Genomic DNA, 72,089 nt, shown 5'->3' with positions numbered 1-72,089 from the left:
CACCAGGATGTGACCCCCCCCCCCCCCCCCCCCCCCACACACACACACACACACAACATGTACGGACAATTGAGAAAAGAGATATTTGTTCCTGGCACGGTATTGATTGGTCCCTGGACATCAGCTCCCTTAGTTTGCAAATGACACGCCTCCGTGAGTCAGAGCCATTCAACCGCTTTGTCACCTGTGAGTCAGCCCAGGACAAACACTGGTTTACTACAGGTGTGTGCGCAGCTCAGGAGGGGACCCGGGAGAGTCCATGTTATCTATGCTCAGACGTGTGGGAAATGGCTATTGATGTATGGGTTAGACTGACTTCCCTTGGGACGGTGTAAGCTGCTAATCAAACACACTAGTCAAACAGTGGACACCATTGGGGGGAGAGCTGCCCAACTAAATAAATAGTAGTATTTAAATAAATAGAAGAAGGAATGACTTCTGCGCTGTGAGTTGGGTTTGGCTCAAAAATAACCATAAAGTTGATAATAGAAAAAAATTATAAAACTTTGTTTCAGTTCTCTTGTTCAGTTTATTATTGAATTGATATGGGGGGGGGGGGGCAGCTGCAGATGGCCCGAGAGGGGGCCCACGGACCCAGGTACAGGCCCTCATCACTTTCCCCAGCATTTAAGCTTCCGGGGTCCTCGGGAGAAGGATTCCCACAGACCCACGTATGGGTCCTCATGGCTTTCCCCAACACTGGAGCTGCCAGGGGTCTCAGGAGGATTCCCACTGACCCATGTATGGGCCCTCATCACTTTCCCCAGCACTGGAGCTGCCAAAGGCCTCGGGAGGATTCCCACTGACCCAGGTATGGGCCCTCATAGCTTTCCCTAGCACTGAAGCTGGCAGGAGCCTTGAGAGAAGGAGTTCCATGGACCCTTATAGCTTTCCCCAGCATTGGAGCTGCCAGGGGCCTCAGGAGAAGGATTCCCACAGACCCAGGTACAGGCCCTCATGTTTTTCCATGGTACCAGAGCAGCCTCCTATGTCAAGTCCGGACCGGGAGTAATGCTGTGTACATGACAGGGACCTGGTGGTGAGCCACTGCTAAGTGTGTATGCACTTGCCGATACTGGCTTCACAACCGGGCCCCAACAGGCAATGACGAGCGATGGCAGAAGGGGGGGGGGGGCAGGGCCATGCTGCATTCAACAGCATGGCAACAATACCATGGAGGCTGTCACTAGCGACTAGCGATTCACCTGGCAAACATACAAAATGTACTAATTTATTTAGCACCTTATAAAAGATAATAGATTGGTTGCCCATAGCAACCCATGGACCAGCATCTGCAATGCAGTTGAGATGGCCCGGCTGCTGTAAATGAAGGAAACAGCTTGTAGAGGCATTTGCATACAGTTGCAGATGGGTGGCCACCAATAGACGCTGCCGCCTGCTCTTCTGCACCTGACTTGAGCCCATTTAGCCCCACCTTGTACTATGATATGTACAGCAGATTTATCTTTACCGACCAGTCCAGCATTACAGTCCAGCGTCGTCAGTCAGTGGAAGGCCGACTGTGTTCACCTCCAGCCCGCACAGGAGTGGCAGCCGCTTCGTAATAAAGACCATTAACCCTTTCAGGTCCAACGTCTAGTCAGGCTCAACAGCCCTAGCGCTAGTAGCAGATCCAGTGCTGAGCCACTAAAATAGGAACATTAACATCGTTCAACATTCAATGTAGACCATTTTTTAATAAATAAAAAAAAATGACAATTAATTTAAACATTTCAACCAGACTGTTTGAATTGCAAAAAAAAAATTTGGACTGCAAAGGGTTAACATTAAACTCATTCAAACCGTTTATACACAGATCTAACCATAGGAGTTTCTTCCTTTCCATTAGCCTGGAACCTCAGTTGGACACAGCAGAACATCAAATGTGTCCAGCATTAAAGGAAAGGTCAAACATCGCAGAAGTCAATGTAAACCAGTAACTGTAACATCTTAAGGCCCCCATACACTATGCGATTTTGGGACGATTTCATCCGATTTCGGCACTTTGTGCCGATAATCGGATGAAATCGGCCCAAAATCGTAGGTATGTGACATTTGATCCGATCCGATGCGCGGTCCCGTGCGCATCGGACCGGATCAGGGAGGTCGGACGGTCTGTACATACGATCACGTCCGACCTCCCTGTATGCATATGCCTGCCACCTGACAGGCATATGCATACAGACACCGGGGGAGTAGTGGGGGCGGCCAGCGGCGGTAGTGGGGGCGGGCAGCGGCGGTGGGGACGGGCGGCGTGTTCGGTGAGCGCAGTGTACTTACACATAGCAGCAGCGGTGGGGACGGGACGCGCAGTGGCGGCTATTATATTTTTAAAATACTTGTCAAATGACCGGCCGCTCTCTGATTGGCCGGAGAGCTCTCAGCCAATCAGAGAGCGGCCGGTCATTTGACAAGTATTTTAAAAATATAATAGCCGCCACTGCGCGTCCCGTCCCCGCCGCTGCTGCTATGTGTAAGTACAGTGCGCTCACCGCAAACGCTGCCGCTGACCGCCCCCCCCCCCCACCGCCGCCGCCGCTGCCCGCCCCCACTACCGCCGCTGGCCGCCCCCACCACCGCTGCCCGTCCCCACTACTGCCGCTGCCCGCCCCCACTACTGCTCACCGCCCTGCAGCTCCCCGGGTTTTTTTTTACATGGGATAAATCGCATGCGATTTATCCGATGTAAAAATGGCACATCAAGTGCCAAATTGTATGTGAGCCTCCCGGGGAGCTGCCGGGCGGCTCGCAGGTAATGTGGGTCCGACTTGTCCCTAGGACAAGTCGGCCTAATGTATGGGGGCCTTTAGAGCAGGCATGTCCAACGTTGGCCCTCCAGATGTTTTGAAACTACACATCCCAGCATGCTTTGCAATAGTTTTAGCATTCTCTAATAGCAAAACTGTGGCAAAGCATGCTGGGATGTGTAGTTTCACAACATCTGGAGGGCCAACGTTGGACATGCCTGTCTTAGAGCATCATAGAAGATCAATGTGTCCAGCCTCATTGGTCATACAGGAAGTACAGCAGGGTTTGTGAACATTAATCATTCCAATGTCAGAGTACATGACCAGATCTACCATCATAGAGCCAATGAATCAGGGCCATCTTAATGTATGGGCTCTCTGGGCAGCTGCCTAGGGCCACATGTCTCTAAGGGTCAGCAGGGGCAAGCTGATCCAGGGAGCATTTGTCCCCCAGGCTTGTACTTATGGAGCCTTCTTGGGAGAGGTAAAGAATGCAGGGGCAAACACAGGATTTTCAGAAGGGGGTTTCCAGAGGGGCGGAGCAAAGAATGGAGATGGACACTTTGGTGACCCAGTATATGCCGGGTCAGTTAAAGTATTATAGATAGACCAAATGTATATAATAAATAATAATAATAATAAAATACCCCTTTACTGCACAGATGGTGGGAGATGGGGTGGGAGAAGGGGGCATTGGGCTTAATGAATGGGCCCTGATACATAACTTCCAGGGTGGTAGAGGATGTTTAATATGCAGAGGAGGGGTGTATAGTGGAGTGGGCTTATTATTCATAATTTTCTGGTGGGAGGACAGCTTGCTTGACTGCAGATATCTCCAGTTCCTGGAAATAGATTTCTTAGATTTTAAATGGAATTAAAAACTAGAGAATCCCACCTACCAAATGGTACTGGGGACTAGGGGATCAGAGTTCAGGAGGCAGAGCAATCTGCCAACGAGTATATAAAACTACATACCAGGTGTGTGGAGCTGGAGCAGTAACCTGAAATATCTGACTGGGAAGAGCAATTAACAGGCTTGGGGACCACTGTTTTGAAGTCTAAGGGCCGTTTTTTAAAAATCTTGTACCCATGGAAAGAGGGGACCCTCAGCTTTCAGCCTAAGACCCTTAGACTCCTGGGGGGGGGGTGTTTCTGGGTACTCAGAACAACCCCCCCCCCCCCCCCCCCGCGTGCGCCACTGGAATGCTGTCCATCCTTTCTGATTCTGAATTACACACAATAAGATTCCTTCTCAAATGGACAAAACCATGTGCACTGCAGGTGGGGCAGATGTAACATGTACAGAGAGAATTAGATTTGGGTGAGTTATTTTGTTTCTGTGCAGGGTAAATACTGGCTTCTTTCATTTTGCACTGCAATTTAGATCTCACTTTGAAGTAAAACCCCACCCGAATCTAATTCTCTCTGCACACGTTACATCTGCCCCACCTGCAGTGCACATGGTTTTGTCCAAAAGTATTTTGCCTTTGTGAGTGAACCAGAATAAGGGTCAGACCACAAACCCTCCCAGTACCATACGCAGAGAAGTATTATGAGCGGACCACGAAGCAATTGTTCCCCCTAGAACCTTTAATTGAGATTTAATCTTTCCGAATCACAGGCTCCACTGAATGACTGGGGCAAAAACCATTTGTTCCCTCTCACACCTAAATGGAAATGTATAGAGCAGGTCTGTGTTTTTCTTCACGCCCTATTTCAGACTGGGCTGGCTTTTTTTAACAGCTGAACGGCAATGTACATAAGAGCTTCATGTCTCGTGCATTACGTCCTCCCGGTTGGGCTGTCTCTGAACTGTCACCGCGCTGAATAGATTACTGTGATGTATCTCAGGATGCTCATTGTTACTTTGCCCACATGCGATATAAAGGGCCATAAAAACGGAACCAGATTAAAACATGCAATTCCGTGAGTCACCGGTTCACAACAGCTGAACTGTGACTCAAAACAAATCATTATATTGAAATGAAGAATGTGAGGGCTGATTTATCACCATCAGCATCCTCTGATGCGTGTGTGCTGTGAAAATATTGGGGTTTATTCTGGTTCACTCGCTCCCCCGTGTGTTCGCATGGGGGAATTGAGGTTTTGCGTTTCTGTGCATGTGCGACCAAGGTGAGGCGCACACATCGGAGTGTGCAGCCAGGGGGGGGGGGGGGAGGGATGTGGAGGGGCAACAGGCCGGGCCATTTACATATGTAGGAATGTTAATGTGTAACATCCATTCGCAGGCCCTGCGTGGGAATCACCCTTGTGAGTGGCGGCCCGGCAACCAATCGCGAGGCGGAGTTTCGTGGACTCGCAATGCTGCGAATTTGGAGCCTTGCGAATCAACCAGAATATCCCCCATTGTCCCAATTCGCAATGCAAAAATCGCACGATGTATCAAGTATCAAGCTTCAAAAAGTGAAAAGGTAGAGATTGATAAACAACCAGACAATCAGCCCCTAACTGTCATTTTCAAACCCAGCCTGTAACATCGTAGTTAGGAGCTGATTGGATGGTTGGTTATCACTCTTTATTACTTTTTGAACCTTGATACATCGGGCCCAGAGCTTGCTATAATGCTCTGTCCATGCGATGGGTCTCCCCAGCATTATCATGATTATGTGGTACGCATGTGCCACCACCGACATCGCTGCCACTACCACCGACAGTGGCACCACTTCCTCATCGCTATCCCCCACCACCACCACCGCTGATCAAACTCACCTACAGTGGGGATTGGTGATGAGAGCTCCAGGAGGGCTGCTAATCACTGGGGCTTCCTGCTTATGGGATGCAGTTTAAATCCCGGAGGTCGGGATCCCGGCGTTCAGAATCCCGACGCTGGAATCCCGACCGCCGAAATCCCGACACTTTCTCCCTCCGTGGGTGTCCACGACACCCCTGGAGGGAGAATAAATTAGCGTGCCGAGCGTAGCGCGGCACCGGGCCCGCTGCGTGGCGAGCGCAGCGAGCCTGCAAGGGGGGCGATTCACGTCCCCCCCTTGTCGGCATTTCCGCGGTCGGGATTCCGGCATCGGGATTTTGAACGCCGGGATCCCGACCGCCGGGATTTCATACTGAATCCCTGCTTATTTGAACCAACTCCAGTGCTGTAAAGTGAGCTGTAACTTTACAGCATTCTTTTGTTGCACTGTGGGTCACAGGAGCAGCGCAGAGCCCCGATGTATCATGTACATCAGCCTTCAACAGAGTACCAATCACCGGACCCTGGGGAGACGACTATAGGTTTTTTTATTTAATTTTTTTACTCAGCGATCAGCCTCCATCTGACACACACCTACAGTAGCTGATCACACTTCTCAGTCCCCTTACTGCTTTCTCTACCTAGGAGCAAAGAAAGTTGAAAGCTGAAGCTGACATTATTATCACTGGGCTCACTACAGCATATTTTCAATTTGGTATTGTTTAGTCATTTCAGACAAATCACATTTCCCTTTATGTATGAGAAATGTGATCTAGTGACTTAAAAATGTGAATAAAATGGTTTAGAGCTATTTTTTTAATGAAAACTACAACAAAACCCCTCTACTGCAGTCAGGTGAAACTAAAATAATGCAAAAAGGTTTTTATTTTTTTTATTTCAAATCTTCAGCACTGAGGGTGGGATGTGCTAAAGGGAAAATGCGGTAAAACCCCTGTTTTACCACATTTTCCTATGTATTAAAACCCCGCCGCCGCATTACCGCAGGGAAGGGTATCGCCACCTTTGGGTGGTGATACCCTTTAGAAGCCTATGGGCTTCTTTTCGCCGCCCGACGCCTCCGCCGCAAACCCGCCGACCCCCTCCCCCTCCCTCTGGCTTACCTGTTCCAGCTCCTCCTGGACCAGGAAGGTAAGCTCTTCCTCCCCCTTGTAACGCAGCCGGACATCCTTCCGGCTGCAGGGGGGTGGAGGAAGCGCCGGGGACAGCCTGCTTAGCTGTCCCCGGCGTGAGGGGAGAGCCAGGCGGCAGGGAGATGATGGAGACCCCCCGCACACCAGAGTACAGGTATCGCTGGGGGCTCCATCACCGCATTGCGATGCCAGCCGCATATGTTAGTACATATGCGCTGGCATCGCGGCGGACAGCCGGCGATGTATATTAATACATCCTGTAAGCTATATGGAGTTTGGATGGTTCCATTACTGCGGAAGAAAGTAACAACCTAAAAGACAACTAAATCCTCACATTCTTACGGAACGTGTGTCATCCTGTACGCCTGGCATAAAGACAAAAAAAAAACCTTTGCAAAAAGAATCTTCACTTACATTAAATCCTAGTATAAGCCTTTGCAAATCTCTCTGCCACTTTCCTCAATGGAATTCATCCCCTCTCCCCCTTCCTTCCCATACTGACAGCTATGAACACAACCGTTGGGGTATAGACCGTGCTGTGACAGGTAATGAGAATGCTGGGAAGCGGTTCTCAGAGAAGGGTCTAATAGAGCGTAAACCAAAAACTGCTTTCTCTAGTATCAGGGTCCAATCGTGTTTGCTTAGCAGAAGATTATTATAATCCTTTATTTATAGAGCGCCAACATATTACACAGTGTTTTACATTGAAGAGATCATGATACAAGTAAATACCATCAAATGATACAGTAGGTAAAAATGGCTCGTCCCAAATGAGTTTACAATCTAATTGGTTTGGGAAACAGCAAGTACTGTAGCAACCATGGGGGGGGGGGGTGGTCAATTAGGTCGACCACTGAAGATTGACAGGTCTAAAGGTGCCCATACACGTTACAATTATTGTATACAATATTGTATACAATATCGCATTTCATCCGATCTCGGTTTTGCGATGACATCAGATGAGATGAGATCTAGTACAAAAAGTACGTGCTGCACATACTTTTTGTACTAGATCTCAACTCATCTGATGTCATCGCAAAACCGAGATCGGATGAGATGCGATATTGTATACAATATTGTATACAATAATTGTAACGTGTATGGGCACCTTAAGGTCGACAGCTGAAATAGGTCAAAATGGCTTCGGTTGACATGAACACCGTCCCCTCGGCACACTATTTTATTCTCCCACCACGCCGTAGTGGATGGCAGGGCATGAAATACCGCCTGTCGGCACATGTCGGCTCCCCAAAAATTTAAAAAACACATGTTGACTTTTTTAGTGTCGACCTTCCAATTGTTGACTTAATGCTTGTGGCGACCTCTCGACCTATTTCCTATCGACCTTGTCCCAGAAGAGCAAGTGTGGACATTTACTAAAGCTTCTAAAACTGAAAAGAGGTGATGTTGCCCTTAGCAACCAATCAGATTCTGTCTAACATTTTCTAGGTTGGAATAGTGAAATCATAGACACAATCTGTTTGGTTGCTATAGGCAACATCACTTTTTTTTAAGAAGCTTTAGTGATATACCCCATACGGATCACCAGTCACCGACAATAAAGCCAGCATAGACGACGGGCATTTCTGTGTTGCCCAATTGGATTGAGGAGAAAATGATAGATGAACAAGTGGGCGAATAATGAGGTATCGGGGGGATGCGGGGTGTCATGAACATTTTGGAGATGTGTATCTGACTACGGGTGTAATCATGGGACTAATTCAGCTAAGGTCGCATAGCAAATAATGTGGCCGCAGTCTAAGGTGCGAGGGGTGGTGGTGGCAAAAGGGTGGCAACTGAGTAGACCATTGGAGGGGGGGCGGAGATTGGTAGCTGCTTGATTGTGATTCGCTGTTTAGTGACGCACCCGCACTGCAAAGGCAAAATGTTGTGTTTGCAATGTGGGGAGGGACTAGGGTGACCAACTCATCCCTTTAATCCGGGACACATATTAATTACACAGGTTCTGTGGCAGTTTAAAACCAGGTGAAATGGAGTCTTGAGGTGTGGCAGTTTAAAACCAGGAGAAAGCCAGCCACAGAACCTGTGTAATTAATATGTGTCCCGGATTAAAGGGATGAGTTGGTCACCCTAGGAGGGACCCAGCTAGTGGGGTGCGTAACTATATCCCCCTGACCTGAGGCCAACATTGCTGGTTATCTGTATCATACAGCCCACCGACAGCCTCTGCAATCTGAGGGACCATTAGGCAATGGATAACACCTATATTGTCTATCAATGTCTATTTTCATATGGATTGTAAGCTTGCAAGCAGGGCCCTCCTACCTCTATTTGTGTCTGTTATTTCTAGTTGGAAGCCCTGCCCTACCGTATTTGCCCATTCTATACATTGTGTTGATCTGTACCACTTTTGAAAACTAGTTTCAGGAAGATTATAGTTGCTAATAGAATTTTGCAAGGCGCCCCATTGAGGGGGTGTGTCATGCTGCACCCAAAGGGCGTGTCTAGTTCCATATATGGAGAGATTGTGAACGTGGCACCTAGAAGCGTGGGTGTGTACTGCTACATCTGAGAGGAATCTTTTAAAATGACTGATATGCAAATGTAGATGAGCCCCAAAGCAGTTAGTAAGAGATACTATACAGATGGAGCCCCTCTCTTCCTTGCAACTTCCCCGCTGGCGAGAGCCGGCGGAGAGGGACTCCATCAAATTGGGATGCGCGTGCGTCTCACACGTACACGCGCATCCCAGTCTCTAGGCTGCTGGGCAGTGGCAGGAGGGTCGGGCGGCGATGGGGACCAGAGAGGCAGCATACGGTGGTGGGGAGCTCCGTAGCCATCTGTACTTGCTAAAGTGCTGGGAAATGGTGCTGATGATGCAATGTATATCTGTTTCTCATTACTTTTTTCACAAAAATGTAGCAGCTGCTATGTCAGGGAGTCTTGTGCAGAATGCAGGAGGGTAGGTAACTATTATGTATCAGTGTAATGTGGGCTAGGTGACATGAGGGAGATTACTAGACTTTTGAGGGAGAGAGGGAGATTGCTGCTATGTCAGGGAGTCTCCTGCAGAATGCAGGAGGGGAGGTAACTATGATGTAACAGTGTAATGTGGGCCAGGTGACATGAGGGAGATTGCTAGACTAATGAGGGAGAGAGGGAGATTGCTGCTATGTGAGGGAGTCTCCGGCAGAATGCAGGAGGGGAGGTAACTATAATGTAACAGTGTAATGTGGGGTAGTTGACATGAGGGAGATTGCTAGACTAATGAGGGAGAGAGGGAGATTGCTGCTATGTCAGGGAGTCTTGTGCAGAATGCAGGAGGGGAGGTAACTATGATGTAACAGTGTAATGTGGGCTAGGTGACATGAGGGAGATTGCTAGACTAATGAGGGAGAGAGGGAGATTGCTGCTATGTCAGGAAGTCTCCTGCAGAATGCAGGAGGGGAGGTAACTATGATGTAACAGTGTAATGTGGGCTAGGAGACATGAGGGAGATTGCTAGACTAATGAGGGAGAGAGGGAGATTGCTGCTATGTCAGGGAGTCTTGTGCAGAATGCAGGAGGGGAGGTAACTATGATGTAACAGTGTAATGTGGGCTAGGTGACATGAGGGAGATTGCTAGACTAATGAGGGAGAGAGGGAGGTTGCTGCTATGTCAGGGAGTCTCCTGCAGAATGCAGGAGGGGTGGTAACTATGATGTAACAGTGTAATGTGGGCCAGGTGACATGAGGGAGATTGCTAGACTAATGAGGGAGCGAGGGCGGTTGCTGCTATGTCATGGAGTCTCCTGCAGAATGCAGGAGGGGAGGTATCTATGATCTTTCTCTGGGGCCAGATTAAAGGTCCCAGGTGCCCTAGGCTAATACACATTTACAGTAGCTTCCCTTGTAATGCTGTTAAACACACGTGTATGGGCACCAATGACTTGTCAGTCATACTGCCCATGAAGATACAACTGGCATGTAGGATCTAATGCTTGTGGTGTGGGAAGGAGACTGGTGCTTAGCACAATGTACATACAGTAAGGGTTCCATCAGTTAGTTACATTGGCACAGCCATCTGCCAGTCACCTTAATAACTGTACACCTCGCAGTACATCGGGGCGGGTGATAGCTAACAAGCATGGAAAAAATGTGTTTATTCCTCGGCTGTCACCTGCAAGGCCCCCCTCCCCCCATCCCGGTGACAGCCTAATCAGTCCATTGGTTAATCAGGCCTGCCTGTACCAATCCCATCTAAAGATTCAGCTGTCGGACATGGCATCACAAATTGCCCAGCCACAGATGGAGCCAGCCTCATATAGCTGTCTCTGGAGAGCCATGGTGAGCCATGGCCTATTGTTCTCAGCTGCAATACAATACATAGAACAATACAGTAGGGGATTAGCAGATTAATCCCATTACTCACTTAATCCTATTAAAGGGTTAGGTGAGGAGGGCTCCATCTATATATCTAGATGCTGCTTCTACTTCTCGGTCATTACCGATGGCTGCAGTTATGATTCCAATGGGGATTATAAGTGACTGAAGCAATACGTGTCCAGACAAAGGATTTGGTTGCTCTGATCCTTAAAATGTTCCTGATTAATCTATCTGATGAATTTCCCCGGGATTTCATGTCTTTAATACAAGTGAGATGTCTTTGACTGGATGTTGATTTAGGATTGTAGGCCAGGTTGTTTATCAGTGATGATGCTCTCCACCTGGAAGGCAGGTGTTAGCGGTCTGTGCGTCATATTAGACGTGTAGCCGCGCTGGTGTCTCCTAAAGGTCAGGCTGATAGTAAACAATAAGGAAGCTGTGTTTCCGTTTTGGGCATACAGGGGTTAATGCATGCCTGGGAAGTGTGCCCCTGGCCAGGGCAATATTTGGCTTTCTCAAGCTCGCAGCACAATGGATGGCACTGGGAGGGTGTTGGTGTGAGTTGGTACTTGTACAGATACGTATGTTTAGTTTGGGATTGTGCTTCAGGCAATTGGCAGAGGTGCACAGATCTGTGGTCGCTTCTTAGTTTACTGCTCACTGTCACGGAAAGAGACTCACTGCAGGGAGGCCAGTGGGCAGCATAAGGCACTCCAGGGAAGACCTCCACAATGGTGGACAAGGGTTGCCTACCCACCCGGAATGGCAGGGAGGGTCCCGAAATCGGGTCGCCCTCCCGGCCCACCGGAAAAGGGGGCAAGCCTCCCTGGATACTGCCTGTTTCCTGCGACCCGCCCTCCTTGGTGTCATTGTAGCCCCGCCCACCACCGAGCAATGCCTTAAATACTGGCATTGCATGGCGGGGGCGAGGCAACAAGGAAGCAATCATGCTGGCCATTCCTCCAAAATGCATCATCCCCTGTACCACCACCACCGCCCCGTTTCCATCCTGTCAGCGGCCCCGCCCCCCTGCCTCAAGGAACTGATTGCCCTCTACCGAAGTGGACCACCCTGTGGTGGACCCTGCAGCCATAATTATGTGACACTAGCATGACCTCGAAATAGATATGACCAAGGCCCTAATTCAGACCTGATCGTTCATCTGCAAATTTGATGCTGACCGTGAGTAGATAGGCACCGCCCAACCATGAGTAGATAGGCACCGCCCAGACAGAGTGAGGACCCGCCCTGTGCGAGTCTGCCAGTGAATTGCGAATGAATCGCTATTGACTACAATTCTATACGCAACTCAATCACCATCCAATGATTTCCGAGTCAAATGTGAGAAGCTCCAACCGTTCCACAACTCTACGACATAATCAGACTGATCGATGGCGGAGCAGACGTGACAGACCATCCCTGAAAATAACCGGGCACGTCTGCATACATTTCTGGCACACCCAGAAATGGTCCGGTAACCACCAACAAACGCCGGCTTCCTGTCAATCAAATTGCGGGGGGATTGCGATTAGATCTATTTTTTATTTTTGTCTCTATTTGGGCTCGCACACACACACTACGATCCGTACGTCATTCGATAATCATTAGGATTGCGAATTCTCACCATAGTGATAAGGTATAAATACCCCCCCTTACCCTTTAATGTCAGAGAATGTCACAGACATAGGACTTCCCTATTGGGGGGAACTTACTAACCTGGCCAATCACGGCCAAACCACTGTACCAATGCTGTCCACTGTCGCTGCCCATCGAATGATTTCTCTCCCCGTCGGTAATGAAAGCCAGTCTATACAGACTCTTATTTCTGTCGCTGATCGCCGAATACGGGATGGCGCTGACGTCATGTGACATCAGCCGCCCACCCCGAGCAGACATCAACCTCCAATCCCATGGGAATGCCCAGCATTTTTATGGGGACACCCATAAAACGCTGGGTGTTCCCCTGCACCAGCACCCGGTTTGCCGGGTGCACGCACCCATGACGGCGTGCGGGGGGGCGGAGAAGGGCGGGGGCGCCGGGCTGCCCCATTACCATATGGGAACACCCAGCATTCCATGGACGTTAACATGAGAATAATCCCCTGTCCTGTGTGTCAGAATTCAGTCCTATGTGTGTGTATATTCAGTGTTGTGTGTGCAATCATTGCTGTGTGTATATTCAGCAGTGTGCGTAAAATCAGTCCCGTGTGTATATTCAGGGCTGTGTGTATAATCAGTCCTGTGTGTGTATATTCAGTGTCGTGTGTGCAATAATCGCGGTGTGTATATTACATGGTGTGTGTAAAATCAGTCCCGTGTGTATATTCAGGGCTGTGTGTATAATCAGTCCTGTGTGTGTATATTCAGTGTTGTGTGTGCAATCATTGCTGTGTGTATATTCCATAGCGTGTGTAAAATCAGTCCCGTGTGTATATTCAGGGCTGTGTGTATGGAATCAGCAGGTGTCAGACACAGGATCGCAGATAAGACCGTTCTCAGCTGCCCGTGCAGTGAATTCAGCAGGAGTTACATCAGCTGAGGCTCATTACAGTGTGTGAGACACCATCTGAAAGCTCCCTCATTGCATCAGCCACAGCCGGGAAAATCCTTTGCCAATGTCTCCGATATAAAATGATCACAATTTCCAATGACACCAATAAAACCTGCACTGCAGCATGCTTATTCTGATACAGGATTACTGCACACCCCTCCATGGGCTTGTCACATTTTATTGCTATTATTGCTTTGTGTCTAACATTATGGGAAATTTCATATATACTGTATGGGGGGGGGGGGGGGGTTCAATTGTATCCCAAAAAAACCCACAAACCACAAACCACATTGGCCCCCACAGGCACACTAGTGTACCACGGCACAGTGGTTGAAAAACACTGTTTTAGACTAATTCCAGATTTTCCTCTAGACACAGAGGGGGAAATTTACTAAAGGAAATTTGTAAAAAAAAGCTTTCACACCAGAAATGCAGAGACAAACCCGGGAATTACATTCCCGGGACAAGCAGGGACATTCCCGGGTTGGGATCCATTCACACATGCTTTTGAAGCAGGGACAACCCGGGTCGGCACCTTTCACATTGAACCCGGGATGACCCTGCATTTCTGAGGAAGCCGCTGACGAAAGAGAGGCGGGGAAACGCGTCATCAGCATCAGCCCGTGCTTGTTGTTCACGAGAGACACCGCAGCGTGGGGAGACTCGGAAGCCGGAGAAGTTCCAGATAAAGCTGAAAACTGCATCTACCAGCTGGGAACCCTTACAAGGCGGAAACCAGTCCTTATCCCCCAAGAGTGGATTACAAATAAACCACGCAAGTCGCAGATTATAAGTATACACAACTGCTTTACTTCTGCTTATTCTAACCCATGTGCTAAATATGATACTAAATGTATGGCTGTGTGACTGAATCAATTCTAAAGCTGCTGAAAGCGGAGTATGTGCAGATAGCACAGCACAATAACCTGCCTACTAACAGCCTTTTGGCAAACAGCTTAAACTCATATCTAATCCTGCGTATGAACCAGCAAATTAACCCTGCTTACAAACCAGCAAATTAACCCTGCATATGCTGACCCAGGCTGAGAGAAAGTATTGCTGTTTTTTGCCTTTATTATCGTTATTTTATATATGCTTTTGATTTTTTAAGCGATTGTGTGTATTATATCGTATTCATGGTACCATATTTGTAATGTATGAACCCCACCGGCCGGTGAATTGTTTTAAAGCTTGATATATCTTTAAAATAAATAAGAGATAAATTTTAAATGTATTGAGTGGCTAATTTTGTCCAATCTGCGCTGTCTAAATTGTGTGTGATTCTATGAGAATAGCATTGAAAATGGCCTTTTTTAGGCTCACTTTAGATTATTGATTATTAATAATTAAGACACAAAACATTTGTAGTGTTTCAGCCTCTGTTTACTTGTATAAAACAAATTAAAAGACATATGAAAGCACCTTCCCCTCTAATGATTAATAGCACTCTCACCTCCTCATTTGTCCAAGACATGGCACACATTGCAGGCTTTCAGGGGTTAAAATGAACTTCTGGGGTCTGTGGTGCCACAGAACATGCACTGTGTCTCCTTGCACGCTGTATGCTGTCTCTGGGCATGTCTGTGAGTGTCCACTACAACAGGAAGTTGCTCTGCTAGCAAATCAACACTAGCAGAGACAACACGGGAAGCAGGGACATGTCCCTACACCTTTCACACCAGACAGTAACCCTGGAAGGACCCGGGAGCAACCCTGCTACCTTGCAGGGTTGAATTGCCGGCAAATTAACCCAGGAATTTGTCCCTGGAACCTTTCACACCAGAGCTAGTCCCGGGTTGTTCCCGGACTCAACCCGGGAATTTAGGCTGGTGTGAAAGGGGTATAACTATCCCGAAAATATGGCAATTCGTATTCATATTGATAGCACATCAATACGAATACGAATTGCCATATTTTCTGGATAGTAAATGTAAAAAATAAGTGTATTTCTGGATACAAATACACCTATTTTTTTTACAAATTTCCTTTAGTAAATTTCCCCCAGAGGGTGGAATTATTGCGGCTTTAACTAGTGGGAGCAATTCAATTGTTGCTCTGATCAGACGGTGGTGCCCATATTTCTGCTGGCACTCTCCTGTGAACAGAAATCGGTGAAAAGTCCATGTTTTGGGTGCTCTAACCACTGGTTTAGTGCCTAAATCCATTGCTTTTGGGTGCCAATACCACAATAACTAATGGGTTCCCCAAACCACATTTCCACATCAAATTTGCCACATTAAAAAATAATTAAATGAATTCCCCAGTGAGGTCATATCACACCTCGCCATGGATCTAATTGTGCCAATAGGAAACAACACATATAACAGTTCCCAAGTTGCATGGCAGAGCACCTGCCATTGTCCAGTCTTTTCACCACTGCTCATCTCTATGACCCAGGAGGAGCTGCTCATCACAGATGAGACACTATAACCATTTCTAACCTGCATCAGATCCAAACTTTCATTCATAATACTGCTGCCAGTTGAAAGATGAATCATTGATCAAATCATGCTTTATTCCGGAGAGGAACAGTGTAATATACTGCATCAGTAGAGACATGTAACATTTATCTCTGCTGTTTGTTCCTCTCTGTGGATTGTCCTTGGGAAGGGATACAGTTACAATCCCGGCGGTCGGGATCCCGGCGTTCAGAATCCCGACGCCGGAAACCCGACCGCCGAAATGCCGACACTTTCTCCCTCCTGGGGTGTCCACGACACCCCTGGAGGGAGAATAAATTAGTGTGCCGAGCGTAGCGAGGCACCGGGCCCGCTGCGTGGCGAGCGCAGCGAGTCCGCAAGGGGGGGCGATCCACGTCCCCCCCTTGTCGGCATTTCGGCTGTCGGTATTCCTGCGTCGGGATTCTGAACGCCGGGATCCCGACCGCCGGGATTCAATACTGAATCCCTTGGGAAGGCTGTTTCCAAATCCCAGTCACCTTTGCATTGTGATGTCATAATGCATTATTGCCCTGCTACTCAAATCATGAATTTCATTATATGAAACATAAATATATTTTAAATAACAAAAATGGCCCATGTTGGAGATAGTCCAGGTGGAAGAAAAATCAGGGTGGTATTTAAGCTTGGAATCCTCTTTCAGGTGTCCATGGGATGATAAAGGTCTTGTGCAATTACAGTAGCGCACGCAGGGGGGGGGGGGGTTCTGAGTACCCAGAAACCCCCCCAGGAGTCTAAGGACATTAGGCTGAAAGCTGGGGGTCCCCTCTTTCCATGGGTACAAGAATTTTAAAAATCGGCCCTTGGGAACCGGAGATATCTGACTTCAAAGCAGTGGTCCCCATCCAAGCCTGTTAATTGCTCTTCCCAGTCAGATATTTCAGGTTCTGTCTGACTTAGAGTTTTTCTGAGGGTATATTCCTTTGATGGACACTAGAAGCTTGTCTCTACTGTTCCCAGAACCAGAGATATCAGCCTTCCAGCAGCTGGTTACTGCCCCAGCTCCACACACCTGGTATGTAGTTTTATATTCTCGTTGGCAGATTGCTCTGCCTCCTGAACTCTGATCCCCTAGTCCCCAGTACCATTTGGTAGGAGGGATTCTCTAGTTTTTAATTTCATTAAAATCTAAGAAATCTATTTCTGGGAACTGGAGATATCTGCAGTCAAGCAAGCTGTCCTCCCACCAGAAAATTATGAATAATAAGCCCACTCCACTATACACCCCTCCTCTGCGTATTAAACATCCTCTACCACCCTGGAAGTTATGTATCAGGGCCCCTTCATTCAGCCCAATGCCCCCTTCTCCCACCATCTGTGCAGTAAAGGGGTAATTAGTGGAAATTACTGATCCAGGCCCTACATGCTGAGCGGTTGATATAATACCCCCTACCACCCGCAGGACATCAAAGCTTCCCCCACCCCTACCGCTGGAGGATCGGTAGGGGCCCCAATACATTCTATGCCCAGGTGTCTACACTGCTGTTGACGCCCCTGTATGTATGTGTGTGTGTGTATATATATATATATATATATATATATATATATATATATATATATATATATGTGGACAAAGAGAAGAAGGAGCGCACACATGAGCTAAATATAAAATATTTACTAGAAAGAAATAAACATATAAGCTCAAAGCATAAAAAATAGATAAAGCCAGCATGAGAATAGTCACCGACAGTATAGCATGCTGGAAGGTGCGGGATCTGGGGACTCCAGGCAATTCCGACCACGATGTAACCAGCAGCAAAAGTTCACACATACATTGGATGTAAATGGCACGGGATCTGGGGACTCCAGCAACTTCCGACCACTGATGGACAAATGGGTGACACAGCTCAAGGCGAGGCACGCTGAAGGACCGGGACCTGGGGACTTCCAGACTCTCCGACCACGATGAAACAGCGGCAGCGGCGGCGTTCTCAGCACGGCATACAACAGACGGACACAAGACAGCAGCGGTGATGGGATACGTCAGGATACGTCAGGAAAGGCACGCCCCAACGCGTTTCGTCCTGGGACTTCGTCAGGAGGCGTGTCTAAGGTAAGTATGGTCTAGGTTTAAATAGCCAGCTAATTGACGTCAATATCAAACAGCCTATGCTCGTTCACAAATTTGACAGGCTAAATCACACTATATAGAGGATACAAAGAATACAAAAAATACAGAGACTCAGAGGATATTTAACAAAATACAACCAGCGGAATAAACATCGCAGGTTGAAGTTACAACATAGATATATAGAAATAAAAATAAAAAACGCTCTAATCTCAATGAGATTATATTTTAATATAAATATAAATGCATAAAAAAGACTCTAAAAGCCATATCTAGATTTTAACTACATATAGCAGTATAATTAAATCATTCATTTATTAATTCAATACAGCTAATTATTCCTATTGGTAAATAACCATTTGGTATACCACTTTACTAATATCTGTGAGATGAGAAAGAAAAATCGGGAACAAGAAGAAAAGATACATATTAGAAAACATGAATGAATAACTAAAATATCACAATATGTAAAGTATAAACATGTCAATGAATATATCATAAAAATAGATAAATGAATGAATATAAGGAGAATGGACATTGAACTACACAATGATCCAGCACGAGCATGACCACTATAGGGAACGTGCAGGAGCAAAAACCCAACAACAACACACTCCCAGTAGCCATGATCTAACCGAAACATTACACGTGTAGAAAAGGGACAATGTCCACCCCCTCATTAAGACCAAAAGGAGCCAACGTATTTAAGGTATATATCCAAAAAGTTTCTCTCCTGCTTAATTTATTCAAAATATCACCTCCCCTTTCATCCATAACAATATGTTCAATAGCCTTGAATGTGAAATTATTATCAATATCGGAGGAGCAGCAAGAGGCAAAGTGCCGTGGAACACTATGCGCTAATACCCGATTCTTTATACTCCTAGTATGTTCAAGAATTCGGAGTTTTAGTATACGTTTGGTCTTACCAATATAATGCTTTCCACATTTGCAAGACAACATATAAACGACATGTGTAGTGAGACAAGTCATACGACTCTTTACGCTCCAAGAATTAGTGTGACCAGAATTCCAAAATGTGGCTCTTTCTTTATCAGCAAATTTACAAATTTTACATTTTCCACAAGGATAAAAACCATTACGGGTTTTCAACCATCCCTCATCTTTACCATGAATAGTTCTCAACATACTGGGGGCTAATGATGATTTTAAAGACGCCGCTTTTTTAAAAATCACTTGGGGTCTGGATGGCAAAATATTCTTTAATATGGGATCTAACAAAAGTATGTCCCAATGTTTGGATAAAATTTGTCTAATTTTGTGACTACTGTTGTTAAATTGAGTCACAAAGGGAACCACATTTTTCTGTTCATTCACTCGACTCTTGTAGCGCAACAGGTCATTTCTATCTCTATTGAATGCTCTTTCTTTACATTTTTTAACCAATTCAAGAGGGTAATCCTTTTCAAGAAACCTTTCACTATATATATTGGATTGTTCTTCAAATTTTATATCATTCGCACAATTTCTACGTACTCTCACAAACTGTGAGTACGGAATATTATTAATCCATTTTTTGTGATGGCAACTATTAAAATTGACATATGAGTTGCTATCAACCTTTTTAATGTGAGTGCTAGTTTCAATCCGTGGATTCTCCACTGACCAGTTAGTGGTGTCTAAAAATAAATCAAGGAACTCGATCTTATTGGCATCAATTTTGGAGGTAAATTTTAAATTAAAACTATTGGTATTAATGCAAGTCATGAAATCATTAAACAACGTTTCTTCACCGTCCCAAACTATAATAATATCGTCAATATAACGATGGTAACTGACGATATTCTTTTTAAAAATCTGGGTTATCTCAATGTTGCACTCCTCCCACTGGCCAAGGTATAGATTTGCCAGACTGGGAGCATAAGGGGTGCCCATAGCAACCCCACATCGTTGGGCAAAAAATTCACCCTGAAATACGAATACATTATTGGTCATTACAATTTTAATGCTGTCAATGATGAATTGTCGAAATTTCTCTTCGATGGAAAGATCCCTATCGAGGAAATAGCGGACGGCACACAAACCTCCATCATGAGGTATAGAGGTGTATAATGCCTCCACATCGATGGTACACCATCGATAGGAATCTTTCCACTCGAAATCCCTCAACCACAATAAAATTTCTGTGGAGTCCTTGGTGTATGAATCAAGCTTTAAAACATATTTTTGTATGTGTATATCTACAAATTCAGATAGACCTGATGTTGCCGATTTAATGCCAGCAATAATGGGACGGCCAGGCGGTTTTACCAATCGTTTATGTATTTTAGGCATAAAGTAAAATAATGCTAGTGGGGGGTTTTCATTTAGTATATATTTTTTTTCACTATCAATGATAATACCATTACCAATTCCCTCATCAAGTGTGCGCTCCTTCTTCTCTTTGTCCACATTTCCAATATACCTGAGGTCCGACTAGCCTCTTTTGGAGTGAGCTGCACTGCATATACACTGAGTTATTGGTGTTACAGACGTGAAGCAATTGAAATTTAAAGTGTTGCGCAGAATTTCTTTGTTTATATATATATATATATATATATATATATATATATATATATATGTGTATATACAGTATATGTGTATATATACAGTATATATATATATATTTATATATATATATTTTTTTTTATTATTATTATTATTATTAATATACATTTGGTCTATCTATAATACTTTAACTGACCCGGCATATACTGGGTCACCTAAGTGTCCACCTCCGTGCTTTGCTCCGCATCTCTGGAAACCCCCTTCTGAAAATCCTGCGTTTGCCCCTGAATTAGACCTATCTCCAGTCCTCGAGAGCCACCAACGGTGAACGTTTTCCAGGTCTGCTCACAGAACCACACATGAAGTAATTAGCTCCGCCTGTGGATATTTCCAAATGTGTCAGTGAGTACTGAATACACCTGTGCACCTGTTAGGTGGCCTGGAAAAGGTTTGCTGTTGGTAGTTTCCGACTCACGGACTGGAGTTGGCTACTGCTGGTGCACAACACTCTGCTGATGAGCCGAGAGTTAGTTACTAAGCACGATGAGATGTGTGCTGGGTGCGATTTCAGCTATACACTGTGTGCTGTGCCATTTTGAATGGGATTGGGTCGACCAACTTTAGGTCAACACTGAAGGTCAACAGGCTTTCAGTAAACACTTAAAATAGGTAGACATGGCTAAGGTCGACAGGGTTGAAAAAGTCGACACAAAGGGTATGGATTATTAGATAGACAGCAAGTAGGTCGACAAGCATTAGGTCCACACCACTAGGTTGACATGGAGGAAGGTTGACATGAGTGAAGGTCGACATGGAGGAAGGTTGACATGGGTTGGGTCGACAGGGTCATTAGGTCGACATGCAGGAAGGTTGACTTGAGTGAAGGTCGACATGGAGGAAGATCGACATGGGTTGGGTCGACAGGGTCATTAGGTCGACATTGGGAAGGTCGACAGTCAAAAGTTTGACATGGGGTTTTTCACAGTTTTTTTTTCACCCGAATGTCGACACAGTGGATCATAGCACCATGTCCCCTAACATGGCTTGCTGCGCTCGGCACACTCTTTTATTCTCCCACTACGCCCAAAAAAAATATTTACAAAAAAAATGTGAAAAACCCCATGTCAAACTTTTGACTGTTGACCTTCCCCATGTTGACCTAATGCATGTGTCGACCTAATGACCCTATTGACCTAACCCATTTCGACCTTCAGTCATGTCGACCTTCCTGCAAGTCGACCTAGTGGTGTTGACCTTATGCTTGTTGACCTAGTGACCGTATCCCGACACAAGCATTAGGCCAACCGGTGGAAAGGTTGACAGTCAAAAGTTTGATATGAGTTTTTCATGTTTTTTTTTGTCCTGAATGTCAACATAATTGACATGGACTCCCTTGGCATAGCTCATGGCACTTGGCACACTATTATATTTCCCCACCACACGCCCTAGTGGATGGTAGGCATGAAATACCGCCTCTTGGCTCATGTCGGCTCAAAAAAAAAAAAAAACTTGAAAAACTCATGCCGACTTTTTGACTGTTGACCTTGTCATTGTTAACCTAATGCTTGTGTCAACCTTCCAACCCTGTCGACCTAAGCTATGTTGACCTTCAGTGGTTGACCCAATGCATCGACCTTAATGGGGTCAAATTAATGTTCACGTACCATTTATGAGCTTCCGGGACATTCCAAGGCAGTAGGCATGTTCAAAGCTGGTAGAGAAATAAGGGTTTATAACTAAGATGAGAGTTGTTGCCCATAGCAACCAATCAGATTCTACTTATTTATTTAGCATCTTCTAGAAGATAATAGATTGGTTGCTACGGGAAATATCCCATCTTCAATAGAAATCTTATCTTAGTAAATTTACCCCATAAAGTGTAGAAATATTAATGTGCTAAACCTTGGAGAGAGATAAAGTATCATTGTTGTTGGAAATGACAGGGGCTTAGCTGTAAAGTGACATGGAGTGATTGGTTACTTTGGGAGAGATGTACTAAGGCTTGGAGAGATAAAGGGATAAGAGAGAGAAACTATCAACCAATCAGCTCCTCTCTGCCATGGTACTGGTCGTGCGGCAGATTTATGATAAAGTGGCCAATGATAATAGCCCAGCTATGATTGGCTGCTGCGTTATCACCAGCCACTTCATCACTACACCAGGCTTAATAAATATGCCCCTGTGTGTCAAAAATGACAGTTTGAAGCTGATTGGCTGGTACTTTCTGACTCTCAACTTTGTCTCTCTCTAGTAAGGGCCAGATGTATCAAGCTTCAAAAAGTGATAAAGTGGAACGTGATAAACATCCAGCCAATCAGCTCCTACCAGTCATTTTTTCAAACCCAGCCTGTGGCATGACAGGTAGGAGCTGATTGGCTGGCGGTTTACCCCTCTCCACTTTATCACTTTTTGTAGCGTGATACATCTGGCCCTCTGGCTTAGTACATCTGGAAAGGATCTTTGCTGTTGCTTACAAGAAATTCCACACATATTAACACATACTCAGAGCGATGTATCAAAATCCTAGATGTTATCTAGACTGTACATATATGGCTGAGTTTATAGTTTTTTGTTATCGCCTGATAGAAACACCTGACCCTTTGTTTATGAGAAGCTTGGACTTGACTTGCATTGGAAATCCCTCAGCTACAGTATTTCCAAATGTCCAGGTGAGTAACGAAGCTCAGCCAAGAGGAAGTGCATCAACTTTGTCTCAATGCAGAAATTCTGTATGATTAGGTTGCAATATATGTGGCTCCTGTAGGTGGCAGTGGCGCGCTTTGCTTGATACCTCTAGCCGAGAAGGAGAACTATCTATCTAACCTAGTGAATGGTTAGTGCCAAAGTCATACACATTGAAAGTGCAAGAAATACCTTAAACATTAGGGGTGGAATTTAATAGGATGAGCGATTCAGAAAGTGAGAGATTTGGTAAGAAATCTCCAGGTTTTTTTTTAAAGCGGCAATCATTTGCACTTCAAAATCAACTGGTTTTGCAGTGTAAATGATTGCCGCTTTAAAAACAAAAACCTGGAGATTTCTCACCAAATCTCTCACTTTCGGAATCTCTCGTCCTATTAAATTTCCCTCCTTATCTTTCATTATCCAACATTAGACTTTGTCTAAGACGGGACTGACCAAGTGACTGGCATGCAAACCTTTAAATCAGTTACCTCCTAGTAAATCACGTTAGCCCCTGTAATAATTACCTTATAACTTAAATAATGGAACAGGCACAAGAGTTGGCATGTCAGGTTTTGTAATGTGATTGAACAGTTTATTATTTTAAGCTAATCCCTAATATTAGTGACGGACCAAGAATGAGTGACATGAAATAACATACCCTCCAACATGAACCATTCCATTAGGTACAAAATGCTCTGTTCCTGGACTTCCCTGCCAGTGGCAGTTACAGAGGTGGGGCTGCAGCACAGTCCAATATTCAAATAAGGGAGGCACACCTACTGCCACACCAAACATCACTGCCCTGGACTCATTGGCAGTTGATGTGACTCCCCCTCTTTGAATTTTGGATTGTGCTGGAGTCCAACCTCTATAACGGCCACTGGCAGGGAAGTCCAGGAACAGATCATTTTGTACCTAATGGAATGGGTCATGTTGGAGGGGATTAAATAACAGTATATAACACCCCCCATTCAAACAAACCCAAATATTAGTGTTCAACTCTCCGTAATTACTTAACACATCTGGAGGGGCTCATGTTAAATTCCTGGTAGGGAAATTCCGGGTAGCAAACCAAGAAAGACCATGCATTTGTTCCGCCCAAAGCCAAGAACAAAGGACAGATACAGAGGAAGACGTGAGGGATTACTAGAAGGAAAAGAGGAGGGGTTACCCATAAACAACTGTTTATAAATACACATAGACACACCCACCTTTAATTTAAATGGTTAACAACCCCTCCAATCAAAATCTGACATAACAAATAAAACTGGCCACCAGGGAGTGCAGGATATTCCCTATGTCGGACCCACGTATGGGTTTAATTATGCTCAGCTAGAGATATCTGGCTGGAATTTAACATCACTTTACTGTCATAGAGGTTTGGGATTATGGTAAAATAGGGTTGACCGTGTCTAGGCCAATCATCAAAAGTTCAAAACCAATAGTCAACATGCACAATGTCGTCATAGGCGAAAGATTGCCATGGAAATGGACATGCTTCGTGCATACTTGCACACCTATTCTTACTGTTCCCAATTAGTGTCTACGAGGATGGTAAAATGTGAAAAAGTTGAAAGAAATAAAAATAACGCATATGAACCTTCTCATGCGTCAACCATAGACCTGTCTAGAGTGTGCTTTTGTTGACCATATGGCATTGACATATTGGGCCAGATTCTCTAAGCTTCAAAAGTGATAAAATGGAGAGTGATAAACAGCCAGCCAATCAGCTCCTACCTGCCGAGTCACAGACTGTGTTTGAAAAATGTCAGGCAGGAGCTGATTGGCTGGCTGTTTATCACTCTACTTTTTATCACGTTTGAAGCTTAGAGAATCTGGCCCATTGACTGTCAACCTAGTCTTTGTCCACCTATCGGCGCTGCCTTCCTACTCAGCGGCAGCCTCTGCTAAATTGCCAGGAGCTAATTGGTGCCGGCGGTGGGTTTTCATGACTTTCTTGTGCTTTAGAACGTGGGGACTTAATTAAGCCATAGTTGGAAAGACATTTTATTGGTTCCGGTTGACGGCAGTGGGGTCCGTACTGCTTACCGGCTTACCCCAACTATAGATGAGTAAAATGTGGAAGTTCTGCGGTGGTACTATGCGATACTAAGTTCTAGTTGGTCTTCTATGAGTATCTATTATGTTTGGACGATCAGGAGATCTCTGGCTGACGTTGATATCTCTGCTCGGTGTATAAAGGTTTCTGCAATTTGCTCTTTGTCCAACATTTGCAGATTTTATTTCAGCTGATTCATCCCAGGCTAATTTTTTTCCATCCTGTAAGCAGATCTCTCTTCCTGCATCTAAACTCTGAATATTTAATATTAGTAAACCCTCCGGAGGGCCTGTCGTCTTTGTAGTCTGCGTCTGTCGGCTTTAATTGGCCTCAGTGTTCATTAACATGTCAAATAATGAAAATAATCGCAGCAATTATTAATGTTCACAGCTCACTCAGGAAATCCCTGGCAGTGATTATACAAATGTGACACTGGGTATTATCACCTTATTCCTGTAATTATAATCTACTTATGTACATAGGACTAACATATTCTGCAGAGATGTACAATCATTCTGTCTGTGTTCCAGAGTCCCTGCAAATACACTTTGTTCATCTGCTTCCCATTCTATGGGTCATTGTAAGAGGCAGGAGATTCTGTAGTGGCAAAGTGTCCCCTACCCTGGTCTTGACTCAGTGAGAAAGGCTTGACCTTGGTCGGGCAAATCTGGGTCATTTTCGGTTCTGGGTCACTGTTAGGGTTATTCTCGTGTCCGGCCTTGGGTATGGGTCAAAGGGTCCGATACGGTGTCCATGTCGACTGTGTCAACATTCAGGACCAAAAAATTTCGAAAAAAAACACCTCGAACTTTTGACTATTGACCTTGCCCATGTCGACCTAATGATTGTGTCGATCTACTGACCCTGTCGGCCTAAACCCATGTTTACCTTCTGAGGTGTCTACCTTAGGTGTGTTCTCCTAATGATCGTATGCCAAAGGCATGACCCATGGCCTTTTGACTGAGTCATGTTTAAAAGAAGCTGATTGGTGGCTCAAGGGCTCTTGAAGATGAGGTCATCTCCAAGTGTCCACTTTAGATGACGCACTGGCAGACATGGGTCCGGTGGGAAAGGAGAAGATTCAAGATCCTGCAGTGTGAAAGGGGTAAGTACAGCCCAGCTTCAAAGCATTTTTAGTATCCAGTGTCAGACAGGGGAATTTGCTGTGAAGTTTTCGGGCAGCCTTAAAGTATAATTACCTATTACCAGAGAAACAGCTGGGTACTTGGGGGGGGGTTTGAGACCAAGTGTCCACCTCATTAGGTCTCACTGTCGTCATGATGAATCTGACGAATGGTGGGTCTGGTGGGTCTTTAAAGAGTGGACAGGTCATTTTGGTCCCACCCCCTCCAGCCAGACCCACAATTTTCGCCTTCATCTCCCTATTCTGCCCACTTTACTAGGAATTGGGCAGGGTGCCAGAGCGGTATTCAATATGTAGAGGACTTTCCAAAAATGACGAGTCTCTTGCAACACCTGGAGGATTCTGTAAAGTGCGGGTAACTCACACCCAATCGGATTGACCCCGTACAAAGCTGCCACAATCACACATGTGTTTTGGGCAGCCGCACCTTATTTCTACAACCCTGTATGCTTTTAAGGACAACTAATGGAGATGGTCCAGTGCAAATTAGAAAGTTTAGATGGCTGAGAAAATTGATTAGCCATGACTGGGTATAGTATAGGTGATGGGTCAAATATATATAGTGACTAATACCCCTTTCAGACAAACATAAAAATCCCAAGATTTTCCACGTGCATGCGCATAATCCCGGGACTAGCGTATGTCTGAATGGCTCTACCTGGGATTTTAGTCAACTAAAATCCTGGGTCCTGCGCACCATCAATGGACCCAGGATTTTTAAAAACCTGGGATTGTACCGAGTTTAATATCCCAGGTAGTATTGTATGTCTGAAAGGGGTATTATACAAATAAAGGAATTTGTTTCAGAATGTGACATTAGACCCAGATGCCTTGTTATAGTCATGTGTTTGGCAAATAGTCACTTCCTATAGGAAGGTACAAATGACATCACTTGTCCTACCAAAACCTAATATTCCTCAGTCCATGAAACCTGAAGCATTCCATAAGGGAAATTCAGAGTCCTTCACCTACATTTTCAATATGGCGGGGAGGGCAGCAGATTTTTATTTTTTTCATATTTCGACCGTTTCCTGTTGACCAATAGCGGTTGACCTGATGACAGCATACCAAATAACTTCATGCGTGTAGTACCAGTAAAGAAAGGTCACGCATATCCTGCACTGCAACTTGTGGACAGCAGGAGGCAGTGCAGCTATGTCAATCTCTCCTTTGCATATCATGGGGCCAGAACATTGTAAAGGAATACTGTAAAATGTAAGATTGAGAATTATTATTAGTGCCAGTATTTCTGTTCCTGAATTAACATTGTTGAAACCTTCATTTTTTTTTTTTTATACCCACAAACCTGACATCTGTAAGTGACCATATTGACAATAAAGATGGATAATAAATATTTATCCTGTTCCACCACTACCTGGCCAGGAACAGCGATGCTCCCCCATCATTGGCTGCACAGTGATGTATCTACACTAGCATCTGTATTAGAATAGATACATTGTTCTCCTTACCCTGGGCCTGATTCATGTTCCCAGCCTTGCGAACAGGTAACCACCGAACGGATCAGTTTATGACACAAGTATGGGGAGCACATACAAACTCCACACCGGGCCCTGATGGGAACTGAACCCAGGACCTCAGTGCTGGGAGAGCGTAATGCTAATGACACTACCCACATATGTAAATAACTAGGTGCTAATTTCCGTTGACGTTATACCGGAGAGGGCAGACAACAAGAGTCTACACGGAACACTAAATGTCACTGTATAAATGGTCTCGGTTACAGGTAATTCCCTGAACCATGTAATGACAATGCCTCCAGTGCTTTGACAAATCTCAAAAGAAATGATTCAGCGCTGTTAGACTTCGGGCTGTGCTGTTATTAGAATCAGCGCCAACACAAAGGGAGAACAGACAAGGGATATATTCTAGTCAGATTTAATTAAATTTGCCTCTAATAGTATTTCCACCGCCTCACGTTAAGCTTCAACGACAGGTCTTTCCGTATTGCACCCCTGGGTGCTAAATATAAAATAAACCTTTTGGGTTTGGGATAAACAATGTCTCTTAATTTTAATTGGTATAGATTATCACCAATGTTCTCTATCGTCTCGTTTAAATAGTGCGCATTCAGCCTTTTTTTTTCATCTAATTTGCATAGATTGCCACCAAAGTTCTCTACCATACCTTTTACTTAAAGTTCCATCAGCATATCTTCCCTCTCATTTGCATAAAGTGCCACTGACTTGTTCTGTGGTCTAATTTGCATATTGTGCACTATTTATTTACATAGAGTGCCAACGGCCTATTCCTCTTTCTCATTTGCATAAAGTGCCATCATCCTATTCCTCTTTCTCATTTGCATAGAGTGCCATCATCCTATTCCTCTTTCTAATTTGCATAGAGTGCCATCATCCTATTGCTCTTTCTAATTTGCATAGAGTGCCATCATCCTATTGCTCTTTCTCATTTGCATAGAGTGTCATAAGCCTTTCTTCCCTCTCATTTGTATAGAGTGCCATCATCCTATTCCTCTTTCTCATTTGCATAGAGTGCCATCATCCTATTGCTCTTTCTAATTTGCATAGTGCCATCATCCTATTGCTCTTTCTCATTTGCATAGAGTGTCATAAGCCTTTCTTCCCTCTCATTTGTATAGAGTGCCATCATCCTATTCCTCTTTCTCATTTGCATAGAGTGCCATCATCCGATTCCTCTTTCTTATTTGCATAGAGTGCCATCATCCTATTCCTCTCTCTCATTTGCATAGAGTGTCATCAGCCTTTCTTCCCTCTCATTTGTATAGAGTGCCATCATCCTCTTCCTCTTTCTCATTTGCATAGGGCCATCATCCTCTTCCTCTTTCTCATTTGCATAGAGTGCCATCATCCTATTCCACTTTCTCATTTGCATAGAGTGCCATCATCCTATTCCACTTTCTCATTTGCATAGAGTGCCATCATCCTATTCCACTTTCTCATTTGCATAAAGTGCCATCATCCTATTCCTCCTTCTCATTTGCATAGAGTGTCCTCACCTTTCTTCCCTCTCATTTGCATAGAGTGCCATCATCCTATTCCTCTTTCTCATTTGCATAGAGTGCCATCATCCTATTCCACTTTCTCATTTGCATAGAGTGCCATCATCCTATTCCACTTTCTCATTTGCATAGAGTGCCATCATCCTATTCCTCTTTCTGATTTGCATAAAGTGCCATCATCCTATTCCTCCTTCTCATTTGCATAGTGTCATCACCTTTCTTCCCTCTCATTTGCATAGAGTGCCATCATCCTATTCCTCTTTCTCATTTGCATAGAGTGCCATCATCCTATTCCTCTTTCTCATTTGCATAGAGTGCCATCATCCTATTCCACTTTCTCATTTGTATAGAGTTCCATCATCCTATTCCTCTTTCTGATTTGCATAAAGTGCCATCATCCTATTCCTCCTTCTCATTTGCATAGTGTCATCACCTTTCTTCCCTCTCATTTGCATAGAGTGCCATCATCCTATTCCTCTTTCTCATTTGCATAGAGTGCCATCATCCTATTCCTTTTTCTCATTTGCATAGAGTGCCATCATCCTATTCCTCTTTCTCATTTGCATAGAGTGACATCATCATATTCCTCTTTCTCATTTGCATAGAATGTCATCAGCCTTTCTTCCCTCTCATTTGTATAGGGTCCTAGTATGCTATCAACAGACAAGATTGATGGCACTCCTATCTAAATGAGACAATCTATTATTCCCTCTCATTTGCATGCAGAGCCACTAACATACTCTGTCATCTCATTCAAATATAGGGCTATGAGCCTATTCTTCCGTCTCATTTACATGCAGTGCCACCAACGTCCTCTGTCATCACATTTAAATAGAGTGCCATCAGCCTGTTCTTGCCGCTCCACGTGCCACCAATGTACTCTGTCATCCTATTTATATAAAGTGCCATCAGAATATTCTTCCAGCTCATTTGCTTGCAGTGCCACCAATGTACTCTATCATCTCATTATAAAAGGGTGCCATCAGCACATCAGATCAGTGCCACCATGATCTTCTCTACTCTTATTTGCTTAGAGTGCCACCAGGATCTTCTCTCCTCTCATTTGCATAGAGTTATTTCCCCTCATTTGCATAGAGTGCCATCAATATGTTATCTCATTTGCATATAGCGCCACCGGGATCTACTATCCTCTCATTTGCAGAGTGCCACCAGGTTTTTCTTTCCCATCATTTGCATAGAGTGCCACCAGAAACTTCTCTCTTCTCATTTGCATAGAGTGCCACCAGGAACTTCTCTCTTCTCATTTGCATAGAGTGCCACCAGGAACTTCTCTCTTCTCATTTGCATAGAGTGCCACCAGCACCTTCTCTCATTTGCATAGACTGCCACCAGGAACTTCTCTCTTCTCATTTGCATAGAGTGCCACCAGGAACTTCTCTTTTCTCATTTGCATAGAGCGACACCAGGATTTTCTTTCCTGTCATTTGCATAGAGTATCATCTGCGTTCATATCGCACCACCACCCAATGTGCGGAAATACTAAGGTTCTGTAAATAAAGCATTTCCGTGCCCAACATCTAATCTCATCGGTTAATAGTTTATTTCATAGTATAAAAACCAAACCCATAGAGACTGTAGAAATCCTTCCAGGAACAATGAGCTCAGCGAATGTGCACAATAGACATTTGTGGACTATTTCAGTGCGTCCGTAGAAGAAAATGCACATTTTAATGAATTCACGTGACGCACATATCTGGGTCAGCCTTGACTGCTCGTGGAACACGTCTGTAGTCGTTCGACACAGAGAGTGAGGCCTGTCACAGAAATGTTCTTGGAGCTTTTTATAGCAACCCATCATCAGCATTCAGTAGATGTCCCGCAATAAATCACAGTTCTGGCAGTCCGTGCGTTCAGGACTTGGGGGTCATCTGCGCGGCCAGCGAAAATCTGATTATTTCCCTGTAGGAGGCAGATGACAATTCCTGGCTGGATCATTCCACTAAGAGGATACCTGTAAGAATGGATCACAAGAACTGAATTAAAATGAGAAGTTGTACTGTGCAACTATCCATACATAGCAAAACAGACTAAACAAAGACCGCCATAGAGACAACACATTGTGCAGCTCTCCAGGCACACAGAATAAGAACAGATCATCGCTTCTAACAGAGAACAGGAGAAGTGTTACTGAGGATCTGCTTATACAGCTCATGTAGATACCAAATAAGGACAGATACTGAGAATTACATTGCAGAACAAGAGAGTGTTACTGTGCAAGATGCCCATTATATATAAAAAATAACAGATACTGAGAATTACTTTATACCCAGTATCTGAAGGGGCTTCTGACCGAAATTGTTCACAATATCTACTAGAATGTACACCATAGTTACCTACTGGAATTTGCAAGAGGGTCCCTCTTGTCGTCAACCCCCCCCCCCCCCCCCCCCATCCCAGAAGGGTGGTATTTTTTGGGGGGAGGGGGCGTAGCTAAAAGGACGCAAATTGCGTCATTTAGTACCACCACCCACCGAACAGCCACAAATCATGGCATTTCAAGGAAAGGGGGTGGGGGGGGGGGTGGGGGCTTAATGATGCCCCCCACCCAGAAAATCTGCAGAAAGTCTCTTCTTTGGGCTTCTTCCCAGAGAGGAGAACTTTAAACTAGGCAAGTATGGTGTACACTCAATACCATTAATGACGCACACTCCAGCATGATTGATGTCTTCCAAACATGCAGGTGAGTTTGGCAATATAGCCAAATGACATACATGTTTAGCGGGCCCCGTGGCCAGTGTATATGGTCAATATCGGCCGCCCACGGCTATGGCCAATATGGTTAATTATTTTGGCACAGCCCCTGTTGTGTAGTGTGTATGGGGCTTAATAAAGTGGTACTGGGCAGATGCCCCCTTCATATACTGTAGAAAAAAAAGACATACTGAGAATTATATCCAGCATACAGAATAACAGCGTGGTGCAGTAGTAAGTAGCTGATTGACTGGGACTGTATCTCTCTTCAAGTCAACTTCATTGTCCTTAGGAGCAGTACGGATGGTGTAATGGTTAGCATTACTGCCTCACAGTACTGAGGTCATGGGTTCCATTCCCACCATGGCTCTAACTGTGCAGAGTTTGTATACTCTCCCCATGCTTGCGTGGGTTTCCTCCGGGTACTCCGGTTTCCTTTCACAATCCAAAAATATACTGGTAGGTTGATTGGCTCCCAACAAAATGAACTCTAGACTGTCCGTGTGCATGTACATGTGGTAGGGAACATAGATTGTAAGCTGCACTGGGGCCGGGACTGATGTGAATGTTCAACTATTCTCTGTAAAGCGCTGTGGAATATGTGTGCGCTATATAACTGTTAATAATAATTAGCTATAAAATACAGGAAAGAGGAAAGTAAGCATTGTTATAAAACAAGGGGAAGGGGGACTATTTATCAATCAATTTGACGAGAGTTGGGATTTATCCGCCTCCCTTTGGGTGGGGAAATCTTACAAAGCTCCGTGAGCTTGTGCCTTCATTCCCACAGTACAGCGCTGTAACGATATAACAACACAGCAATGTGTCGCTGTGTATAATCCTTTGTGTGTAAGGCATGTGTGCTGCAGCGCTGTACAGAGAATGCACAAAGTAACAATGAAACTTGACAGATTATTGCAACATAAGCTGACATTTCGCTGGAACGGCACAAAGCGATAAGTCAGGTGACCTCCATCGTCATCATTACACGTCACCACCCGTCCTCCGACAAGGGCGATCGGTGCCAGGACCCAGGGGCATTCTGCCCACGCAGCCACGTATCATGGCACTGATTCTATATTCTGTATATATGCAAATGCAGTGCATCCCAGCAGGACTGTGCAGCGTCCCTATGTTCTATATAGAGTGTAAGCTCTTCAGGACATGGGCTGCATCCTGATATGTTGTACACAGGTTGCACTGAATGATAATCGGGGCGCGAGGGGTTACATTTTCGTACAAAACTTCCTTACTCCGAAAAGGAAAATGCTTCTAGATTGGCTAAACTGACATTATCCAGACACTAATGACATTATCCGAGACGCGTATAGATGACATGCATTTTATCGCACATGAGGCTGCACAGTCAGAAACTGGTCTTTCCACTTTGTATCTAACTTGCTTCCTGTTCTGGCGTTATAGCCAATTTTTTTTTCTCACATTTCCATGAAATCCCCCCAACCCCCCTCCCCTGACCCCTATCTCTTCCAAATGTGTGATGATTTTGTCGGCCTCAGATTGGCGGAAGGAGCTGTCACTCAGTACACACCCCCTGCTAAGGCCGAACCCCCTCAGCCTCTTGCTCAGGCGTGCCCTGCAATAACTGTGAGGTGTTACATCACTGCATTGTCTGTTTCCAAAGCTCGGGGAGGGGGGTGTGCCGCTGGAATACCGCTGACCCCACATTAACCACTGCCGGGGGTTAACCCCTCACCGACCAGCGCTCAGCACACACGGCTTCAGGCAGATTCCCAGGCAGGCGCTGAAAGACACTTTGTATGCTGCACAGCCATTGCTGCCAACATGCTAAAATAGTTCTCTGGGGCACTTTTGCTGCTGAGACGATGCATCCTGAAGCACCACTGCTACCCCCAGCCTGGCAAACTTTACGCCGTATAATAATAATAATAATAATGACCTTTTATGGCTTTTAGATCCTTCTACATACTGTATATAGGAACTTATAAAGCTCAGGGTAAAGAACGGAAGAAGAGGATGCGTTGCCCGTAGCAACCAATCAGATTCTATCTGTATATTATCTAGTAGAGTCTATAAAATCAGGGCCAGATGAACAATGGGATGGATGGAGTTCCGGCGCCAGGCCTACGGTAACACGAGGGGCACTAGCTGCCCAGCCGGCCATACGGTATACCTTCCAACTTCGAGACCCTGGCAGGAGAGACACATGTGTGCGGCGCAGGCGCGCACCTGCAATTGTTGGGTATGGGTCATTGAGTAGACCACTGAAGGTCTACAGGCCTTATGTCGACACCTGAAATACAGTAGGTGGACATTTGTGAGGTCTAAAGGTCGACTCAAGCATTAGGTATACAATGGGAAGGACAACAGTGAAAAGGTTGACATGAGTTTTCATGGTTTTTGGCGTGAATGTTGACACCGTCGACAGTTGAACGCTGTCTAAGTGTACAGCATCCCCTCGCATGGCTCGCTGCGCTCAGCACACTATTTTATTCCCCCACAACACCCTAGTGGATGATAGGATGTGAAATACTGCCTGTCGGCACATGTCGGCTCAGTAAAACCATGAAAAACTCAATGTCGACCTTTTCACAGTCGGACTTCCATTTGTCAACCTAATGCTTGTGTCGACATTCTGACCCCGTCGACCTTAGCCATGTTCACCTTTTCAGGTGTCGACCACTCATTACAGACTTTAAATAGTACTTCAGCCAATCAGCTGCTGTCTGTCATGTGTTGAAAAAAAATGGCAGGAGGAGCTGATTGGCTTGAGGACCATTTAAGAATTGTAGCTAGTGATAAGAGTATCACTCATTGTTAAATCTGCCCCTTAGCCCGGTGCATACTTGCCTACTGTGATGGTCTCTCCAGGAGAAGCCCAGAGAGGTTTCTGTGGGCGGAGCTTGACGTCGTTAAGCCCCTCCCCATTAAGCCCCATTCCGGTAAATGCCTCAATTCGTGGCTCGGGGGGTGGGTGGGGGGAGCTGGTACTAAATGACGCGTTTTGTGTCGTTTTAGCCCCACCTCCTCCCCTATGAGCTGCGACTGCTGGTATTTGACTGGCAGAAAGAGGGGGTGCGGTGGCCCCGATAAATGCGGGAGTCTTGCCCACCCTTTCGGGGAGCTGGGAAGGGGGACCTGATTTTTGGGACCCGACCGGCCATTCCGGGAGGTTAGGTGACTCATGAGGGCCTGGTGCCCTCATGAGACAATGTCATACAAGGTTGGTAGGCACAGATCTGTCAGTATTAGTGGTGCACATACAGTACCATGTGTGTGCATCTGTGTGTGTTCTAAAAAATGTTTTAAAACTCTAAAGGTCCCTACACACTGGGCGATATACACTGGTCGACTTTGAGCTGAAAGCCGCTCAGTTTACGCTTTAAGATGTTTTCAGCTCGAAAGCCACCCAGTGTGTACAGGGCAGCGATGAGCGGTGATGTGCGCTCCAGCATCACCACCGGCCACAGCCCCGCTCATCTGCTCATCTGCCGCTCATCTGCGTCTTGCTATGGAAAGTTGTCCACCGACGGGAAAATCACTAAAACGGTCGAAAATCGGACAAAATCGCCAAGTGTGTATGGAGCTTTACACTAAATAAATGCTTTATTCAGAGAATTTTGCATTTTTTTTTAAACCTTAAGGGGAATACACACATGATTTTTGCCTATTTTCTAAATGATTTGGGAAAAAGAAGAGGGCTGGCCAGCGGGGGTGGAATGCAAAAGAGCTAATGTAACTCTCCTCCGCGCCCTCTCCAAACTTCAGTCAGGCAACCTCAGCCCGTGGGCAGGGGTGCCAATTTGTGTTTTTGCTGGAGCGTGCTCAGGGAGGTGTGGCCTCATGAGGGAGCGTGTCATTTGGAGAGGGGGTGTGGCCCTGCAGTGTGCTGGCCTGGGCGGTCCTGTCACTGTGTTATGGCGTGCATCTCATTAGCATTGTTGCCATTTCATGGTATTATATCTCACGTGCACTGTTGCCAGTCAGTGTCTCCTGCTCAGCCTTATTACTTCCTTGGGCTTCTGGGAGTTCCCCGGTATAGGGATTTAGCTAGCTGGTTCCCCTTGCCCTCTCCTGGCCTCGGCGGACGTGTTGTCATTTCCTAAGACCTGCCTGTAGCGGAGTGGGGCGGACCTAATTCGCCCTTCAGCTGAGACGGGCCCAGGTGAAGCCTAGCACCGCACACGTCCGTCGATTCCAGTCAGAGGCAACGGAGTTAGGGTACTCCCAGAATCCTTACACATGGTTTGTCATGGCCTGAAGGTGAGAGGGTGCGGCGCCAGGTAAGTGGTCAGGATACACATGCACAGCAGGAGGTACCACACCGCACCGACCCCTCATGCACCACTTAAGATAAATATATTATTTTTTTAGCAACTTCTTGCCATTGGTGCAGAGTGAATGAAACAGCACAAATTGCTTCATAAATTCAAAAATGTAAATTGACAAATGGCCATACTGTTGCCTACACATTACCGAGACGGCTAAATTACCAGTGTTCACAACTAATCAAATCACCACCACCCAGGTGGTTTATTTGACATTTGACAACTAACAAGTAACACAAGATACCCAATTTTGTGAAGGTACACAAGGTGATAGGTGGGGGGTTATGCTTGCATTAGTAAGATTAAGGTGTGTGTGTGTGGGGGGGGGGGGGGGGGGGACTGTATGCCAGGCTTTTCTTTGTCAGGGGGACCCAGCTGGAGCACAATTTCTGTCTATCAATTTTAAGAATACAATATAAATATAATAGCTACAGTACAATCTGATTGGTTGCTATAGGCAACACCGCCAACTTTCACTTTGAATTAGCAATTAAATATTTCAACATTGGTGATGCCAATCATACAGTGAGGTGCAATCCCTACCTTATGTGCCCTGGGCACCCCTGATGCTTAATCTGTCCTGATTATTTGGAAACCTTATGGATCACAAAGAAGATTTTGGACTTTGGAACATCGATGGTGCTGCGACACAGCATTAGGGGGTTCGCGGTCCGTGCCCGGACCGTTTTTAGGGCAGTTCGAGGCAGCTAAATATGCAGCCCTGCTTCTGCTTTTGCAGCCATGCTGCGTCGGCAGGTGGCTACCGTAGAAATGCAATTGCATTAGTAGGTTGCTATGGGAAACCTCCTCTTTAACTCTGTCAACAGTTTGATACATGTCGCCTAAATCCCCGTACACACTGGGCGACTTTCATGTGAAATCCGCTCAGTTTTCTCGTCTGAGCGTGTATGGGGCAGTGATGAGCATTAAGTGCTGTTGCGTGCTTCCGCATCATCGCTGCTGACCGCCGCTCGTCTGCTGGTATTACCAGCAGATGAGCGACAGAGCGTACAGTTTTCCATGGTGTCCTGCTACGGAAAGCCGTCCACCCTCGGGAAAATGGCTGGACAGGAGGAAAAACGCTCAGTGTGTGTGTGTACTGAGCGTTCTTCAGCCCAGCGACTGCCCCCATCATCCGGCACCATATCTCCCAGTGTGTCTGGACCTTTACATCTTTCCTTTTGGTGAAATACATGAGACACTGCAGGCTCCAAACTTCAACTTGGAACTGACCGCTGCAGCTGCCCAGGAGACACGAGAGACATTCGGACTAGAAGAAGTCACTCCTGTCAGACAATGCCAGGAATGTGCTGTGGTTTCAGTGTAACATCTCCTAAATCAATGTGACAGACTCATTTCCACAGGAATGGTACATAGGTCCCCAGAGAGGACTCTGACCTGCTGTCCTCAACCTAAATTCTCCTTCACTTAGATTTGAATGTTTTGACATTGCCACCAACTTTCTGCGTGATTATTACATATGATATAGGCCACAATGTCTTCAGCCAGAAGAAGGACTATTGTAAGGAATTTGATGCCATTTCGGATATTTCATAAGACGGTCTGCTGTATTCCTGGAAGACGCTGCTTAATATCCTTCAGATGTTGTAACATTATACAGTATTACTGCTGAGGAAACATAATGCTAATTACCGCTCGGACTGTTGTAACTCGCGCAAATGTAACATTACTTCCTATGTAAAACCACAAATGACCAATGTAAACGGCACTGTACTTATGCTGTACAATACAGTATGATACAATACGGTATAACGTGACAAGAAATAGGACCAAAAAATATTCACTGAATTAACTGTAACGTATTATTTAACTATAAGTTCTTATAAAATAATTGCAAAGTATCCATGATACATAAAGGAGTTTATTCACCAAGATGGAAGCAGTGGTCAGGGGAGATGGGGTGTTTCAGGGAGCCTGACAGCGGAGAGATAGATGACAGGCCGCAGCACAGCCTCTCTCCCCAGCTCAGCGCATGCTGCTGTGTGATGAGTTGGGGAGAGAGAGAGAGCTGTTGTCTGTCCTCTCTCTTTCCCTCTTGTTTATTTATTTTTTGACAGGGCCAAGACAACCTCTCATGGTGAACCTCCTAATTGGTTTCTATAAACCCCCGAGGACTACATGTTTTATCATTAGAGATGTGCGCTGGCCACTTTTTGCGGTTTTGGATCTGTATCTGCCTCCGGTTTTGGATCTGTATTTGGTTTTGCCAAAACCGCCCTTTTTTGGTTTTGGATCTGTACTTTTTTTTTTTTTTAAACTCATAAAAACAGCTAAAATCACAGAATTTTGGCCTGTTTTTGTTCCTATGGTTTTATTAACCTCAGTTACCTTCATTTCCACTCATTTCCTGTCTATTTTGAACACTTTAAAAAATAATAGTGTGACACTTTAATAAACTATATGAAGAAATGCTTCCAACAGCGCCTAAAGAAAAGAGAAGCAAGATGGAACTGTCCTTGGGCACTCCCACCCACCCTTACCAGTGGCGTAACTATAGCACCGCAGCCCCCGCGGTCGCGAGGGGACGCTGTGCATATGGGCTTACCTGTCCGCGCGTCCCGGCTCCCCTCCTGGCTTCAATCAATGCTATGGAGACGGACCACGATAAAATGGCCGCCCCATAAAGCAGACTGTTCTCTGAAACTGTCTGCAGTATGGGGCGGCCATTTTATCGTGGTCCATCTGCATAGAATTAATTGAAGCCAGGAGGGGAGCCGGGACGCGCGGACAGGTAAGCATGTGGCAATGGGGGGGGAGGCGGCACGGGGGGCACGGACGGGCGGGGAGAGGGGAGGCGCCCCCCCATTAACGGCGGGGGGGCGCCCCAAACAAAGCTACGCCACTGACCCTTGCGTTGTATAAACAGGACATGCACACTTTAACAAACCAATCATGTCAGCCACATGATCTGCCACACGACTGTGGCTGTGTTTGGGCCCACACAAAAAAAGAAGCAATGCTCCAAACAGCCCGTAATGGTCACCACAGTCTTACAGTATCGTAATAACACAGCTAGGGTATGGACAGATGGGGCACAAACAGCAGTCACAGTACCGTATAAAAAGATGGGGTACGGACAGCAGCCACAGTAACGTATAAAAAGATGGAGTACGGACAGCAGTCACACTACCGTATAAATAGATGGAGTGCGGACAGCAGCCACAGTACTGTATAAAAAGAAGGAGTACGGACAGCAGTCAAACTACCGTATAAACAGATGGGGTACCAGCAGTCACACTACTGTATAAACAAATGGGGTACCAGCAGTCACACTACCCTATAAACAGATGGGGTACCAGCAGTCACACTACCGTATAAACAGATGGGGTACAGACAGCAGTCACACTACCGTATAAACAGATGGGGTATGGACAGCAGTCACAGTACCTTATAAACAGATGGGGTACAGAGCTACGGAGAGCAGTCACAGTACATGGGGCAGAGAATTTTTTTTTCTTTTTTTTATCTTTTAATAATTTTATTAATTAAAAAAAATACAGTGGGGTACGGCCTGCGATCACAGCAGTACCTTATAAACTGGTACAGAGCTGCGGACAGCAGTCACAGTACCGTATAAACAGATGGGGTACGGACAGCTGTCAAAGTACCTTATAAACAGATGGGGTACGGACAGCACTCACAGTACCTTATAAACAGATGGGGTACGGTGCTAGGGAGAGCAGTCACAGTAACGTATAAACAGATGGTGTACGGACAGCAGTCACAGTACCGTATAAACAGATGAGGTACGGACAGATGTCACAGTACCTTTATAAACAGATGGGGTACGGACAGCACTCACAGTACCTTATAAACAGATGGGGTACGGTGCTAGGGAGAGCAGTCACAGTAACGTATAAACAGATGGTGTACGGACAGCAGTCATAGTAACGTATAAACAGATGAGGTACGGAGCTATAGACGACATCAAACACATTGCCCCAAAAGGAAAAAAAACCCTCAAACATAGTGACCCCCCCCCCCCCCAGGAAAAATTTTTATAACATTAACCCCCCCCTCCCCCCCCCCCCCCAAAAAAAACAAGATATATTAAATTGGCCAAGCTCCCTAGGTAAAGACTAACCTGACAGAGAAAGAGCTCCCAGTTCCTCTTTGCCCTTGGCCATGACAATCTAGCAGCAGCCTCAGTGCAGAAGGTAGGGCAGCAGTTACCAACATCCTCTACAGTCTTAGTGCAGGCTTCAGACTGAGTTATAGCAGCACAGAGTATATCAGGATATGAGTGATGTGTCAGTGAGGACAGGGCTGCATGTGACAGGGGCAGTGACATGATGTGAGGAGGGAATGGGGGCAGAAGGAAGCCACCGAGGGTGAACTACAGTACATAGTCAAAAGCGGAAAGTTTACCAATAGCATAAAATATTTAAAACTACTGTAAGGGATGTTTAAATAGCAAATTTACACATACAGTACTGTATATTTATTATATTCAGGCAAATGGAAAGTAAGGTAGAGTGTGCTGTAGCAATATAAATACACAATGATAATACGTTATTATTAATCACGTATGAACGATACCAGCTATCACATTTCAGGTGATGTTTTCTTCCCTCCAGCCTGAATGTGTGAGCTGCCATGTCATATGATGTGTACGTCTAGTGTCCGACAGGTTGTCTTGTGGAGAGATGAGCACTATCGTCATCCTAATCACACGCAGGGATGGACAGTGTCTCAATGTTACATGCAGGGAATATGATCCCACAATGTCCCTGTGCAGAACGGGATTCCTCTGTGACACTGTGTCCCTTGTCTCTCCTGGGAAAGCTAGTAAATGATTATCAGGTATGATGCATATTTGGCATTCTGGAGAGTACAGTATGTGGTTGGCCTATTGAGATATTACCTGCAAGGGATACATTTTTCTGTATGTGACATCACCCCTTAGTGATTATGAGGGTTATTCTTGTTGGTTCAGATCCTCCGTGCACACGCACGGAGTTACAATGTTTGGCATGTGCGCATGCGCGTTTCTGCACATGTGCATGTCCCAGCTGCGTGCGGCCATGGGGAGCAGAGTGTTCTCTGGGCACACGCAGCCAAGACTGCCTGGGGGGCCAGGGGTGGCAGGCCGAGGGGAATTGCCCATGGGAACACTCCCAACATTTCATGGGCGTTCCCATGGGTGATTCCCCGGATGTCAGCTGCCCGCCCAGTTCCCGTGGAGTGAGAACGCAAATCTAACGGACCTGAGAGTCACTTTTATATACTGTATGCCTGCTTGTTCCACATCATTCTGTGGTTGGGGACCATCGAATAATGTGGGTCTTTCCTCAAAGGGTGCGATGTTAACTCAGCGATGTTAACTTGGCGTGCAAGTGGGGACGGACGGACCAGTATTCGGTGTCTGGGGGGACTCCCAAGGCTGTGAATTTGCAGCCTTCGCGAGTCAACCAGAATAAGGGCCTATATTTCATGCACAACTATTTGAACACCAACAGTGGCATAGCTAAGTTTTGGGCGCCCCCCCCCCGCCAATAGGGGGGGGCGCGCCCCCCCCACACCCACCCCGCCAAGCACCCCTACCCCCCCTGCCCTGCCGCCCCGCCGCCTATGCAAACCCCCCCCAATCCCCCACAGCCTTACCTATCGCGCTGGTCCCGGCGGCTCCGTTCTTCTGCTGAGGACCACCACAAAATGGCCGCCCCCATACAGCAGACAGTTTTAGAGAACTGTGTGCTATATGGGGGCGGCCATTTTGTGGTGGTCCTCAGCAGAAGAACAGAGCCGCCCGGACCAGCGAGATAGATAAGTCTGCAGGGGATTGGGGGGGGGGTTTAACTATAGCACCGGAGCCCCCGGCGCCCCCACATGCACAGCGCCCCCCCGCAGGGGGCTGTGGTGCTATAGTTACGCCGCTGAACACCAATATATATCTCTTATATATTTGGCTACATCTGTCACTCAAAGTGTGTCTGGAGCTGTAACGCTGGGTTGTGGACTTCCATCTCAATTTATGATTGTCATCACCTGTTTTAAACAGGGTAATTGATAAGAAAGGTGTTTAAGCACAGGTGATGGTAATCCATAAATTAAGAAGAAAGTCCAGAAACTGAGCAATGTGTCCCTCCTGGAGAGGGTCATGTTGGGAGGTATGCACCTCCCTCCCTCCCCCCCCCCCCCATTCACGGCATCCCCACGATTAAATGGCACATGCAAAACACTGACATGGCTATGGTCGACAATGAAAAAGGTTGACAAGATTTCTTTTTCACTTTTTCAATGTTTTCATATTCATTCTCATGTGTCGACATGGACACCAATGAAGTGCCACACTTATGTCAACATTTACATGTGTTGACCTTTCTGTGTTGATTTTTTCATGTGGCAATTCACGGAACCCCCCGCGACCCCCCTCCCGCGATTTGCAGCACACCCCCCGCAATTCGCGGCACCCCCGTTGACTCCCGCGATTCGCGGCCCCACCCCGTGACACCCCCCCTCCCGCGGTTCACGGTGCCCCCCACGACCCCCCCTACCGCGATTCCCCACCCCTGACCCCCCCTCCTGTCATTGCGGCAACCCCCCACCCCCGCGACCCACCCTCCCGAGATTCACTGCAGCCCCCCCTCCCACAATTCGCGGCACCCACACCCCCCCCCGCGACCCCCCCCCCCCCTCCCGCAATTCACGGCATCCACACACGTCCCCTCCTCCTGTGATTCGCTGACACTCCTCACCTCCTCCCTCCCCCCCCCACCCCCGCGCGCGATTCACGGCAACCCCAGGATTAAATGGCACATGCAAAACACTGGCACGGCTATGGTCGACAATGAAAAAGGTTGACATGAGTTTTTGAAGATTTATTTTTCTTTTTTTTAATGTTTTCATATTCATTCTCATGTGTCGACATGGACACCGATGAAGTGCCACACTTATGTCAACATTTACATGTGTTGAACTTTCTGTGTTGATTTTTTCTTGTGGCGATTCGCGGCACCCCCCGCGACCCCCCTCCCGCGATTTGCAGCACACCCCCCGCAATTCGCGGCACCCCCGGTGACTCCCGCGATTCGCGGCCCCACCCCGTGACACCCCCCCCCTCCTGCGATTGCGGCACCCCGCGACCCCCCCTCCCACGATTCGCGCCAACCCCCCGGGCCCCCCCTCCCGCTGTTCACGGTGCCCCCCACGACCCCCCTACCGCGATTCCCCACCCCTGACCCCCCCCTCCTGTCATTGCGGCAACCCCCCGCGACCCACCCTCCCGCGATTCACTGCAACCCCCCGCGCCCCCCCTCCCACAATTCGCGGTACCCCCCCCCCCCCCCCGCGACCCCCCCTCACGCAATTCACGGCATCCACCCACGGCAGCACCCCTAAGCCCCTCTTTAGTCCCCCGTATACTCACACACCCCTATCACTACCCAGCTTCCTGCTCTCCTGAACCGTAACTTCCACCACTGGGGAGTCGCTGACAATGTTTTGCCCACATGCCCCTATCATGCCTCATAGCCCAGCCTCCTGCTCTCATGCACCCGAACTCCCACCCAGTAGGAGGAGACACTGACTAAGGGCCACCATCCTGTACTCCTGTGCTGCCACGCTGGCCCCTCACCCACTGGCAGAAGCTGGACAGTGTCTCCCACCCTCCTCTTTAGTCCCCCTTATGCCCACACACCCCTATCACTACCCAGCCTCCTGTTTTCCTGTGTCGTGACCTCCGCCAGTGGGGAGCCGCTGACTCAGAAACACCCTACTATACTATTGCACACACACACACCTAAACAACACGCACACACAGCCCCCCCCCACACCCACAAATGTCACTGTACCATCCACACTATCAATGTACATCTTACTCTGTAACCGCTTTTTAATTAAACAAAACAATACACACCCCCTTCCACATCATATGCTCTCTATTTAACACATTTCACCTATAACTCAAGTTGCAATACAGGCATCTTTCATACAATTCTAACCATCTTTCTCATATGCAAATGTTCACAAATTAAGGGGGCGCAGCCCCTTACGACGGTGTGAAGAGCGCCCGCGATGAATCACCTAGTATATATATAAAAGAGAATACAGACGAGTTACTGTATTACCCCTTTCACATCTGCAAGCTGGGTTGCAAGCCGGGTTCTAAGTTCTGGGTGCAACCCGGCTTGCAAGTTCTTTTACACTGGCCACCCGACCCGGAATGAAGTCGGGCAGGTGGCGTCATCTGGAGGCTTGGCCGGGACGGCGCTGGGAGATGTCAGCACCTCCCAGCGGCGCATTTTCACTGCAGTGAACGGGATCTGGATCACGCTGACCCAGAATACCGCACACTCATCGCATCCCATGTTGATTTCAGAATCTACCCAGGTCAGGACGTGGGTAGGATCCCGGAATGCTGAACACGGGATGCGGTGACAAGACCCTTTCACACTGAGCTAAATCCCAGATTGATGCACATTCATGTGCAAAGACCCAGGATATTTTTGCAAGTGTGAAAGGGGTATATGAGAGACCCGTACTACTGTATATAGACAGTCCTGCAGTCATAAAGTAATAGAGAGTCCCCACATTTTTGTTAAACAGAGTATATTTATACTAATTGTAATATAAATCCCGTCTTTGACATTCTCCCACTATAGTGTAACACTCTGCAACTGGGTGGATTGGGTAGGTTCGGAGAATCGTGCACTGAACCGGGGTGATTTCTCTTTCCTCCTTGGCAGAGAGGTAAAGACAACCCAACCCCCAGACACAATAAAAATGTTTATAAATACACTTCTCTTATTTATGGAAACTATTCTTGGACAACAAAAGCGACATGAACAGTTTCTCAACAGTGGATAAATTTATACAGTAGTTCACACTCACAAAAAAATGAACAATTTATTTTACTGGAATTCTGAAGCTTGGGCTGTTTTGTGAGAGAGTTTCTATTTCACATAAATACTGTGTATAAGACAGATTCTAGTTTTACTTGCATCAAATTGTAAACCTTTCACAATGTTTCTACCTTATAATTTCGCTAGAGTTTAGCTCACTTCCTGACACTTTTTATAACAGTATTCATGGTTACATAATATAAAAGAAAGTCCACGAAGCTAGTCTGTCTGTCTGTGCAGTTTTCACTATTATGTAGTGCACTTCTCCAGGAAGGTTTAGGTACAGTACATTAACCATTGGTCTATGACATATGGGAGCCGAGCAATAATGATTTTAGTGGATGAAGTTGAAGAAAACTCACTATGACAAAGACCAGCAATGTGCGTGAGAAGACTGGGAGGGGTGTGCAGTTGACATGGTAACAGCCATACTGTAGGTGCCGATTCTGTGGGTGCATGAGGGCCCGAGCACCCAGGGAAATTGATGAGCACCCACCCGCTCAGCAGCGGCCCACCCGCCCGTGTCCCATGGCACTCCCCCTCCCTCATCGCTGGCACAGGGACTGTGTGGGCATTTATGTACAGCAGCGAGGCGCTCCATCTGACTGAGACGCACGTGCGTCTCACACGCACGCGCGTCTCAGTTTCCGGGCAGCAGGGCGAAGGGAACCCTGTCCGTCTCTGCTTCAGGGAGACGGACAGGGTTAGGGGGGGGTGCGGGGAGGCGGCGGGGACCCGGGGGAAGCGGCGTCCCCTTTCGCATATCAGATGGCGGCTGGTGGGGGATGGCGGCTGGCGATTCTGCCTCCATCCCCTGCAAAGACCAGGCCGGCTCCATATGTATTTGGCACTGTGGGGGGGGGGGGGGGGTTTGTACCTGCACTGTGGGGGCATTTATGTATTTGGCACTGTGGAGGCATTTATGTATTTGGCACTGTGGGGGGGATTTTTGTATTTGGCACTGTGGGGGCATTTATATATTTGGCACTGTGGGGGCATTTATGTATGTGGCACTGTGGGGGCATTTATATATTTGGCACTGTGGGGGCATTTATGTATGTGGCACTGTGGGGGCATTTATGTATTTGGCACTGTGGGGGGGGGGATTATTGTACCTGCACTGTGGGGGCATTTATGTATTTGGCACTGTGGGGGGGGGGTATTATTGTACCTGCACTGTGGGGGTATTTATGTATTTGACACTGTGGGGGCATTTATGTATTTGGCACTGTGGGGGCATTTATGTATTTGGCACTGTGGGGGCATTTATGTATTTGGCACTGTGGGGGCATTTATGTATTTGGCACTGTGGGGGCATTTATGTATTTGGCTCTGTGCGGGTGATTTTTGTACCTGCACGGTGTGGGCATTTATGTATTTGGCATGTGTGGGCATTTATGTACCTGCACTGTGGGGGCATTTATGTATTTGGCACTGTTGCCATAACTTCAATATTGGAGACAACTGTGCTGCATAATTTAAATCAGTATTATTTTTGGTCACGCCCCTTTCCCATGATGCCACTCCCCTCCATTTTTATGGCTTGAGCAACCACCAGCAAAAATTTAAAGCGGCACCTATGGTAACAGCCGCAGGCTGAAGTTGGTAGGGAGCCGGTGGCCGTTGTGGTGACACAAACTTGAGGGGGGTTACATTGTGAACTGTCAAAGGCAGCCCCATGTTACTGAGCCACCACGGTCCCCATGAAAATGCTGGGCATTCCCTCTGGAAATGCAGGCATGACTTTGCCTGGTGTTGCCCCCCCCCCCCCGATCTCCGCATCCTAGGCAGCTGCATAAAGTTGCCTAATGGTAGAGCTGGGACTGGTAATGGAGGTGTATGCTGTCCTGATGCAGGAGATTCAACAGATAAATTTTCCTCCTCATGAAAAACTTATGTAGACTTTTATCCATGTTGACCTTTTGCTCAGGTTTGACCATGTCAACCCAATGCATGTCGGCCTTTTTAATGTGTTGACCTTGTGCCTGTCAACCAATAGGGGTTGACGTTTTAACTGTCGACCTAGAACCTGTCCGCTTAATGACCGCATACCCTTACACATAAAACACAATTTTCTTTCCAAAACTGCCTTATTAAAACAGAAGTTTGGCATCCACAAGCAATAGATTATAAATGAAATTTTATAGTGTGGCACAAGCCCAAGTGCAGGTGGAGAGAGTGTGGTTGGGACAATGCAAGCGTGGTGAGCCATGGCTGCTGTGTACCCACGACTAGAGATGAGTGGTCCGGATTCCAAGGAATCGGAACCGCTCTGAACACAGCCCCCCGAGCTGTCCGCCAGCTGCGCTCGCAAGTTTACGGCTTTGTTCGGAAACCCGAGCATGGCCGAATGGCAAAGTCCCGCTTCGGATTTTCGGGAGACGTTAAGACTTTAAAGGCTTGGCGTCTTGCGTTTTCGGCGCCATTTCTCCCATGCTTCTGAACAGCGCACACATGTGCTGGGTCTCTCTTGTGTTGGGTCACTTCTGCCTCCACACAGCATTGGACAAGCTGCGTCATCCTTTATAAAATGTAAATACAATTTTTTTCTCTTATTAACTTTATTTACATTGTTTGTGTGCCCTGCACTGCAATGTCAGATGTTCTGTATGTGATTGTCATTATTATTATTGTTATTATTAGTAGTAGTAGTAGTATTATTATTATGCGCTATTTTGAGCATTGCTTCTTTTATTGTGGGGGCCCAAACAAACCAGTCATTTCAGTCCCAAACAAACCAGTCATTTCAGTCACAGGTTTGGCAGTCCCTCTGACTGAAATGATTGGTTTGTTCAAGTGTGCAATGTGTAGTTCCTTTTTTTACAAGGGTGGGCCCAGGGACAATTCCATCTTGCATCACCATTTATTAATCCCACTGCTGGGAGGCAGATATGTAACAAACTACCATCTGTTTGTGCCGAGGCTCTGCCGCCTAGTATAATATTAATAACCAGCCAGCTTGCTGTAGACCTTGGCCTTATTTGAATGAAAACAACATTGTGAACTGAAAAATGGTCAAAATTGTTTGGAAAGGGCTGGAAATTAATAATATTGAGGTTAATATTACTCTAGGGACAAAAAAAATGCTAAAATGATGATTTGGGCATTTTTTGACTATTTTTGACAAAAATCCAAATCCAAAGCCTTTCACCACCACTTGACAAATCCAAATCCAAATTCCGGCGACAAGTCCAAATCTTCAACCCCGGCGCACATCTCTACCCACAGCACGGCAGCCCTGCTCCTTCCTAGGCGGCGCAAGTACAAGAGACAGAAGGTGGTGTTCTGCCATTTCTCTCAAAGTTGCAACTGCTTCTCAGGGGCTGATTCAGAATCAGACTGAGTTTTATTTCTGAAGGTGAGAGAAATCATTCGATGGTCGGCGACCATCGAATGATTTGTCTCCCCTTCGGGTGCATGCGAGGGGTTTCTTTACATACAAATCACCTTTACATACAAATCACCTTGCATCTCACCAGACTGCTGCTTAGCGAGCGATACTGAATCAGTCCTTTTATTAGGCACATATTCCCTGGATATGGATATCACTTGATATCCCTTAAACACAATACATACTGATTGTGCTAGCCTGCACTTTTAAAAACCAATAAATAGTCACTTGGAGATGTGGGCCTGAAACACAATGTGTATAAAATTTCACTATGGATATGATAAAAAATTATCAACATATACGTGTAAAAAAATAAATAAATTTATTTGGACAAAGTTGAAAAAAGTTGAAAAAAGTTTTTTTAAAAACAGACAAAATATTTAAGAAAATTCCTATCCTAAAACCAATTTTTCTAAAAACAAATTTAAGGTGCAAAGAAATAGAGTAGCTTATCTTTGTAGATGAGGCAGGAGGGCTATAGTGGCCCAACGCGTTTCGTCCTTCTGACTTTATCAAGGGATGCAAGTAGACTGAGGCCAGACCTATATTTATACCAGTGTAGCTCCTGCTTCAATAGTGACATCACTTCCTGTCATTAATTACTATTTTCTAATTATCAGGGTAAAAAAACACTTAAACTAATTCTCATACAGCTTGTGCTGTTAATCGCTTGAACAGCATATTAAACATATAAGTGGCTAATCCAAAGACATTCAATAAGTCCACAAACAGTAATAAACAAGTTTAGTGTGCGGTACTTCCGCCACACATCCGGTGTCCGTTTTGCGCTAGTGCGCATGCGCCCCTTTTCATTCATTTTGAAGCTGGTTTCCACAGTATCCAGCCGGAGGTTCGTTTTGCGCTACTGCGCATGTGTCAGTTTCATTAGGCGTCTTGACGTCCGGGTTCTCTAGTGTTTTGACCGGCGTCTTGTATCAGGGCAGGGTGCTGTCTTCCCCCGTTTGTTTCATATTGCGGCGGCCATTTATAGGTTCAAAAGTTGCGGTGGCCATTTTGTATGAGGTTTTTCTTATGGCAACATAAAAAGTGAAATAAAAGAGAACACGTAAATGAACTTAAATGGCTCATTACATTATTTAGCCTTTCAGCAAACAGTGCTAGTCATATTGGTATAACTTATCGTATTTAATCTATAATCATTATCCATTTTTGTGAGTATGTAATAATTATAAGCGTTTCTCATATTACATAGAGGCCTTATGGGTGCTGAACTAACCACTTATAAAGTGATAAGTGCAGTAAAGTGACTAGTGCAATAGTGATAGGAGACTTCAGGTATTTGATAATAACTTGGGGTTGTTCTTTTCAGAACACCAATAGGGAGGAACTCCTCCAGTACAAAGCAAAGGAGGAAAAGAACAACTCCACAGCGTTCATAACAACCTTCAGCCAACATGAACCAAGAATAAGGAAATCACTGAATGATCATTGGAATATCCTTCTAATGGATCCAATACTTAAAGAAATTCTTCCCCAGCACCCTGAACTGATTTTCAAGAAATCCAGAAACCTAAAAGACATCCTGGCACCCAGTCTCCTAACATCAAAAGGTAACCAGAATCCAATGGGACCAAAGTGCAAGGGAACATATAATTGCGGGATCTGCAAGCATGTACACCCGAATAGGAAAAACTTCAATAACTCAGATAACAGCAAAGAATACAAAATAAAAGACTTCACAAATTGTAATACATCTTCAGTGATTTACGTTTTAGAATGTCCTTGTCATCTAAAATACGTCGGGAAAACAAAACAAGTTCTGAAGCTACGCATACAAGAACACAGCAGAAATATTAAAAACAAAGTGGGTACCCATGCGATTTACAAACACTTCCAGACCCACCATGATGCCAACCCAGAGGGACTCACATTCAAGGCAATTGAACACGTTAGACTGGGCCCCAGAGGAGGGGACCTGGCCAATAAACTTTCACAAAGGGAGATGTTCTGGATATTCGAGCTTAAAACCATGCACCCAGACGGCTTTAATGAAAGTTACGAAATTGCCCCATTTTTATAAGGTCTTATTTATTACCCATCTCAACTTACCTTCACCACCTTATGTAAATTTTATGGAGCACAATCACTTTAGAATACCCTCCCTTATGAACCACGGATTTGGACAATCATACATTTGACCTGTTCACGCACAAACCACATTACTGGTACACGCCCAATCTCGTCCGATTTTGGAAGCTAAGCAGTGTTGGGCTGGACAAGTACTGGGATAGGAGACCTCCTGGGAAAATTCAGTGTTGTAGCCTATGCTAGTGAACTTCGGTCAATGTCTTATATAAACAACATTTTATTGTGGTATCTAAGAGAGGTTTTTTAAAATGAATTACTAATTAAGACACTGTATGCCACTAAGTAAATTATTTTGAGATAAATATCTAAGTCACCAATAAAATTATTCAGATATAATTATGTCATCATCTCTTTATTTATATACACATCACCATTTAGCACAAATACTAAGTTATTATCAAATACCTGAAGTCTCCTGTCACTATTGCACTAGTCACTTTACTGCACTTATCACTTTATAAGCGGTTAGTTCAGCACCCATAAGGACTCTATGTAATATGAGAAACGCTTATAATTATCACATACTCACAAAAATGGATAATGATTATACATTAAATACGATAAGTTATACCAATATGGCTAGCACTGTTTGCTGAAAGGCTAAATAATGTAATGAGCCATTTAAGTTCATTTACGTGTTCTCTTTTATTTCACTTTTTATGTTGCCATAAGAAAAACCTCATACAAAATGGCCACCGCAACTTTTGAACCCATAAAGGACCTGCAGTCTCCATTAAAATGGCCGCCGCAATATAAAACAAACGGGGAAGACAACACCCTGCCCAGATACAAGACGCCGGTCAAAACACTAGAGAACCTGGACGTCAAGACGCCTAATGAAACTGACACATGCGCAGTAGCGCAAAACGAACCTCCGGCTGGATACTGTGGAAACCAGCTTCAAAATGAATGAAAAGGGGTGCATGCGCACTAGCGCAAAACGGACACCGGATGTGTGGCGGAAGTACCGCACACTAAACTTGTTTATTACTGTTTGTGGACTTATTGAATGTCTTTGGATTAGCCACTTATATGTTTAATATGCTGTTCTAGCGATTAACAGCACAGGCTGTATGAGAATTAGTCTAAGTGGTTTTTTACCCTGATAATTAGAAAATAGTAATTAATGACAGGAAGTGATGTCACTATTGAAGCAGGAGCTACACTGGTATAAATATAGGTCTGGCCTCAGTCTACTTGCATCCCTTGATAAAGTCAGAAGGACGAAACGCGTTGGGCCACTATAGCCCTCCTGCCTCATCTACAAAGATAAGCTACTCTATTTCTTTGCAACTTAAATTTGTTTTTAGAAAAATTGGTTTTAGGATAGGAATTTTCTTAAATATTTTTTTCACCTTATTTCAACTTTGTCCAAATAAATGTATTTATTTTTTACACGTATATGTTGATAATTTTTTATCAAATCCATAGTGAAATTTTATACACATCTTGTTTCAGGCCCACATCACCAAGTGACTATTTATTGGTTTTTAAAAGTGCAGGCTAGCACAATCTCTTATACAGTATATTTGGCTACATCTGTCAATCATCTGCGGCTGTAACGCTGGGCGGGGTCACACACCACCCAGCCTGCAAAATCGTAGCCAAATATATAACAGAAGAAGAGAACCCTGCATGCCACACACCTATGCCCACCTAACCCCCGCAAGAACGCACACCTTCAAACACCAGCAATGCACCAAAAGCCACCATCATGGTCCCGGTCCCTGTGCCCCGGCTCCTGTGCTCAGGGCAGTCAGTGTCGCGTCACAAACAAACTCTCGCGGGAACACGCTCAGCACACACACTGTGCTGAGAAAGCCGTGCGCCCGCTGACTCCTGCTGCTAACCCTGCGCTGAGCCCCGCAAGAGCGCCCGCTGCCTCCGGCTGCCAACCCTGCGCTCAGCCCCCCAATCACACTTTCGCAGGCGCCCGCTGCCTTACACTCTCTCCTGGCAGCACAGCCTGCCTGCGCCCGCCCCCTGTGCTCAGCCCCCCAATCACACTTTAGCCTGTGCCCGCTGCCTTACACTCGCTCCTGGCAGCACAGCCTGCCTGTGCCCGCATCCTGCCACCCCGCTAGCCTGCACACGCCGCCTGGCACAATCTTCTACACAAACAACTACTGTGGCTGATGCATGCCACCACCGGCCACCAGAGCCAGCTGCCTGCCACCCCCTCCTGCCTCGCAACTACTGTGGCCGATGCCTGCCACCAACAGGACACTCATTTGGCCAGGCCAGCACTATACCACCAATGGATAAAAGGTACTTTTCACACTCCATTGTAACACCCTTTCATGCACACACATACACACACACACTTTCTTGCCACAACTATACCACCCCATGCACTTTACACCTACCTACACTTACAGCACAGCAATATAACATCCATAACACTACATAACCCCACCCCACAACACCACACCCCCATTAACGCCCATAATTGCTTTGTAAAAGCAAGACTTTCATCCCCAATGTGTAACCTGATGGACGCAGGGACAGGCCTCCTAAAGGGGATTAATTATGAAATCCCGGCGGTCGGGATCCCGGCGTTCAAAATCCCGACGCCGGAATCCCGACCGCCGAAATTCCGACAAGGAGGGGACATGGATCGCCCCCCTTTACGGGCTCGCTGCGCTCGCCACGCAGCGGGCCCGGTGCCTCGCTACGCTCTGCACGCTAATTTATTCTCCCTCCAGGGGTGTCGTGGACACCCCTGGAGGGAGAAAGTGTCGGGATCCCGACCGCCGGGATTTTAACTGCATCCCCCTAAAGGAGCCTCTCCTTGCGATGCATGGAGCATGGGCCTCTGTGTATGCGCCATTACGCGCTGAGCCACACCACTTCCCCAAAACACCCTCACCGCACTGCCCCTCGCCCACTGCCATGTGTAGCCATAGCCTACAATTGCCTTATTTCAATGTTGACAATTAAACATTTCTAATCTTCAAACTATTTCAATACTTATTTCAACACATACATTACCTCAACTCACAATTTTATACATCTAAAGTAACCAAAATACTATTTAGAACAATAACACAAGCACAAAACCATTGCCAATGTCATTTCATCACATCTTTCAATTTTCCAACTCACACTCCAATTGCCATTACACACATTCAGAGAAAACATACAAACTTCATTCCTACATATATTTTGTTGTCATTTTAATGGGGCGCAGCCCCCTACGACGGTGTGAAGAGCGCCCGTAGGGCGCAATGAATCACCTAGTCAGTATATATTGTGTTTAAGAGCAATTAGTCGCCGCATCTTCATCCATTGAACACATATGTTTGCCCCAAGTAACTTACCATTACTTTTCCTTTGAAGATTGGCTGACACCCCATAATTTGAAGGGGGATATTGCCTACCACACCCTTTTTTTTGGCTGAGGACTCACAGGTGGCGCCATACATTCATTGTTTGCATCACTTGATATCCGTCTGCTGTATCTAGGGCAGTAGAGAGCTTGGTCGGGCCCAGGTACTTTTCACTCTCAGCACACATTGAATAACCCCCTATAAATGTAAGAGTTGTTAAGGGTCGGGCCCAGGTTCTTTTCACTCTCAGCACACATTGAATAACCCCCTATAAGTGTAAGAGGTATTAAGGGTCGGGCCCAGGTACTTTTCACTCAAAGCACACATTGAATAACCCCCTATAAGTGTAAGAGTTGTTAAGGGTCGGGCCCAGGTACTTTTCACTCTCAGCACATATTGAATAACCCCCTATAAGTGTAAGAGTTGCTAAGAGTTGTGCATTTTGTATTTGCCTTATGTGACTTCTTCTTTCACCTTCCCCAAGGCGATGACACCACTGGATTCTTCTGCATGTCTTTTTCAATTTTTAATTTTTGCAAAAAAACAGCACATGTCACTAGAGTCAAGCACACATGTCATCCTTCAGCAAAGAACAAAAACAGTTTAATGACAACAATATCCAAAGTTGTTTTATTTAAGATTCCACAAATGTTTTTGAATGTGTTTCGGGTCAGACCAACTTTTCTGTAGTTGGTATTTGCTTCGTTTTTTTCCACAAACTTTTCTTAAATTTATTTTACAAATCTTTTCATAATAAGTTCTTTTCTGTACTTGGATAATTTCTTCTGAAATAATTGTAGTCCTGTTGGTCAAGGATTTTAACCATGAAGTCTACTTCAACGGATGACATGACTGTGGCTCTTTTAATTCGTATCTCTTCTTTCTCTTCATCCCCCATTACAAGGGATACTGTTATAATCAAAGTATGTTATAAGTATCTAAATTTGTTGCTCAGTATCCCAAAAGCATTCCCCGCCACTCTCCAAACAGGGTAAAATCAGTAATTTTAACGTATAAGTGCCCTTTGTGGATAGAGTATGATAACATTGGCATACAATGCAAATGCCTCATAAGCCACAAATGCAATGTTTAGGCCATATGTATTCTCCGTACGGTCCGATAAATATAGTCATGTTTTTTTAACTTTTCAAGGAACATGTTCTATACCAAATTACTACTGTCCGACACTCTCCCTTTTTTCTGATTTCCACAAAGATAAATTCATCATCCCTAGTTTGGAAAATTCCATTGTACCTTGAATTCTTTGCCAATAGCCTGCCACTCCTCAATGATTGTAATAATAATAATAATAATAATAATTTTATTTATATAGCGCTCTTTCTCCAATAGGACTCAAGGCGCTTAACAGATAGAATGAATGTAATACAGTACAGGAACAATGAAGTACAGAAAAGCTTTTCATAAACAATACTTAAGGGACTGAAGGAAACGCTTGAGTAAATAGGAAAGTCTTGAGTCTGTTTTTGAAGCATTCTAGAGTTGGGGTCTCACGAACTTGTAGGGAAATGTACTTAAACAAAAAATCTCGTTAAACCAATTTACAAAATTGTATCTTTACAATCATTTTGAACAGCCTTCTCTGTCACTGTATGAGGGCATCAAATGGCAAGAGGGTCTGATTTTAGTAATGGATGATGTTCGGTCTCTATATCCTATTATAGACCACCAAGAGGCGGTTAATACAGTCTACAAGAGTGATTTAGAGAAAAAGTTGCAAGACTTCATTCAGGAGGTGGTATTATTTATTTTTACAGTACAACTACTTCTCTTTTAAGGATGATTTTTACTTGCAGAAGTTTGGGAAGGCGATGAGCACCTGGTTCACTCCGAGTTATGCCAACATATTTATGGGAGTTGGGAGGAGAAATGTGTTTGGAATGAACATCAATTCGGAAAGAACCTGGTGTCCTGCTCGAGGTATATAGATGATGTTTTATTTTTCTGCCGGGGGGAGAGAAACCCCTAGAATTCTATAAACATCATAATAACAATACTCTTGATATTGATTTTTCATTCACAAGCAGTAAGGAAAGCATCAAATTTGTAGACATCACTGTTTATACTGAAGATTGACTTATCCACCCAAAAAATTATATGAAACCCACAAACTCCCTGATAGCTGCCATCATCCAATTTGGTTGCAGTCTATTCGGCAGGGCAACTGAAAAGGGTTAAGATAAATGACACAAAGGATGATCTATGTCAGGCTGAGGCGATGCAACCTAAATTCATATCTTATGGGTGTGAGGAAAATTTAGTAAGAGAAGCAGCAAGGAATGTGGAAAAAGTTGAAATAACTTTTTTTTCCCACAACACTAAGGGTGAGGAATAAAAGGTGAAATATAAAATATCTTCAATAATTTGTATAAAAGTATAGAAAAATATTTTACATAGCATTGGCCTGTAGGGTAGTGAAGATGAGAGACCAAATTAAACAAATGAAGTAATGGCAAATGGGAAAAATTTTAAGATCAGAGAGTTTATAATGTGTGCTACATAGAATATGATCTATGCATTAGGATGCACCTATTCTATTTTGGCAGAACCTCTAAGCCAGGGCTGGCCAACCTTTTGTTCTCCAACTTTTGTGAAAGTACAAGTCCCAGCATGCCTTGCCACAGTTTTGCTATAAGTGAATGCTAAAATTGTGGCAAGGCATGATGGGATTTGTAGTTTCATCTGGAGAGCCAAGAGTTGGCCAGGCCTGCTCTAGGCCATTGAAAACCAGGCTGGGGAGTACATCCAAAAGTCCTTGCCCTTTCTGACCATTTTAGAAAAAAAAAACCATAATTGCTCCACATTCGCGATAAAACACACAGCTGCATCTGCCACCGTCGCCGCACGGTCCATTCCGGTCTATGGTTCCGGCGCTCTCCCTGTTAGTATGTCACTTGCAAAATGACCACCACCTTACAACAGACTGTTGTTTAGAATGCAAGAGGAGATCACCTCTGCCACCTCGAGTATCCTTAATAACCGTCTGCTGTGAGGGGGGCAGCCATTTTGCAAGTGACATTCCAACAGGAGGAGAGCTGGGACTGCAGACAGGAAGCTCTGCTGGTACTGGCAGGCCAGCAAAAAATTTGGTGGTGGCGGTAGCGGACCAATTAATAAAAGCAATAGCTTCCACAGACCCTGCGGCGCCAAAACTTACCTTAACTTAACTTGCGGAGCTATCGTTATGCCACTGTCCAACATGTTTTTGCATTATGGAAAACCTGGCACACAAGATCACAGACTTATGTACTGTATATAGTGATCAGCTGTGCTGGGACCAATGAAGTTTGAGAAGAAGGAGGGGGGGGGGGGATAATAGGATCATTCTGAACTGCTATCCACACTTAAGTTGACCTTAACCCTTTGAATGCAAGTGAATTTGGCAAAATAGGTGTGGAAATGAACAAGCAAACAGTTTTATTCATCTTAATGACCTGCAATGTTTACCTTATATAGGAAATATAATCTTTTTTTTACACATTTTTTATTTGAATTTATATAACAAATGTGAGCGACTGGCATTTTTAGCAGATATTTTGCACATCACTCACAGAGATGTTGGCACTCAGAGGGTAACAAAAAGACCTAAGGAGGGTCGTACTGCATGAGTGCTTAGCAGGCCGATGGCACATGGAGCTTTGCAGGACTTTGATCCAGTAAACGCGGTGAACACTTTGGCGTCATGAAAACCTGTTGCTGCAGCCTGGGTAACCTTGATTTAAGAACTGACTGTGTGCCAGTTCTCTGCTTGAGCCGGTAATTAATCACTGCAATTAATCGGTGTGATCGGCGCCTTTCTGTGGAATTTCATACTGTGTTTAATTGTGTGTTAGAGTGTAATAAATGGTATTTCATTCTGATGCTATTTTCCCTCTGTGGTGTATGAGAATCGTGAAACATTGCAAACATATTTACCACTGCACCTGGAGAGAGGACCGGACCGGACACAGCCGGCACTGCAGGAGTCACTCACGGAGGGTGAGTTGTGCTGCTGCTTACTTCTGGAACTGTGTGGGCATTTATGTGTGGCACTGTGGGGGCATATCTGGCACTGGGGGCATATGTGTGGCACTGGGGGCATATGTGTGGCACTGTTCAGGCATATATGGCACTGGGGGCATATGTGTGACACTGTGGGGGCATATGTATGGCACTGTGGGGCATATGATATCTGGCACTGGGGGCATATGTGTTACACTGTGGGGGCATATGATATCTGGCACTGGGGGCATATGTGTTACACTGTGGGGGCATATGATATCTGGCACTGGGGGCATATGTGTGGCACTGTGGGGGCATATGATATCTGGCACTGTGGGGGCATATTAGTAATGTGCATCAGTTGTGAGGTGCAATGAGCATTATGGTGTGGGGCATAATGTGTAACGGGCATTATGGCAGGGTGTGGTACAGGGGTCCGACAGTCGGGATCCTGACAGTCATTCACCTATTCTCCCTCTATGGGGGTCGTGGACCCCCAAGAGGGAAAATAGCCGGTGGCCGCCGGGAACCCAGCTGTCAGTGTTTTGACAGTCGGGATCGCGACGTCGGGTAAATGCCTCTCAGGATCCTGACTGTCGGGACCCCGTCCGGCACCCTTATGGCATGGGTCAAATGTATTGGGTGTGTGTAACAGGCATTACTGTGTAAGTTTTGGCCGTGTGCCTTCGGCGTGCAATATTCCAGCCACTCCCCCTAGTGTCATATGATCACGACCCTGACCACGCCCATTTTTCGCTGCACGCCTTCGGCACAGTACCACTAAGTAGTTTTTTCTACTTGCACCACTGCTCACAGCTGTCTGAACTTGGCACCAAAAAAAAAAAACATAAGAGGGGATCTGTCTAAGGTGGTGACTTGGCATACCCTCGAGTCATCTAATCGCATTGGACGAGGATAAACAGGACCATATGGGTGCCAACGAGCAATCTACAGTGCATGGATCCTGCAATGAGGGCAGAACAGATTATAGGGGATGTGTTTTACTGGGACAGTGTTGGGAACTTCAACCGACACACAGTTACCAAATGACCCTCCTATACAACACACTTAATTCAATCTAATTTGCCCTACCTTTATACCACAACCATCGGCATACCAGCCAATATCTCCACTATTCCCACCTTGAAATGTGGCCACCGTCCCTATCTGTGCATGCTTGGTATGCACCAACAACAGTAGAGGGAACTGACAGCAACTCATTCTCCACACAAACCTGCCTGTAGTAGTTTATACAGCTTTCACACTGTCAGAACAATTCAAAAACCGGTATTTTAAACGGGTATGAGCCTTCACATTGCAGTAGATTGCCCTTTTAAATACTGTTTAAGTTCCGTTCACATCAGTCAACCCGTTTAATCCCCTGAACATGTTACAAGGCAGAATGCAGGGGACAGCCTATCACAGGTCTGTAATCTGTTGTTTTTAATAAATACCATTTCAGAACCATTCTCACTGCATAAAAAACGGCTCTGAAACGTGTAGGACTCTTTTTAACCCCTTCCCGACATATGACGTACATTTACGTCATATGTCGGTTGAGGGGGAATCAAGCCAGCTCACGGAGTTAGCTGGCTTGAAAGAGAGCAGGTAATGGCTGTATATTACAGCCAGGTCCCTGCTCTCACGGCCACGAGCGGCGAGTTCGCCGATCGTGGCCGTTTAACCCTTTAAGCACCGCGGGCAAAGCGACCGCAGTGCTTAAATAGCTGATCGGAGGGGGGGCGCCCCCCTCCGGCGCTGATCGGGGCCCCCCGCAGCGAGATCGGAGGGTGCCGATCGGTTGCCATGGTAGCCAGGGGTCTAATGTAGACCCCTGTGCTGGCCGTGTCTGCATACCTATCATATCCTGCCTGAGGCAGGATGTAATAGGAAGTGCATAAAATCACTACGTTCAGCCATAGAGCTCTATGGCTGAACCTAGTACAGGCGATCGCGCCCCCTAGTGGTCAAGTACACTAGGGGGCCTTGTAGTAAAAGTAAAAAAAAAAAAAAAATAAAGTTAAAAAATAAAAAAAAAATAAAAAAATATTAAAAGTTCAAATCACCCCCCTTTTTCCATTTCCCAAATAAAAATAAATAAAAAATAAAAAAAATAAACATATTTGGTATCGCCGCGTTCCTAAAAGTCCGATCTATTAAATATAACATTAGTTATCCCGCACGGTTAAAGGCGTAAACGGAAAATAATCCCCAACGCCAAAACTACGTTTTTTGGTCGCATCGCCTACCCAAAAAAAAAAATAGCTAAAAGAGATCAGAAAGTCGCCCATATCCCATAATGGTATTAATTAAAAAGTACACTTCAGCCCGCAAAAAATGAGCCCTCACCCAGGTCCGTAGGTGGAAAAATAAAAAAGTTATAAGCCGCAGAACATGGCGACGCGACGCAAATTCGAAAAACCGTAACATTTTCTATTTTTTTTTTTAGTGGTAAAATGTAACGAAAACTATATAAGTTTGGTATCACCGGAATCGTAACGACCCATAGAATAAAGACAACCCATCATTTTAAACGAACTATGAACTCCAAAAAAAACGTAACCAGCACAAAATTGTGGAATTGCGTTTTTTTTTCTTTTTACCCCACATTGAATTATTTCCTGATTCCCCAGAATATTATACGGTATAGTAAATGGTACCATTAAAAAGTACAACTTGTCCCGCAAAAAAAAAAGCCCTCATGTGTCTATATAGCCGGAAAATTAAAAAAGTTACGCTTATTTGAACGCAAGGAGGAAAAAAAAAAAAAATTACCATAAAAGGCAATGTCGGGAAGGGGTTAAACGTTTTGAAATACCGGTTATCTTTAACTGGTAAATCAAATCTGGCCCTTTCCCGCTGCAGCCTTAAACGTTTTGAAATGAGAAAAAAATGGCAATATACCGTTTAACAAGTGCAGTGTGAAAGGGGTATTACTCTATCAGAATCTTTAAAATGTATATAGATAATATAACCCTTTGAGTGACAAGTGAATTTTGTCAAAATAGGTGTGAAAATTGCTGAGCAAACATTTGTACTCATCATAATGACCGGTAATGTTACCTTATATATTTAGCAGATATTTTATACATATCACCCAGAGATGTTGGCACGCAAAGAGTTAAGGTTAGAAATGAGCGGTTCGGATTTACTCAGGTCTTTTCGTAAAAATTAGCGCAAGTTTGGATTTTTCCGATTGGCTATTGGTTGTCACTTGTTTTGGATAGCCAATAAGATCCTGCTTTGAGAGTAACTCAGGGTAAAACGGAACCCACACATCTCTAATTAAGGTTTTTATTGTTAATTTTATTTTTTTATGTTTACGTCACAGAAATTAAGAGTTGATTTATATATGTATTTATCTTTATATAGTATTTATTGTATTGAAGAATTCGTACTGTAGTTTGTTCATCTAATAAAAGAGAATTTGTTTTTTGAGTACAGTTTGGTCACTTACATTTACCTTCCTGTATTTATTCGGCAGGATCCCAGCACTGAGACCATTGTTGCATACTGGATAAAACATGGCATCCATCGGTGTTCATGTAGGCAGTCCAGCTTAGTAAGCTTCACCTTGCGCAGCTGTCCAGTGCACGAGCGGTCTGCGAGGCCAGGAAGTCTGCATAGTGGGGTCTGCGAGGCCAGGTAGTCTCCATGGTGGGGTCTGCGAGGCCGGGTAGTCTCCATGGTGGGGTCTGCGAGGCCGGGTAGTCTCCATGGTGGGGTCTGCGAGGCCGGGAGGTCTGCATAGTGACCCGCAGACTTTTGACTCTACCTTCCAATAAAATCAGAGTTACTGTATATGCACCTGTTTCTGGGAATGCAGGCCGCCCCATTACCCCCCTCCTTGTCCATTTAATGCCACTGCCTGTTAATTACGCAGCTGCAGAGGGAAACTACGCAGCCTTGCGCAGCCGGAAATTACAGATAACCAGGTATCTGCAATTGGCGGATCGCCTGTGTTCCTCTCTGAATCAGACGCTACGCCCAAGATTATTAAATGGTAAATGTATGACGCTCGGAGAAGTGGTATCTATCCCCATAGAGAATATGTGCAAGGTGATAATGCACCAGCCAATCAGCACCAAAATGTAAATTGACAGTTAGGAGCTGATTGGCTGGAGCATTGCCACTTTGCACATAACGTTCTTAGGGGGCGATTCTTGATCACATGCAGCGATCCGAATTCGGCCCTTACCCCAATGGTCAGCCGCCCATCCTATCTTCATCCCGGCGCCCGCAAAACAAAAGTAGCCAACCATCAAATGTTTTCTCCTGCAGTGGCGGCATGCGAGGGGGTGAGTCTTTGTTGGTGGGGGTCATTCAACGGGGAGGCCTCTCTGGCGCCCGGGAAGCTGCGAGCCAGAATCAGACCTTTAATGGGAATAGATATTTATTGTGCACTTCAAAAATAAGAAATCAGTAAAATATGCATGATACAGTATGTTAAAATAGAACAATATTTGTGAGATCAATAGCTACCGGTATATGGTCATCCGTTCCTAGTTATGTCGCCTGTTAGGAAAGATTCTTGGCAAATGCACAGTCTTCGGTGGGTTTCTCTTATATATACGGTATATATACCAAACAGTGTCCTCCAGGGGAATTGATCCAGTTTTAGGAAAGCATAGCAGCTGTGTCCTCCTGGAGTCCCAAAAGTTGATTTAATTTACTGTATATTTGACTGATTTCTTATTTTTGAAGTGCACAATAAATGTCTTAATATTGGCTCATTGGTACATTAGCGCTACCTTTTTCCCCTTTATCCTTTGCTAAACCCTCTTTAAAGAGCTGTTCTCTCCTTATGGTAGCCGCTTGGCGAAGCTATCCCACACCAGCGCCCTTCTTTTTGCTACCTAGGTAGCAAAATCATCCTTTCTTGTTCAATGGGAATAGATACTGCCCATGTACAGATCAGTAAGTACATTATCAATGTGTTTTACTGTGTTTGGCGCTCTGTGAATAATCTCCCATGTGTTTTATAGTAACCAGCAAATACAGAGCTGTAAAATGAGGGTCACTTAGAAAACCCAGACATGACAATTATTATCTAAGAACAATGCCAACATCGATGTTTAATTTGTACATACTATACTCAGCGCCAGATTAAGCATTTAGGGGGCCCAGGTCACTTTAGACAGGGGTACCCCACCCATATATATCACATGAAAAGACTGTGTTTGTCCCTCTGTACCTTACTCTGTAGGAGACCTCACAGGCTCATCGCTGCCTCTGATTAAACCCTCCCATGACGAGGCCTCTGCTGCTGCTGTCCTCCATGGGCCTGAGAGGCATGTGATGAACTCCACCAATCAGAGCTCAGAACAAGCCTCTCAGCCTCTGACCTCTTGTGCAAAGTCTCATGGGACTTAATCAACTCCCAGTAATGCACTGCAGTCAGTGTGCCTTGGCTCCTGATGCTCAGCACCATTGATCATTGGCACATTGGCAGATTGGTGAAGCTGCAGCACTAACCCACTCCCATGCACAAAACCTTTAACTAAAAAAAATATTTTTTTGGGGAAAAATACATGCCAGCCACAGTGGGGCCCTAGATAGAGGGGGGCCCAGGGGTACTGACCCCCTGAGCACAACCCCCCCCCCCGCCCCCTTTATCCGGCCCTGACTGTACTGATAGTTGACACAAATTGAAATTATATGACAATGAAGTTCTAGTGTTATCAAATATAAAAATGCTATAATAATACAGGATAAGGACGCAGCGAAAGTACAAGACCATTACACTCCACCATATTGTACTTTTCTTTCCATAAAAGCACAGAGGGAAAGTCCCATGCAGGTATAAGACACTCGGTACACCAGTGCCGATAGCAGCAAAGAATTATGAGGCCTTTCATTTGTCAAACTTCTCCAAAGTATGAAAACTATGCGAAGATTTCACCCTAAGTGGATGTTTCATGTGTAATAACTGATGTGCAAGATAACGCGCACGCTATGCAGTCTTCCCGATACGGTATACGTGAGGCCGCACTGATGGATTATGGGGTGAAGGACAAACACATTCATTTACAATGTGTTATGTCTGACAAGTGCTTGTCCTCAGTATATCATACAAGACAAACAGCAAAGAGGAATGATAAAAGGCTAAACCAATGTACATAAAAGTATCCTCTTCTCTGTTGCAAAAAAGTTGGAGGTTATTATTTCTTGGGGATCATGCTAGGGATGGCCATCGTTGCCATTGCTATCGATGGTCGCCATCGATGGTAATAGTGCAAATGGCCTTCGACAGTGGATGACCATCGATGTTTTTACCTATCAATGGTCTTCCATTTTGTTTTGACTGATTGGCCTGTGGGCCAATCAAAACATGGAGGCGCGGCTTCCCGACACTTTGAAGAAATAAAATATTGGGTTTGCTGTGCCATCGATGGAGGGAAACCATCTGGTTAAGTGCGTGATATTCTGCACAGAGGATATATTTTGTGAAAGAGAAAAATGTAATATTTTCCCTGTCTACAGCATCGTTCTTTTCCATTCTTAATATAAAGTTCTGCTTCCTGCTTGCTCTCCTGAGCGTTTGGGCTTGGTAGTACAATTAACACCACATTTGATACTACTACATATTTTACCATCAAATTTTAACTTTTACGAAGAAATATCTCTTAAATCAATTAATTTCTGCAATAATTGCAACCATTGCCCAACTATGGAAACAAGAACAAGTACCATCCTCTCAGAAAGTAATAAATAAGATCGAATATAGCTATAAAATGGAAACCTTAGGGAAAAATCAGTCCGATAGAAATGTAAAACTATGGACAGACTGGGAAGCTTTTCGGAAGAGAGCACTAGATGAGAGACCTCTAATACGAAGGCCATAGAGGAGGGCCGGGGTTGAAAATCACATATTGTTGCATATATCAAAGAAGTAGAATAGTTTCAGAACATTACTATAAAGATTAATAAATAAGATGTCAAAGCGATCCCTCCTGTCAATATTACTTGTAGTTTTATGTAAGTGTATAACTGTTGTAAAATTGCTTGTATATGTTAATGTCATAGTGTTTGATTTTATGTATTGTATTTGTCCTTGGAGGTCCAAGACTGGATGGTCCTTGTTGTTTTTCATATTCTTAAAATGCAAATAAAAAAAACATTAAAAAAATAAATAAAAGTAGCGCTTCCACCTCCTTTTATGCTAATGCGTTAATGGTGGTTCCGGTAAATTAATTCCATATTACAATGTCAGTTTTTTAATGAATTAGAAGCATGGATTATGGCCTTATCCCTAGACAGACTCAGCACCATACTTGCCTACGTTTGAAAACTAGTTTCAAGGAGATTATAGTTAGTAGTACAATTTTTTACAGCGCCCAATTGAGGGGGCATGTCATGCTCCACCCAAAGGGCGTGTCTACTAGGGAAGCCAATCCCGGAGCATTTTTTCAATCCCGGATTTCGGGATTGAAAAATGCCCAATCCCGGGATTGGCTCCCCTAATTTAAAAAACGCACCCCGGCCGCCCCACATATTTACTTACATGTGGGGTGTGGTGCGGCCGGGTGTGTGGGTGGGCAGCCGGCCAGCCGGCCGGGTGTCTGTGGAGCTGGGCAGCCGGGTGTGTTGGCGGGCGTCAGGGGATCCGGCGGGTGGATGAGCAGGGAGCCGGCGGGTGGATGGGCAGGGAGCCGGCCGGGTGGATGGGCAGGGAGCCGGCCGGGTGGATGGGCGGGGAGTCGGCCTGGAGGGTGGGTGGATGGGCGGGTAGCGGCTAGCGGGGCGGGCAGCGAGCCGGGGGTGGCGGGCTTCTGGGGAGCCAGCCGGGTTGGTGGGCGGGGGCGAACGCATGCTGCACAGAGCCACACTGGCTCTGTGCAGCTGCTTGGCCTGCGCAGCGTGACCTCTGTACTCGTCACGCTGCGCAGGGATGCACTGCCGGGGAAGGGAGAAGCCGGGCAGTGTCTGAGCACACGCTCAGATGCTGGCCGGCATTAGACTGCGCATGCGCAGTCTAATCCCGAAATCCCGGGATTGGAAACTCCAATCCCGGGATTGAAATCCCGGCGTTTTAGGGGCCAAATCCCGGGATCCCGCCGATCCCGATCCCGGGATTGGCCACCCTAGTGTCTACTTCCATATATGGAAAGCTTATGAAAAGAGATTGTGACTGTGGCACCTAGAAGCGTGGGTGTGTACTGCTTCATCTGAGAGGAATCTTTTAACATGACTTCTATACAAATGTAGATGAGCCCCAAAGCAGTTAGTAAGAGATACTATACTTGGTAAAGTGCTGGGAAATGGTGCTGATGAGTCAATGTCAATGTATCGATCTCTCATTCCTTTTTTCCCCAAAAAATGTAACAGTGTAGTGTGGGCAAGGTGAAATGAGGGAGATTGCTAGACTAATGAGGGAGAGAGGGAGATTGTTGCTATGTCAGGGAGTCTCCTGCAGAATGCAGGAGGGGAGGTAACTATGATGTAACAGTGTAATGTGGGCTAGGTGAAATGAGGGAGATTTCTAGAATAATGAGGGAGAGAGGGAGATTGCTGCTATTCCAGGGAGTCTCCTGTAGAATGCAGAAGGGTAGGTAACTATGCCCAGCACTGATATCAGATGCAACAGAGCAAGATGTTTTATATGAGTCACACTGCAAATGCCCCCTGGATTTGTACGTAGAGAGTGGCAGTTCTGATTGGAATGCACGGTAGCAGAAATGTGTGTCGGGCATTCTTGGTTGGTGAATGGGACATGGGCAGCTACACAGACAGAACTATTGCACCTTATGGGATTGTCAGGGGCTTGAAGCGGTTTCAAACATAGACGCAATCCTGCCTGAGTATAATAGAGGAGAGCTATAAAGGGGGACATTTACCAAAATGGATTCGTAGAAAAAAGGTGTATTCGTAGGGAGAAATACACCTTTTCTTTACGAATTTGTATTTTCGGGATTTACAATCCCGAAAATACAACAATTCGTATTCCTAAAGATGGAACATTCGTATTTGTATTTACAAATACGAATGTCCTACACCATTGATAGAATACGACAGAAATCACCATTCAAAAGAATGGTGGTTCCTGATGTACTAAGCAGCCGTACTGATAATACGGCTGCTAAGTGGTGTGAAACACCCACGCAAATACGACAGGAAAATACACCTTGCTTTCCCTGTTGTATTTGCTTTAAGCCTGCACGGATCAGTCAGATCTGTGCAGGCTTCAGTGTAAAAAAATATATAAAAAAAAATATATAAAAAAAAAATCAGCGTGGGGTCCCCCCCACAGCCGAAACCAGCACCAGGCTGAAGGAGCCGGGCCGGTAATTAAAAATCAGGGAACCCAGGTCCGGGGCTGGTTCCCAAAATACAGGGGACAAAATGACTAGGGGTCCCCTGTATTTCAAGAACCAGCCCCAGGCCCCAGGCACAACCAGCCAGCAGGGTAATGTCACAGCCGGGGGACACTTATGATATAAGGTCCCGCGGCCAAAACATTAACCCCCTGACCAGTCAGCCTGGCCAGGGGCCCTGGGGGAGTGGGGACCCCCCCCCAATGAAGGGGTCCCCCCCCTCCAGGACTTACCTGACCAGGCTGAAGCCTGGTACTGTCCCCGATGCCCCTGGGCGGTGGGCATCGGGCTGATTCAAGTGTAAAAAATAGAATAATCTATTGTTTTTTACTGTGGCACTACAAGTGCCAGCAAGCTGGGACTTGGAGAACCACAAGTCCCAGCCTGCTGGGCATTAAAGGGCCCGCTGGCACTTGTAGTTCCACAGTTAAAAAAAAAGTACAATAAACACACTAAAAATAAAAGTTTAATACATACATTACACACATACTGATACTTACCTTTCTTGATCCCGTAGGTAGCCCTGGTCCTGATGTCCTGTGTCGTCCTCCAGGTTCATGTCGGCTGTCCGCGTCATCCTCCAGGTCCATGTCGGCGGTCGTGTCGTCCTCCAGGTCCATGGCGGTGTACGGGTCCGAAGAAATCGAGAAAGTCGGCTCCTGATTGGCCGCTAGGCGGCCAATAGAATTCATCCTGAGGAGAGGCGCCGAGTATGAAATATCTCAGCATCTCTCCTCAGTGCGATGCGGAGACAGCGGGGAGCGCCGGCAGCTTGAACATTACCTGGATTACGTCGGACCAAGAGAAGACTTCTTCAGCGCAGGACCAGGTGAGTAGGATTTCCTTCCACAGCTCCAACATGGATTTCTTCGGACCCGGACACCGCCATGGACCTGGAGGACGACACGACCGCCGACATGGACCTGGAGGACGACGCGGACAGCCGACATGGATCAGGACCAGGGCTACCTACGGGATCAAGAAAGGTAAGTATCAGTATGTGTGTAATGTATGTATTAAACTTTTATTTTTATTGTGTCAGTGTGTTTATTGTACTATTTTTTAACTGTGGAACTACAAGTGCCAGCGGGCCCTTTAATGCCCAGCAGGCTGGGACTTGTGGTTCTCCAAGTCCCAGCTTGCTGGGGAGGCTTGCTGGCACTTGTAGTGCCACAGTAAAAAACAATAGTTTAATCTTTTTTTTTACACTTGAATCAGCCCGATGCCCACCGCCCAGGGGCATCGGGGACAGTACCAGGCTTTAGCCTGGTCAGGTAAGTCCTGGAGGGGGGGGACCCCTTCATTGGGGGGGTCCCCACTCCCCCAGGGCCCCTGGCCAGGCTGACTGGTCGGTAGGGATGAATGCTTTGGCCGGGGGGACTTGTATAAAAAGTCTCCCCCCGGCTGTGGCATTACCCTGCTGGCTGGTTTTGCCTGGGGCTGGTTCTTAAAATACGGGGGACCCCTAGTCATTTTGTCCCCCGTATTTTGGGAACCAGGGAAACCCTATTTGTCGGGTTCCCTGATTTTTAATTACCGGCTGGTTTCGGCTGGTTTCGGCTGTGGTGCTGGTTTCGGCTGTGGGGGATATTTATTTATTTTTCTATTTTATTTACACTCTGCAACCTGCACGGATCTGACTGACTGCTAGAAAAATTCGTATTAGCGGCTGTATATATGGCCAGCTAATACGAATTGTTACACCATCGGAGGGTTACAAAGCAGTCGTATATGACTGCTTTGTATATTCCCCTCCGGAACACGACTTTGCATACGACTAAAACAGTCGTATGCAGCCGTAGGGGAAATACCAATATGAAAAACTAGGTTTTTTTAATATTGGTAAATTTCCCCCAAAATGTCTATTTTCCTAAGAAAGCAAAGAGGAAAATATTTTTTTGAAAAAAGGGGGAAACATTTTACTTTATTAGAATGTATTGCTTGGTCGCTCTATCAAAGAGGTGTTCAGGAAGCATTTCAGATTTTAACACAGTTATATAAAAAGTACTCAAGATGCTTAGAATAAAAAACAAAACAAAAAACCTTCATCTTATTCACCTTTCAATTCACGTATGGCCAAATGTGATTTAGGCGAGAGGACATTAGGATGAACCACTGACATTGGCTGGTCAGGCTCTGATTGGAAAAGCGTTGGTGCTGGCAGATACAGAGGAAGGAACTGTGGGAGAATGGTTGCAGCTAGATCCACTTCTATGTCTTGACTTTTTCCATCATGCAGTGGGCCCACGTGTACCTGGACGGCATGCGAAACGAGCCCGCAAGAGTACAATTCAGGTGAAATAAAAGAAAATAACATACACCTACAGATGGAGACCCTCTCTTTCATTGCTGGTGCTCGCCAGAATATCCCCGCTGGCGAGCGCTGGTGGAGAGGGACTTCATAAGACATGGGAAGCGTGTGCGAGCCACACGCATGCGCGTCCCAGTCTCGGTTGGCCGGAGGGACTCCACTTCAGGGAGACGGGCAGGGTTAGGTGGGGTGCGAGGAGGCAACAGGGACCGGCGTTGGCATCGGGGGGATCTGGTGGATGGTGGCGTGGAACTCCATTTGAACGGGGCGCGCAAGTGGGAGCCTGGGGGGCTGGCGAAGGAATATCATGAGCTGGCGGTGACTGGTGGACAGTGGGTAAGTCAGGGTTGCCTACCTTCCCGGAATGGCCGGGAGTCTCCCGAAAATCGGGTCACCCCCGATCGCGGCATTTAAATGCCGCAATCCGCGGGTCTCAGAGGAGGGGGCGGAGCTAAAATGGCAAAATCGCGTCATTTTAGCCCCGCCCCCTCCACGGAGATCCGCGAATTCCCCTGTTTAACATCATGGGGGCAGTCTTAGTCACGTCATGCTCAAGCCCGGCCCCTTTGAGCAGCTGCTGAGACTCTCCTCTCTGGGCTTTTCCCGGGGAGGAGAATATTTAAGTCGGCAACCCTGGGGTAAGTGTACGGGGATGTGCGAGCTGCTCACAGCGGGGAGCAGGGACAGGGTGCTTCTGTGCCTGTCTCCACTTCAGGGAGACAGGCAGGGAGCGGGGCATAACAGGCAGGTGAGCGGGGAGAGAAGTAGCTCGACTAGAAGGGCTGCATGGAGAGTGGGGCACGCAAGTGTCTCGTGGACGCGCTCCCGATTCTGTCAGATGGCGGCTCTGGTGGGGGACAGCAAATGGTGATAGAATCTGTACCATCAGTCGCAATATCGACTCCTCAAGCAGGTCCTGCCTGATGCACAGATATCCTTGTAGCTTTCTTAAGCTGAGGCTGCAGATGCTGCAAATTGCCCACGACCAGTGGCGGCTCTAGAGGTGGTGCTGCAGCACAGCCCAAAATTCAAAGAAGGGAACCACACCAACTGGCAGTTGGTCTGGCTCCTTTGAATTACATTTGGATTGTGTTGCAGCCCCACCTCTGCAACTGCCAATGTCCATGATACACCCAGAAGTTATTTGAATTTAAAAGCATAGGGCAGATTTAACAATGATTGCTCCAACTCCTGTCATTTTTCAAACACAACAATTAGGAGCTGATTGGCAGAGCACCATTAACCATTCATAATGAGTGTTACAAGAATGTCACTCATTGATAAATCTGCCCTTATAATACAGCTCTATGGCTGCCTGTGGAATGTTTTTGGATTATGTCTGTGCCAAAATTTTGAAATTCTCGTACGTAAACTGCAATAATGAGTGAATCGTCTGATTATGTAACTCTCTTCTCCAATTTATCAAACTGTCTAATAATGCTTTAGATAGTCTATATATCATCTTCAGGAACATGTAATTATTATACTCTGCTAGGTAAATTCTGCTAGAACTTGTTTAATCTTCCTTTAATTAGACAACGGCTCATAGACTTATATAAAGTGATAGCGTTCTGCACTGTAGAAGGACGAGCTGGTTATTCGTGTCTAATCTACAGTATAAAATGATGAAATATACAATATGTACTCTAACGTCTCTTATCGTTCTTTCATGAAATGTTTTAATTGAATATTCAGTATGTGTAAGGTCAGAAGACTGGTTTATTTCAACATGACTTGGCTACCCCTAAGATACTCTTGCTTATATTAAACTTTGTTTTTCTGCGATTAAACGTACAAAAGTCGAAATAAGTAAAAATGTATCTAATAAATTAAGGAAAACCTCTATTTAGTAAACACAAAACAACTGCATGTAGGCCCTGAGTAAAGCAATGTATTCGGGCCCCTACCCACCCTTTAAAGGGAGCCAATAAAAAAAATCTTAACATGCCCATTTTGTACAGGAGACTGATACAGAATTTGCCACATACAGCCGGTGTCTGTTGTTATTATTATCATCTTTTTTGCCAATATCACCACTTAAAACATTCTGCTACAATACAGTTACCATTCCTTCACTCTGACTACTGCAGTTCCGTCCTGTGTCTGTCTCTCTCTCTCTCGCTCCCTTTTCCTTTCTCTCTTCCTCTCCAACTCTCTTATTTGTCTGTGTACCCACTCCCCATCTCATTCCTCTATATCTCTCTCTCCCCCTCTCTTCTTGTCCCCATTCTCTCTCCTTTGGTCCTCTCCCACTCTCTTCATCTCTGTATCCTATATGATAACCCACCCCTCCCCCCTCATTTTCACTCAATCCTTGTCCCCTTAGTCTCTCTTTTGGGGTTCTCC

This window comes from Crinia signifera, chromosome 3, assembly GCF_055691185.1.
Source record: "Crinia signifera chromosome 3, ASM5569118v1, whole genome shotgun sequence".
Lineage (NCBI taxonomy): Eukaryota > Metazoa > Chordata > Amphibia > Anura > Myobatrachidae > Crinia > Crinia signifera.
Note: the sequence above shows the minus strand (reverse complement) of the source record.